Below are 72,089 nucleotides of genomic sequence, written 5' to 3'. Positions count from 1 at the left end.
ATATATAATTTAAAAGACTGAAATTATGAAAATATTACATATTTATTATGTAAAGTAAATAGTTAATTTTCATTCAATTAAATTATTGTAAGAATTGAAAAATATGGACTTTTATTTATATACTTTTATACCGAATATACCGATAATTTTCCTATTTTAACACTTCTGGAGCATCATTATTAATCGAAGACTATGATTAAATTCGTATATATTTATAGACACAAATATAAAGGAATAGATAGAACACTTAAAATCGGCGATTATTTACATGAAAATATATTAAAAAATAAGTGTAATTACTATTTGATATAGATTTATATAAATTACGTTTAATATAAATACTGTGTATTTTTTTCAATATTTTAAATTTAATATGGGAATATTTATCTCCAAATCAACATCAACTGAAATGAAAATTATAATTCGATTGCCTTTCAACGATATTTCATTTTGATTTTATGTGTTTTATTTATTTGTTGTTGGAATTACAAATCTCGATAGGTTATAAATGTATTAAAAAGCAAACCGAATTGAACATAAATGTAATATGAATAAAAGAAAAACAATGTCCTGCAAAACCAAGCTATGATATAAATCGAACCAGAATATACTCGTATAAGATTCTTTATAATTTCAAGAAATATTCAGTTTAAATTTTCTCCAGTGTATTTATAACGGAGATAAATGAAAGTATTATATTTTTAAGAAACCTCTGATCTATTTAAAAATATAAACTTCAATTTAAATTGGTAAATAGTAAAAGCTTTGATACATTCTATAAACTATTACACTAATATTTATTTATGTAATAGTTTATAGTTATGTAATACATGTATAGTATAAATAAATATTATTTATATACTATATTAAGTTAATTTTAATTGAAAATAAAATTATTTGATAAAATTTTAATGCAAGTGTAATAGATTATACAAATACTAATTAAATATTAAATATAAAAAATATACGCATAAAATAAATATATTTAAAGAAAGATGTTATTTTTGTGACATTTGAAATCAATCATATTCAAACATAATATTCATTTAATTGCGTATGTTATTATTGCGTATGTGCGTAATTAAATGGTACATATTTTAGTGTTATAATGAGTACAATCAGTTCAATATATCTGAAATTTAGAAAATTTTACTTAATAAAGCTGCAAAAATTTATAAAGATGAAAGTTTTATATGTAAAGAATGAGTGACACTGTATGTAATTCTTATCGTACCGACAGTCACTTTGTACGCGTACATACAAATTTTTTAAAAATTTCACTAAATCCATTACTTTTTCAGATTTTACACAAATTAAAATGCGAAAATTCTATATAAATAGATTCATTTTTACAAAACCATAATTTACATTATGAATATAAAACAATAATAATTAGGTCTCGTGTTTAATTGTCATATAAATTCTGAAAACTTTATTTACTACCTTTCTTAATATTTACATTTGTCATTTTATTTAATTAATCTGAATATTCTCATTACATAATTCTCATTCATTAAACATTTCTTTACTTTCAGGTCAGACAATTGAATGACAATTCCCTGAGCAGTATAAATTAAAACAAATGATAATGATAGAAAATGCATAAATTAATGATAATAGATGACAAATTGTAATGTTTAATTAATGACAAAAATCTATAGGCCAATATGTACAATGCTAATTGTTCAGTTAATAAAAATAATAGTAAGTTTTAAAAAGCATATTCTTGAACACGAAATATATTAATTTTTCTTCAGTTTTTTAAATATAAAGTTATATTGTGTTTATTATAACCAGAGCCGTAACTAGGGTATGGCCAACGTGGCCCCCGCCATAGGCGCCGATTTAATAAAGGCGCCAACGAGAAGGTTTCGGAATAATAGGTATTCGAAATTAATAACACATAAAAAGTCTATATTTATATTTATATAGTATTATTCAATTTATTATTCAATTCAATTATTTATTTTAAGGTGCAAACGCACATACCCTGGCCCCGCTTTATAGCATTACCAGGAAGCATTTATAGCATAAGTTGTAGCATTATAGCATTTATATAGTATTTATGATCTGTGATTTCTACGAACATATATTTCAAAAATAAACCACCATTTTTATTTTTATTTAATAACAAAAATTAAAAAGGCGCCATTTTTATTCTTGGCCATAGACGTCCAAAATCCTAGTTACGGCACTGATTATAACTTATAACGCATTTATTATTCAGATACACTAATCTTAATTTTGATTTCTGTTTCAATCGATGAAATTACGTTTCGTACTGAAAACATAATTAATAAATTTATTTTTACTTCAACTTAACTTTACTAGAATAAGGTCACATTAGTTTATGTGGTATCTAAGAGTACGAATTAATTTTCTCGATACTGGCAATACTGATTAATTGTTTGGTTGGTGCTATATAAAGCTTGTATAGGAAGATTGAGTTTTCAAATGATTTTAATACATAACTGAAATTTTTAACTTCCTTGCGAAATGTTTTACACTTTGAAGTAATAAATTCTCCGATATAAAATGGAAGTAATGATTTTTATTTGTAGGTAAAAAGTTAGGTTTTGACGGAATTTGCTGAATATGACTGGATTGTGCTGCTTGATAGTTGTTTTTTTTAATTAAGATAGATGCATTCAAGAATACGAACGAATTGGATTTTCAAGAGTACGCACGTACTCAGAAATCCTGATACTCTTATATATCATCGTAAAAAATGTAAAGTCTTTGTTTATTTTATTTCTCAAACTATGAAAATGGGCGATTTCAAGATAAAAAGTGACAGAAAACTATTTTTCACAAAATAAAATTTTGCAGAAGTTTAAATAAGGATTGCTAATTTGCTGAATTGCCTGAAGGAGAAAGCGGCAATCCAGATAGTTTATCCCAAAACACAACAAACTTCTTTATAAATTATAAAATTATATTATACGGTCGAATTGTTCGGAAATTTGTTCTCTATTAAAAATGTTCTTGAGAATATTTCAACCTTAAACACTCCAGATAACTCTACAAATTAGAATTTCAAGCTATTTGATTACAGTTTGTTTCCATACTAGTTCATCTCAAGAATTTTCTTTTAATATAAAATATTTACCTAACTTGAAATCAATGTGAGGCCCGCGAGCCCGGCCCGAATAATGTTCACTAAAATGGTAGAAATTACGCTGGAGAGAAAATAAGCCAGAATAGAACTGGGTCATGCACGTGGGTATTTGTATAATACAAAAGAAGTCGCGTTGTTCTATTCAATAAAACGGTTTATTGAGAGAGAGACTCTACACGGTCCTCAGTTTATTTCCAAGTTCTTGTTTGATCAGTTAAGCGTCAAAGCTGAGAGTCAGAAAGAGATGGAAAGAGTAGAGAAGAGCGGTCGTTCTCATCGAAAAGAGGCACAAGCACACACAATTCAGTAAAGGGAAGAGAAATCGGCTACCATGAGGAGTATTTGCAGCATCACGAGATTAATCTAAGGCAAACGGGTCGGATAGAAACTGATCAAGAATGCGCCCCGTTTTCTCGTGACACGGGTTTTTATAAGATCTTCTTCTCGAGTGTACTGTACTGTACATTCCGATTGATCTCGGTTCCTCATTCTCAATTCCTAATTGATCTAGTAATTGTTTCCAGAGGGAATTCGAGATCGAGTCAGGTCGCGGATAAAGTCGACGCCTACTTCCGATCCCAACAAAGAATGTTTACTGATTTTGGGACTTATATTGTTTAAATCAAGAATTGTGTAATTCTTTTTGACAGTTATTATTCCAAAGTCCCAGTCGTTCGAAATTCCAGTGGAAAACAAATTATTAAAAAGAATTATTTTTATAATTAAAAATCTTTGTTTGAGGGAGAGCTTTCGATGAGGCTTCGGACCATGTCCGGGACCTCAAATTAATACCCATAATTTCAATAATTGTTTATAACGTATCCTTCTTATTCTAAACCAGTACTTGTCCACACCAAAAAATCGTGTTAATAAAATACTCTATTAATCAAATTATTTCATCAGGACAATGACTTGCTACCTGATTGTTCCAAATTTTTGGATCACATTGCTATAATCACATTGCCATCAAGTACGTGTTTTCTTTAATGTAAAAGAAGTAAAAATAATTTATCCGAAAGCTATTTTTCTTATTATCGCATAACAACGTCATAAAAGCCAACGGACAAGCACGGTTACACATAGAAATTCATTTAAGTTATAAAGAGTGCGTGTTCTTAGATTCCATACTGTGTACGCTTATCTATCCTATTTCTAAGAGTACGCATTTTGCATGGATTTTTCTTTTTTATGTCCCAGTCTTTTCGAAACATTTCTCTCTGACTTTACAATACATTATTTCGTTAAGAACATTTTAGAGTCAATTGGTAGTATCAAATACAAATTTATGTTCGTTGTAGAGTACTAATAAGGCAAAATCGAAAAAGTGCGTACTCTTATGTGATCTTGCCTTACACAACAACTGTTTCGATACTTGTTCACGTGTTAATAAATATTTCTGCTGCAATTTAAAAAAATTATAGACCTATAAATTCCCACTGTCGTCCGTCTGTCTGTTCTTAATCTCGAGAACAATGCTAAGCTTTTCATATCTGTCAAAACCAGATATGGAAAGCTTAGGGGCAGGCGATCCAATTAACTATATAAGAGCTTCCAATGCAAACCGAAAGTCGAGTTATTTCAATTCAAAAATTTTCCTCTGAAAGGTGTTAGATAGATGACCGGCACGACTCTATTGTTAAGGGAAAAGTATGATGTACAGGGGCAAGACACTACTAATTTGAGGTGGAGAGCATATATTTTAAATGAAATAAATTAAAAGCATGATTAAAAATTGCAGCCAGGCATTGTAACGATGTCAAAATAAATAATTGCTCGGCATTCTTAAATGTTCCAGCTAGATAAAAACAGGGCAAATAAAAAGCGAATTACGACACTGACGGCAAATACTGTACAATATCCATCTAGGAGAGGGCCCAGATAGTTATTATATACAAGAGATGAGGTCGATCATACAAGTTCAGAGATTATAACGAGCGCCATATTGACGAAATGTGACCTGGAATCAAAAAATGACCTGCACTCAAAAATAATTAAAAATTCGCACCGATGACTATAATAGAGTCTATCGAAAATGTGCATACGCTTGTGCATGAGTCATAATTGTCTAGCTGGCCTCCTGCATATCTTTTACAGACCCTGTGGTCACCAGTATCAATTTTTAATTACTTTTGGATCACACGTTGTGCATATTGACCAACCTCCATCTCTCGTAGCTATCTGGACCTCTCCTGGATGAATACTGTACCTGTCATTAATCAACTACAAATGTAAAAAGTGTAACGAGTTGAAAACCAAGCAAGACCCAGATCCTAAGCATTGTCTTATTACAAGAGGGCAAAGGATGGTTCCCGCCGAATGAAACAGCCTAATATGCCGAGAAACATGCGAAAGCTGTAGGAGAAGTGAATTTTAAATATATTATAAAATGAATAGTGCCATGCTGTAAAAAAGTATTATGTGATGACTACTATGCTGAAACGAGAACGAATTATAAAATAGGAAATACGAACGAAAACAAGAAAGTGTTGGGAGGCAAGGAATTAAAAATCATTTATTATAATTATGGCAGAGCAGACGATTTTAATAGATTGTCCATTTTGCGGATATAGTAAGGATAAAGCAACAAAAAAAAACCGACAAAATCTGTTACAACGGTAGGAGAAACGATGAAGACTGACGACCATTTAGTATATAGAGCTATGAGCAAATATAACGATTCTAGAGAAAGTACATTCTTTAATTTAGACAAAAATCTCACTTTTACTTGCTAAGGTCAGGCCTTATTCTATGGTTTTTACCTGCTGTATAAATATCCGTTTTGTTTTGGCCAAGCCTAGCGTTAAAAAGCTTTCTAAAAGACATAAATGAAAAATAAGAACAATAATACAAATTTTATATCTATATAATTATTTGTTAATTTCGATCACCGTTTAATCTTAATCGTTAGACATTCGCGCTGTTCACTGTGCACCTGCATGTGATATAATTTACTGATTGTGGATTATAGTTTAAACGATAATATTGATGCTGTGGTTGCATAGGAAATATCTAATTGTATATATTCGATACAAATAGTAAATCCTATCAACATTCCTTTCATAGCTCTTTTTTTTCGTAGACCGAATAAAATATTGTAGACAGTAAAGTCCGTGTAAACCGGAATCGCAAGTACCAAATATTTTTTCAAGTTTGGCAAGCTTCTCTTTTGAACAGATTTTTATTTTTAAATAAAAAATTGCTCCGTTTCGAAGAATTTTTTCCGTTTAGGATGGTTTCCTTTTTTATTCGGGTTTTGTTTGGACAGGTTTTACAGTACACTGTGTAATTTAGGTAAATATGTAACTTTAACATAACCAGAAAAAAATAAATAGTTATAAAATATAAAATCGGACAATTAATTACTGCCCAAATATGGGATTCCCAATGCATAATTCAAAATTTCTATTCTGCATTTTATGTCCATTTGCACATTAGGATATGCGCTGGCTAAGGTCATAAGTTTTCATCAATAGTAGATACGGGAACAAATAATATTGATTAGAAAGTTAATAGCATCTGATTATATGGCACGTGCAACCAGAAAAATTAATTAGTGCATTCGGACAGCAAATATTCGTAGCTCTATAAACCATACCTATAAGCTTCAAAAGACAATTAGACCAAGCAAAAATTATTATATTCCAATGTTAAGTTCATCTTGAAAGATAAGCTTAGCTGCTATACAGATGCGCTACTATCAGCAGCCGATTGAAAGAATATATATAATATCTGCAGCATCTTGAAAGAAGCTAAGCTGATGGAAAACGAATGACAAAAACAAATTGCAAATATCATAGCTTTAGGAATTAACAGAAAATAATTCAAATTCTCCAGTTACAAACGATGGCAATATAGGAAGCTAGGCATACGCAAAGAAAACAGAAAATTCACATATGAAGCTAAAATCACGGATAAAACTCGAGGAGAGTTTGAACTTAGCTACACAAAGAAAAACGGATTTATCATAGATGGATTGTTATATAATATCGATCAGTAGTACAGTAACACACTGAAACAAATAGTGTTGCCATGGATTTAAAGAGAGCAGGTATTGAAATTAGCGCATCATTTCCCGTCAGGAGGACATTTAGGTAGCCATAAAATGACTACTCGAATTAGGGAAGCATTCTTTAGTTTAAATATGGCCACGGATACTAAAAGGTATTGCCAAACATGTCATAGATGTCAGTTACGATCTCCCTTTCGCCAAGTTAATAGTATTTTAATTAAACTTCTCACTACGTCCGATAGCTCTATTCAAATAGTAAATCTAAATATGGTCGGTCTAATCGAACCACCATCAGCTAGAGGACATAAATATACTCTCTCTCCCTCTTTTATAGATTTGTGCACTGTGGCCAGAGACAAAATATGCGAGTTCATTGTCAGCTAGGACGACATGTGATGCTTTATCATAGAGCACGGTAGCACTCCATAGTAGTGTATATGTATATATATATATATGAGAGAGAGAGAGAGAAAGTATATTTATCTATATATACATATAAAGCTCAGCAACAAGTGTAATGTTAAAGCGCCAAATTTTACCCTTAATAACTTAATATCTCCACGACCAATGAACCGATTTGGATGAAGTTTAAAATATTTTGTGTTCACGGTGAGTACTATATACTTCTTAAATTTTGAATAAATTTGTTGAATCGTTTTGAACTTATACGAGCAGCATTTTTTCGCCTAGATTTACAACTAGAGAGAATAGTGGCACCGAACTATCGAACAATCTAGGAGGAGCTTGAATGTGTTTAATAATATAGAGAGTTGGCCGCATCCTGTTTGCCGTTTAGAAGGTTTTATTTAAAAATATTGAGTATTTGTAAAATAATAGCCCATTTTTTAAATTTTAACATATTGTGGCTCAATCAGTTATCACGCAGCATGACTTACTGCAATATGTCACATGACTCAGGTAAATACAGAATTTTCATGAAAACTATCTATTATGAAATTATTGATGACCGAAAAATACTTGAAATCCCAAAGAAAAAAATTGATGGACTATAGGTTGAAAAGTAAAGCTCAGCGAAAATATCTAAATAAAGTAAACTTTTGAAAGTTGTGGCATAAGAATACTGGAACCAGATTTGACAATAAAACCCAGGAGAATGGGATCCCAGGAGAATGGGTACATCTCGTATATATCGCTTTAATGTAACGGTAAGTGTGTTCAATACGACTAGTATTCGAAAGGGATAACGATTTTAAAGAAATTATGATAGCACTGACGACAGCAGAAAAAACTGAATCTCAGTCAGGATGTAGTAAGATTGAATACCCACAGTTTTCTGTTACAGAATGAAAAAAATTAAAAATTGTCTTAAAAGATTATCAGAGGTTCAGTCCAACACCGAAAAGATCCAAAAATGGGTATCATAGTGTTGTCTTGAAGGAAGGATGGTTACCTAAATGCCTTACGCTATACAGGATACCCCTAGCTTTAAGATAAACGAAATATTTGCAGATTTTACAGATTTCTATTTACAGATGTCTCCGAACAGGAAGTCGGCGATGTCTAGCGAATCTAAGTTACGTAGATCAGAGATTCGGTGGGCTACAATAGAGGAGGCGTATGCAGAATATGGGCACTAAAAATTTCATTATCAGATATATTGAAATTCCTTTAAAATAATTATTTATCACAACCCCCTTAAATATCTGACATTAAGCACTTCTCATAGTGCCAAATTGGTTCGTTGGGCGTTAGAATTACATAATCATAATGCTCAGGTTATTCACAGAAAACGAGAAACTTATAACACGGATATTCGGATCGGAAGTTAGGAACTTTCCAGAATCTCTGGATCAGGCATATCAGGGGCTCTTCAAACATATTGATATACAGTATTTTACTTTTATGAAGTTTAGTTAATTTCTTAATTATGGTTTTAAAAGGATAACGATTGGAACAATGCTTGTAAGTACATAAGTTGAGGTTTTTGTAAACGCACAGTTCGAACCATGTTAAAGGAAGATGTAAAGTATAGTCGCGGGAGTAGGGAGGAACACGAGAGAGGTGTTTGACTCGGGTATGGTCTAGTCATAAACTACTTCAAATGTAAAAAAAATAAACAAGTAGGACGATGACCACCCATACCCGAGTTAGGCAGATGTAAAAGTAAGCTTCTCTCAGTTACCAAAATCTTTACAATTGAATACAAGTTCCATTATTAAATTGGAAAGATGATCCGAGAAGAGGGAGCTTGTGAAGGAAGAAAAGAAGCGGACCATACAAGGATCTGAAGTATCCCGTAAGCCGTCTGCGGATATAAGGAGAGATTGTCTTTCCCTTCTCCCAGAAATACTTCTTTGGGAAAAAGTGCTCAGGTACTGTACGTGTGAGGTGCTGAGAAGAAGAGTGTAGACAGAGCCGATCCACATTCCGGAGGTTTCTCCAGGAGATATCTGATCCCCGAGAGTTGTCCCGGGTCGTTCCAAATTATCCAGGTTCATTAGTATCTTACACATTAAATATCTTGTAAATAAATAACGTATAAATTGCTGTACTGTTGTACATATTTTGCAAATAAATTATATATATATGAAGCCAACTTGAGTATAGAGGTGTACTTCAAACGAACATTACTAACCGTTCATAAACAACCCATCGGTTTAAAGAGTAGTAGAGGAGACTTCCGCTCCCTGTATATTTTCATTATGTTCCGCTTCATATCCCAACGTAAATACAAAGCATTATATATTTTATGTTCCATTACAATATTTATATGCAGTACATTGCTCTCAAAATATATTTTATTTATTATATAATATATTGAATATATTATTTACCTAGATCTTAAAAACTATTTCATTCAAAACTTTAAGAAAAAGCGGCTTTGTATGATAGTTTTGAAAAAATTTATCTTGTTAAGCAATGTTATAAAAGCATTGTTATTGATGGCTTTGTCTATTTAGAGAGTAATAGTGAAATTTTTATAATAATATCCAATTCTTTGCAGTACAGTTAATGTATATTAAAATTTTAATTTTGACATTATATACGAATATTATTTATTTTTTACAATTTCAGTTTAATTTACAGTACCTAAAATAGATAAACGAAAATAACCTGAAATACAAGATATCACATAAGCCATTTGTTAAATATATTATAAACGCCTCATATGAAATATAAATATAATTATTGTCTATTTATACTGATGTTGTTTATTTTAACACAGTAAATTGGCATTTACTGTGTTAAAAATAATTTGTCGGGAAGATTTCTGCCGTTTAAGTAAATAAACAAACTTTCTGAAAAATGAACTTTAAATAAAAAACAGATAAATAAATGAATTTTTCAAACCTATTTGTAATAACTATGAATTTTACATATAAAAGTTAATGTCATAAATGTAATTATTATGCTTATATATAACTTTAATGAATTATAAACATTTATTTAAGCAACGTGGTTCTAATTCTTGTGTGATTTTTAATAATTAACTTATTGTATCAAGTTAATTTTGTCATTCGTGTAAATTAAGTTATAAGTTATTTAATAACTAGTGTTATTCTCTCACTTATACTAATTATTTATATGTATAATTTGCTAATGATAATATAGTAAAGTTTCGAAGTAGGCCAAGATGCATAATCTGCTATTAAACCTGCATCATAAATCGAATTATTTCCCTCTTCTGAGAAATAATATAGATGCATTTCTTATTTTCTAAATTAGAATTTTTTAAAAGTTACCTTTTACGCTTAATATTACAAAATATAGTAAATTCTGACTGATTTCGATTTTTTTTTCAGTATATACAATCATAAGCATTATGAGTTTCTTCTGTATACTGTATATGTTTTTCCTCCGTATTATTTAATTTTAAGATTACACTTTGGGACATTTGAATAGGAATATTTTAAAAATCTAATAAATTATTAAACATTCTTACTACTGAATAAAAAATATACCATTTCCTAATTTTCCAAATCGTTTCTATTTTAATTTAAGGTGGCTGTTTAACATTAATAAAACTGATATTCTTGAAAGCTTCACATTTAATTAATAAAATATAAAAGTTTCCAATTTTTAAAAACAGTAAAAATAACTAAATGTAAATAATTAATTTCAAAGCTTTAATAATTTTCAAAAAATTGTAAAAAGTCTTTAAGAATAAAATAAAGAAAACGCTTTTTAAAATATATGTATTTGTATATATAAACTAATAAACCAAAGCAAGATAGTTTTTATTTAATACAGTTTTTAAGTCCCTGACTTGTATGCACGTGCATGTTCTTCTTCTTAAATTATATGTTAAAACCTCGAAATATACACGATTCGAATCAAAATTAACCAAATTAAGGTTACTCGATCAAATTGTTAAAAGCGCATATAAAATACGCGTTTTGACTATTTTCCGGAGTGAAAAAGTGTATAAACTTTATAGCTTGTTTGCATGATTGCTAGTGTGAAATAATTTTTTCAAATGATCTACAATTAGTTTCTTCTATCTGTGTACTGAGTCATTCCTTGAACGTATATATTTAAGTAAGAAATACCACTCTGCCATCCAATTACAGATGAGCGCACGAAATTCAAGTGTTTAAATTTAAATTTACTTCTTTTCTGGGGCTGCATTTTGAAAAAAAAATTGTAGACCTATAAATTCATTTCACACCCGGGCAATACCTCTGAGTAGTCCCGGATCTTCATTTCCTTGGTACTAAAAGTGTAAAAGACCTATAAATTCCCACTGTCGTCCATCTGTTGTCTGTCTGTCCTTCATTAATCTCAATAACAGTGTTGAATAGATGAAAGATGAGAACAGATATGGAAAGCTTGGGGCAGGAGACCGGTTAACTATATATAAATTTCCGGTTTAGACCCAGAAGTTCATTTATAGTTATACTGGCATGGTTTCAATTCAAAAATTTTTCCCAAAACAGTTATATAAATGACCGACATGACTACGTTGTTATCGGGAAAAGTATAATGTACAGGGACAAGACACCACTAATTGAGATTGAGAGCATATACAGTAAAACCTGTCTACGGCGACCACCCACGGTTCCTACAAAAAGTGGTCTTTTAGACAGGTGATCGTCCAATACAAGTAGTGCTGTAATACCGTATTTCCGTACGTATTTTGCACACTACTAAACAAAACTCGAGGTGAGCATTTATAAGCGATTTTTTTAACGATAGAGCTATATTGGTATTATATTTTTTCTTATCGGATAACTCGATTTACAGGAGTCATCGTGATTTTATGACAGATTTAATACCAATATTTTAAAGATTAATACAGTACTTGCATTTTCTCGATTATAATGCACATTTTCTTTTTTCCGAGATAATTAATTCAAGTTGTTTCTCTTCGTTTGCTCCTCAGTTACGTGTATTACGTCATCGATATACAAGCGCGTGGTATCTCTGCATCACTTCGGTTTTGGTTTTGGTTAGTTTAATCTTATTTTAACTTCAAAAATGCTGTATTTTTTAATATTTAATATTTTCTTATTAATTAATAATAAAACTATTTTATTATTTTTTGTCATAATAGGATTTCATTACATTCCGCGATTGTCATTGGACAATGGCGGAAAGGTTGCCTGTAAAACTGAATTTTGCGTTAATGCGTTTATTGTTTTTTTGAGTATTTTGCATGCGAGAATTACTTGGATATTATTTTTCTAAAAATATCGTGGAAACGTGGTCTTGTATATATAAACTAATAAAGCAAAACAAGATAGTTTTTATTTAATACAGTTTTTAAGTCCCAGATTTGTATGCACGTGCATATTCTTCTCCTTAAATTATAAGCAAAACTTTTACAGTTCTTTTCTGTATAGTATCTTAAACTCCCAGGTTAGTTCAACTACAAAGAAAACTCATTTCCGTTATGCCCTGATCCGGCTGAAGGTGGGTCGTAGTGTTGGGCGGAAGAAATTTCAATTCAACATTCGAAAGTGAAATCTTGGGGGAAGGCAGGCGGCATTGTCCAGAAAAAGTAAAATTTTCCCGTTTTGGTTCTTCATTTTTTCATTTAATTTTTCTATCCATTCTTGAAAAATGTCTGCTGTCATCCAAGCTCTGGAATTGGCATTCCAGGTCACGCCCAAAGTTGCGATGTCGATACCTTTAAAGCATCTAGGTCGAAGTGCCTTAGAAATGACCAACGCTGGTTCTTTCTCTCCTAATGCATTATAGCAAAACATGTCAGTCCGGCGTTCTTTCGTCATCGTGCCTCCTGAACACTTCTTTTCCTTTTCGATTAAAGTTTTATCCAGAATGGCACGAAAAAAGTCCTGTTTCGTCTGTGTTATAGACATGGCGAAAATCATATCCATCTATCATCGAAAGAACATGCTGTTTCCAATCTTCTACATTAAATTGATTGACGTCATCACTTTCACCACACAAGGTACGATAAACAATGTTATGACGCTTCCGGAAACTTTCCAGCCATTCATCGCTGGCGCAAAACGGCGAAATCCCTAATTTTTCTGCAAATGCGCGTACTTTTGCCTGAATGATTGGTTTTAAAAGGCAAGTGCTAAACGGATTCCACTAAAAGGAATCTGATTAGCACTTGCCGTTTGAAACCACTCCCATACCAATTTGTTTATCTGTTCGTTCGGTTGCTTTCTTTTTCGTTTGCTATCCTTGTTTCCATTGCTTTCCCATTCCTCCAGTATTGACTTCTGTAGAATAATTTTGAAAATTTGCGTTTTCCCACAGTTAAATTTCTCCGCTAATCTCCGTTGTGATAAGCCATTTTCACTTTCTCTAATAACTTTAATACGACCTTCAAACGACAGCACTTCGCATCGCTTTCGTTTTTCCGACATTTTCGAACAAACGGAAATGAGTTTTCTTTGTTGCTGAACTAATCCATTAACACCTGAAACTAATTTCAAGAATAGGAGAAGTGCCCGAGATGGGTTCCAACAATAGTTTAGAATAGATATATTCGCGGAAGTGGTCGTTTATTACAGTTATTGTATGTTGTTTCGGGCCAAAAATCGCTGCCCGCGGTCGCGTTACACAGGAGGTTGTTTAATACAGGTCACTTATACGAAGACTTTATGTATAAATTATTCCGTGCCAGAAAGTTTTGCCCGTTTTGACAGGTGTTCGTCGAATGCAGGTGGTCGCCTAAGCAGTTTTCACTATATTTTAAATAAAAAATATGGTTAAAAATTGCAGCCTAGTATTATGACAATGCCACAATAATTATTGTTCGTGTTTTCAAAGCCCACAAACGAGTGCTTTTTGCGAAATTTAATGTTTAATTAAACATAAAAATGTATTGGCCTTTTTGTGCTCTAAGAGCGGTAAAGGGCCTAAAACCACAAAAAATAAAAAATAAAAAATAAACATAAAAATGATAACTTTTTGTTAGTAAAGCAATAAAATACTAGAAACTAATGCTGAATTGCTAAAAAAGTATTTACAGCAGTGTGAACATTCATTTAAAACAGATGGAACAATTAATTGTAATGTATGCTACAAATTGTTTCCTGCTAAAAAATGGTTCAAGTTTCTCAGCATGTTGAAATGTTCTTACATCAGCGCAACATGAAACGTCAAAATGAGTCAAAGCAGCGATTGATCACAGAAGGTCTAGTTGCACCGAAACTAACTTTAATAGAGTTCATGATATCAGTTGAAACGAAATATTACCAATCAACTTCGGCATTAAATCTATAATTAGTTAATAACTAAATAGGAGCTTTTACTCATTTTTCATCATTTGTACAGGGCTATAGAGAAAAACATATGACTACTTTAATCAATCATGATTAAATTTATTTCTATATTTACAATTGTTTACAAGATGTTTGAGGATGAATGGTTAACCTAGTTTCCTAGTCCTATAGTTACGTCATTGGTTTAAATAGCAAAGAAGTTTATAAAAGTTTATTGAACATGTAATTTTATTCGTAATTGACTTTATTGCGCACGTCCTACGAGAAACGTTATTCTAATAAGTGTTTTATGACATCATAATTTTCAAATTCCTTGTGTCACCTATTATCATATGTTTATCCTCTTCCATCTAAATGTGTGGCGTAATAGAAGTTAGTTTTGCTTGCAGATAAAAATAAACTACATATTCATTTTAACCTATAAATTTTAGTGTATATTACCGGCGCTTTTAATATGCGTAATGCATATTTCGTATATTGTAAAGTGCATATGTATGCGCATGTAATGTGATTTTAAACGCATATAAATCCCTACGTTAACAATTAAATTTTCAAAATATTTTATTTTATTTTATTGTTTTCAATTATTTATATAATAAAATTTTAAAAATAAAAGCGTTCTCTTCAAATTTATATTTTAAAAAATTAATGAATAATTCTTATAAATTCACAACGTAATATCTTATGAGTAAGTAATTGTACATAATAAAATAAAGTTTATTATATTGTTACTAATGAAAAAAGTTGGTTAAAAAATATAAATTAATTTAATTTACCGTATCGTCTTATAGGAGTACTAATTAAATTTAATGAAATATATATTAAACCTATTAATACATAAAAAACACTGTTTTTAGACTGATTCTGTTTTAAAAAAAATACAAAAAATCTAATTCTTAAATATATATACAGTATTGCCTATATATATATATGTATGTACTGTATATTTATATATATTATAATATATAATAATAGAGAAACATTTTTATACATCACTAAGATAAGAAGAAAAATCAGTGAATTGATGCTTTCAGTAAATTTTAATAAACTTCTCATTGGTCAATTTTACGGATACTAAATTAATTTTGATAGGCTACCATCTCTTTATATACTAGGTGTTTGTTAAAAATAAAGTGAACAAGTAGTCCCGTAACTTGGGAATGACTAGAAGTATGAAGATAAAACTAATTATGGTCAAATGAGAATGATTTGGGCACATACTTGCTATAACAAATGGTATAGCATATAGGTGCAATTGTCGTTAGCACGTGTGTTGCTAACGATAATTGCGCCTATTTACATGTTTATCTTCATGTCTGCCTTTCCTGACTTGCATGTTACTTTACTCGACAACGGCACAAGTTATCAAAAATTATCCCTGAATAATCGTTTTTCAGATCTTCACATACTTTTCGATTATACTATTTTTTTTACCCCGTGTTCCGTTGGACTTTGGCAAGAAATTCTCTGTAGGATCCCATAATCCGGTGATCTTCGACAAATGCAATTACCAACTTTTCAACATGTACGGCAAACTTTCCTTGCACCTTGTTTAGCCTTGTACTGTACATATTTAAAAGTTAGTGATTTTATCTAGTTGATTATCAGATAAAGTATCAATACAGTAGATTGTAGAAGTTGGTGTGGGAGGAACAGACTTCAGTAAGCTTTAGTCATTCCTAAACTATGGTTCTGGAATGGTTCATTTTATTTGTAACATTGTATATGTGATGCAATCTATAATAAGGTACGGAAAATAAAGCAATTTTTATTTTTGTGTGCGTCTTATTGTACATACTAAAAGGATTTTTTTTAGAAAAAAAAAGACAAGACAGACATCCCGATTGGTTAAAAATTGAGCGAGATACCAGCGTTTTAAAAATTTAATTTATAACATTATAATTTTGAGAAAAACGGCGTTGAAGTTTAACTTAAAATTTGCATGAAAAATAATTGTAAAATTTCGGTTACTTTATTTGTACCAACACCTAACAAATAGGATAAGTATAGAAACGTTGTTTTTAAATTTAATTCTAAAATAATATTGTGAACAATCTGATAAAATAATAAATATAAAAATCTAGTATTTAAACAATTTTATCAACACGAAAAAATGAACAATTTATAATAATAATAATATGTAAAAATAATGCAAAATTTTAATGGTAATTTAATTCCATAAATGTTCTCCAAAATAAAGAATGAGTGTAAAAATGTTTTTAACAGTAAATAACCTTACAACTTTCAAAAAAGTTAATAAATAGACTCACAATTCTCAACAATAAATAAATGCTATCAAAATGTATGCAGATTACAACAAACTTTTAAATAAAAATATGGTTTAAGTACTCGAAATTGTCGATTAAATCTTCAAAGTCAAAGAGAAATAATGGCGACACTTCCGGTTCGCTGGAATGCCGAATTAGACTTGTATGATTAACAGGATAGATCATGTACCATAGCCAATTAGAATCAAAATTTTATCCATGTGTGACTTTTTCGATGCTTATTCCTTTATTTAATATATATAGATATATTATGGCTCACGGTGTCACACTGTGCTAGCACACACGTGACTCTGTTTGCTAACATATTTTGATAACACAAACGAATACCGTTACATGAGTATAACTAGATAACGTGTTGTAAATAAAGTACTCTTGCACAGTACTTTATTTACAAACCTTACTCTCGAGAACAGTGCTAAGCTTTCCATGTGTGTCGAGACCAGATATGAAAAGAATAGGGGCAGGAGGCCATATTAACTGATTAACTATATACGAACTTCCGATGCAAACCGGAAATCACGTTATTTCAATTCAAAATTTTTTCCTGAAAGGAGTTAGATGACCGGCACGACTCAGGAAAAGTGTGATGAACAGAAGCAAGACACTACTAATTTGAGGTGGAGAGCATATATTTTAAATTAATTAAAAATATTATTAAACATCGCAGCCAGACATTGTGACGATGTCAGAATAAATAATTGTTCGTTGTTTAAGTATTTTGTTTAATTAAAATTTTTACATTACATATTAGTGAAGATCCTTCTTACTCGTCACGTGATCTTTACAAATGTTCCGTCCCGAGTTGTTCTTTACGCCTCGAGATTGTCCGTTAGTTGGTCCGTGGAAAGTCACACCTCCACACTCGATAATTAGTTATATATAGTTTATTTACAAATATTTACAAAGATGTACACTATGCAATAACATTACGTACGCTAATGTACCGAAACTGTGATGCCGCACGTCGGCTTGTCTGGCCGGGGAACACGAGTCACTTTCCGGAGATGGCTTAACCGCGTGGCCGTCCGTCTCTACACCGACCTTTTTCCAGAGGACTTTCCAAGAGGAGAACACTCTCTCTATACGCCTCAAAGGCCTACCTAGTGTTAGAGACCACCACGTATCCGGTCCCTCGCCCTTTCTCCTCGTTTTTCTGCCACCCTTCCAATTTAAGGGATTCTGCTACTACCTCCTGCGACCAATCAGTTCCTTCCCTTTCTTAGAGCCTTCAAAGACGTCCGCTCTATCTCCCGCCGACGTAGCTTACATTTGCGTCCGTGCTTTATTTACATTTATTTTCCCAAGCTGGCCGGCACGTGGCCAACACATTGACCCTTAAGTGGTGACGCTACACCTTTGATCGTTCCGGCCGTTTATGGCCCCGGCTCCAGGTGGGAGCAATTATCTCAGTCGGGCGGTTTCTTAGACTCAGGCCGCCAAAGGCGACCTTTACAATATTTTTTTCTTGAATATCCGTCCCGCACATTACCAGTCAACGCCATTTATTTAAAATAATTCTTTGTTTTATTAACACATACTAATTCGTAAATCGACTCTCTCTACATAAAATAATTTATCTAAAACTTAAAATCGTCACGACACTTTTTCTGTCAAAAAAAGAAAAGAAAGGGTGGCACCAGGAATCGATAAATCGTCACTAAATTTTTGAATAAGAGAGGGACGGGAAAAACTTTCCTACAGAAATTCTTCTAAAAATATAACTATAACAAAAATAAATACAGTTAACATTGCAACATAAAGGGGATTTAATACAGACTATATATCATATAGGCTATATATTAGCGGAATGATTGCGCCGCGTAGAACTACTCATACATAGAATAGCAAGGCGATAACCGACAGAGGACATTTATAGCCTAAAATAACCTCCGTCTGGTTATATAGCCTATATATGCTTTAGATAAATTTAAAAAATTTTTAATTTATCCAATTAAACTCAAATTAAATTCGCTAATTTAATTTTTTTTTTGTGATTAGATTTTAAATCAGATGCCGGGTCAAAATATTTGATACCAACAAGGAACATCAGAGAGAAATCTACGTTTAATTATTTTTAAATATTTAAAATAAAATAATTCTATATAGTAGACAAACTATATCATAAATTATGTAGTTTGGATTTTTAAATAAAATGTTTAATAATTATGTAAAATACAATTAAACGTTACATATTTAACATTTGTATAAAATAATTATTAATTTAATATGATTATAAACAGACTTTCCAGACTTTTCATTAAATTTTAATTATGAAAAGAGCCAATAATGAAATAAATGAACGTTTCTGTTCTTAGAGACAGAGGGTTGTATAAAAGTTTAAAATTTTGAATTTAATTAAAAAATATATATAGCGAAATATATATAATTTAATCTTGAATGTTTCCTTAAAGTTCCTATTGATTACCTTTTTATTTTTTCAAACGTATAGTTACATTTCGTTACATTAATTTATTCAGTACTTTTTATCATCCTTAGTTATGAAAACACAAAATTATCTTGAAAGTTGTTTTAATAAAAAGTTTAGAGAAAACTTTCGATTTTTTATTAAAAATAGCAAAAGCAAATGATCCATTAATTTTAATGCGATCTTCAAAGTTTTTTTAATGGATTTAAATTAAAAAAGTTAATTTTAGATTATTTTAAAAATCTTTCTATTATTTTCATTTTGTTAAGCATATTCTTTCCCTCTTTCCTCATAGATTATAATTATATGTCTCAATGATATTATACGTAATTTAATTTTTTAAGATTGCATTGTTTTTATGAATAAAAAAAAATTTTTGAGGAAAATTAAAATCCTAATATTTTTATTATAATTAATATTTTATTTAAGTTTTGATGAATACTTAAAATGGAAAATTTCTAGAATTTAAAAATTCATTCAAACTAAATTCAATATTAATTAAAATTTATAAATTGGATTAAAATGAAAGTAAATTTGCTTAATTTTTAATTATTTGTTCTATTGTAAAACAAATATTCGTAAAATTTAAAAACACATTATTAATTGAAAATGCAAAAAATATCAAATTTAAATCAAGCAAATAATTTTAAAGAGTTACAAGGATTTTAAAGAAAATGCTAACTTATAAATACATTATTATTTAAAAATACGATAATTGCATTATATAGACCTATATGTCATTCAGTTCAGAATTATATTTTTTCTAATATTTTAATATTAATTAATTATTTTCAAATAAATAAAAAATATAATGAATAGGCCCACAAATATAAATATATATATATATATTTTCATTATAATATATATTATAATTATTTAGTTCATAATTATCCCTACATACGTAAATTAATATAATATATAGCAAAATAAAAACAATTTAATCTTGAATATTCTTTAAAAAGTTCCTTTTAATCGATTTTCCATTTTTTCAAAAACATATTGATCTTTAATGACTGTTTAACGAAAATTAAATTTCTATAGAAATTTTCTGCATGATTTTCTTAAAAGTTTATTTAATTTTTATATAATTTAGAGATGTAAATTTAATTAAAATAGCTTGATTAAAATTACGTTAATATTCATTTTAATATATATATTTACGTCATTTAGATTATTTGCGATGAACAGTTTTCATTTTCATTATTAAATGAAAACCAAACTTGTTTGTCGCAATTATTGTATTTTAGCATTGTGAATTAAATAAGTATTAATACAGTACAAATAAAAAGTCAGGAGGTCTGAAAGTCGATTTCGGACAACTTGCTCTTTTGTATGTAAACTCAAAAATACTTAAATCTCTTTTAGTATCGGAACACGAAATTCGAATTTTCGTAAATTTATAGTTGGCAAAACAAAAATTTCGTGTATGATGGCATTTTCTGCCAATTTCGATTTCAATAACAGCAAAATCATTTGTGAGAATTAATTTCTATTGCCTGTTATTTGTTTAATTTATCATTTTAGCGTTTTTTATACATTTGAGATGTGAAAACGTAAAACTTTTCAACTTTAATATAAAAAAAATCGAGCACTAGAGCTCAACTTTCTTACGTATTTTTAAAACTCATAACTTCCGAATGTCGGCGACTACACGTATGTATATTTAGTTTTTTGGAGTAGTTTTCAAGTAAGTTAATTATAATATTTTAATAATTTCTTTGCAACTTATAATCGAGTTGGGTTGATGATGATGATGATAATAATAATAATAATAATAAGCGTAGAGCCCAAACGGTTAGGAATTGTGAATAATCCTTTGTGAATATTCTGTTCATCAAAACATAATAACAGAAAGATAATTGTTCGTTAAGAACAAATTTCCACATTTCTTAACAACAGAAAAAAGAGTAAATACAACTTTTCACGTAAATAATATGTAAATATATATAGGTACTGTACCTGTGTAAACCGGAATAGCACGGCATCGAATATTTTTTTTTTTTTTTTTTTTTGTTTCGGAGGTTTTCGTACGTTTTACATTACTGTATATTAATATATATTTATATTTAATACCATTTACTGATATAGATCTTAAATTTAGTTGCCCAATGTGGTTAAAGCATCAGCCTAATATTCTGGGAGACCCGAGTGCAGGAATTTTTCGGCGTGTGAGCCTGGTTGAATTCACGATAGGAAAAGATCTCTTAGTTGTCCACAAAGCGGAAGGAGTAAAAAAAATAAAATAATAATACATTCCATAAAACTTTCATAGAAATATATTCACTAAGATTGAAGCATATCCAACTTTCAATCCAAGGAGGCTCTTTAAATTTTTAAGTTTGTGCGACTCGGATACATCGGACCCTGACAGTTAACATTCAATTATGGACTTCGCCAAATCAATGATGAGTATGAAGAAAGACTCTTTTAAATGTCTGCTGGGAAGAAAAAGTATTAAAAAGTAATTTTATTAATTAGGTTTAATTGTTGAAATATGATTCTCTTACAAAATAAAATTCTTGACAGGAAATAATTATTTACTAAAATACAGTATTTCTCTCATGATAAAATTATCATGATCTAACATTTCAATGATTCACCATTAATTTAAGAGTATTTTGAAAACGGAAAACAACGGAGTACTTAAATCCAAAACAAATGAAATTTGAAAGTCATTTAATAAACTAGCAACTTGAGCCCAGCTTAAATTACTAGGATTGCAGTTAAATTGAACGAATGTAAGAAATAATCATTTCCAAGGTAATTAAAAATATAAATAAATCAATTACTTTTATATAATTAATTTGTTTATATTTTATATATCTTCTAAAAAATTTAATATAATAAGTAATCATTAGAAGCAATTAATAATCACGAATAGGCCTATATATTATATTGGTCAGTCAATCAAAGATATTCTAACATATTTATTAAGTTGTTTTAATCGTGTTTATGGTGTAACATTAAAATGACTATTATAATTTATTAATCATATCATGACAACAATATTTGCATCAAAATATATTTTTATTAATCAATCATCTTAAAATTTGAAAAAAATATGTTACACATTTATCTGCAAATCTTGAATGAGAGTATTTCATGCCTACATATTATAAAATTAAAAATTTGTGATTTAATTTCATAATCTAAAATAATAAATAAATATAAACTTATTTCATGTTTTTACTCTTTCGTTTCTGAATATTTATATCAACGTTAGAAAAATGTTTTTAAAATTATGTAGAAATTGTCTTTTTAACAGATTTCATTAAAATGTCTGAAAAAAAAATTATAAACATTAAACTAAAAATCATAAAAGTCTACTTATAATGAATATAAAAGTATTTTCTTTAAATTCTTTTAAAATTATAATATTCATTTCTCATGAATATTTCATATTTTAAAAATGATAAAAGAAACATAAATTATAAAATATCACGAAAAATTGTTATATTCGTCGTTACATTTAGTAAATTTTTCATGATTTCTTTTAATTTCTGTAAAATTACATAATAAACTTTCCGTATTTATTTTAATTTTTACTAATTATATTTTATTTCAAAAGTTTAAGGTATTGTATCATTAAATTTTGCATGCAGCTGAAGTTTAATTACAAAATAAAATGATTCGTGATTATGTATAAAAATATTTCTGAAATATTTATTATTAATTTATCATTTTTAAATATTGTATTTTATTTAAAATTTAGAATGTATAATAAATGTGAAAATATTTTTTTATGTGTGTATTTATTTGAATATTTATTTTTATCTACTTAAGCTTGAAATTTAATGTAATATTTTATATATAAAATAAATATTTTTTGTTATTATTTCATTATTCTTTCCATTCAAAATAAATAAACAATCTTCAAAGATCTTCAAAGATACATAACTTTTTTGCTGAAGGTTTTTAAATAAACTTTATATTATTTATTTTAATTTTTGACTTCTTTTACCTTTTCAATAATTCATGTAACCAACCTAAAGTTTTATTAAGAAAAAATTTTATTTATATAAATCTTTCAAAGCTTATCCATTTAAAATTTATGTATTCATGTTTTATAAATTAATAAATAAATTTATAATTATTTTATAGAAAATTTTAAAATTACTTTTGAATTAACCTTGGATTGTTCTTTAATTTAGATTTTTGGGAAATGTGAAGATTATAGAGGAAAATCATATGAATAAAAACAATGTATTTGGTTATAAAATTAAATATTCATTAATTCAATTGAATAGAAATATCATAAATTTCACATACCTTTAAATATATATAATTTATATATACAGTTTTCATTGATTACATTTAATTAAAAAATGCATGCTCATTGCTATTATTTTGCAATTACTTGTTCAATTATTTCGTTTTCAATAACTAATTTAAAGCATTTTGATTAAATTCTGATATCTGCTTTAATGTTAAAGTAAACATTCAATAATAAATAATTATAAAATTATTATATTGACAGTATTTTATTTATTGACTGATTATATTATTTCAATATTATGTTGAAGAAAGAGAGTATATGTATTGATTGCGTAAGATATTTCATGTGATGACATATTGATTCCATATTTCTTCCTAGAAATAAATAAAGAAGCGTTGAGCGATGAAGATATATTTTGCTGTCGTGAGGGACCTGAATTCGAATCCTCTCCGGATCTTAGAGATTTTTTTTCATACATATTTTGAGTAAGGCTTTCGTCTCCCTTTCTTCGCCTTTGGATAAATGCCCGCATTATTTAATATATAATTTTTTATTATTTTTTTGGATAGTTCTTCCTATGATTTTGATTATCTTAATTATGTTGACATTTTGTTTAATTTATTATTTATTGTTGGTTTTGTAAACTTTGTACTATTTATGTATATATATATATATATATATTCTGTAAGTAGAGTATTATTGTGGTTTCTTTTTTACTGTTGTATATTGATTTTTGTAATTTGTATAAGTTTGTATTCCCCGCATCATGGTTGAAATCAGTATGCATAAATAAATAAAATTAAAAAAAATAAATGCCCATATTTCACATACCAACATTTCGTAAAGTGCAGAGTAGAAATATATGATTATCACCATTTCTGTAACTACGAGTATTTAGTCTTATTATTATGATACAGGAAATAGAAGAGTCAAGATTCTCATTCTCCCCCTGTTAAAAAGTTCAAAACTATTTTTTTCTGCTCAGATCATGCTGACAAGTTTGAGATGTAAAAAAATGGTTTACACGGAGTAAGAATATCTGGAAAAGTGAGAAATATTGATTCGGTGAAATATTGTCAAATTCTAACACTGAAGAGTAAGATCAGAAAGTACGATACTAGCGAGGTTGAGGCCGAAGTTTTCAACGTGAAAACGTGTACGTCGGACGTTCGGCGCCGCTTTCCCGTAAGTCTAGAACGTTGAAAACTTCGGCCTCAACCTCGCTACTATCTTTTTCTTGCATCATGATAATTCAAGACCGCAGTGCAGTAAAGAAACGCCGAAGACAATTAAGAACCAGCGGATAGTTACTGATCATCTTGCATACTCTCCTTGTAACTTGATTTTGTTTGGCACCATCGGTCTTCTGATTGTTCCTAAAGTTAAAAACGATGGTGAAAGGTCAACGCTTTTCATTGGATCCGAAGTTTGAGATGATCTACCCATAGATGATACTTGTAGAGCATCTCACCAGGTAGCATTTTGAACTTGATCCATTCATGATTAAGGTAGAATTTCGAATTTTTGGTTGGTCAGAACATACTACCACTATAATTTATATTTGATGACACAGAAGTGCCGCCAGGTTCCGTAGAGCACTGCCTGTCTGGTCAAAACATCCAAGTTGAAAAAAGAAATGAAATGAGAATAAAAAACATAATTGAGGTAAAAAAGTAAAGACTGATACGGAGTCAAGGAAAATATATCGCCACTGAAATTAGGAGTCGTGAAAGTGATCTTCGGATCGGGACAAGGAGAATCATAATGTAAATTACGACTTAAAAAACTCTTAGTAAGCTTCATCCTACAGATAACAACGAACGGTTCTTGAGCACGTTTGAAGGACAATTAACTGTTCATCATAATCTCTCCGGACTAGCTGATCGGGCGGTCGAGGTGGTTAAGGTATTAGCCTACTGTTCTAAGGGACCCGGCATCGAATCCCTGGTAGGTAGAAAATCCTAGGAATCGTTCGGGATGGTCTGAGTCCGATATGACGGGGGGCAGATCCAACTTACGATGGGGCTTGAAAAACAGGAGGACCTCCGAAAGGAGAGAAGCTGGAATTTTTCTCCGGGTACTGAAAAAATTTAGGGTTCCTTATGAATAATTAATAGTTCCTATCCGTATATATTAATATTACTTTTACTAACATAGAATAAAAATTTTAAAACTACTTTTTATTAGAAGCATTAAAAGACTTACATAAAAAATAATAATAGTTTTCTTTCGAATCTTTTCTTTAATCCTTTTTACAGTCCAACTCAAAAGTAACAGTCAACAAACGGGCTTGAAGATATATCTAAATCTTCGAAAAAACATCAACCATAGAATATAAAAAAAGTATTATTATTATTTTTTTTCATTTAAGTCTTTTAATGCTTTAAATAAAGATAAACCTGGGTTATGCTGTTTATGCAAATAGCTACATTGTTTAATTTTATTAATAAAAAAACACTTTACGTATTTTATTTATTCAAAACGAATGCAAAAGGGACTTATACAAGATCCCTACGGTCCTGTCAACAGCATTGAAAAAATTAAAAGCCTCTCTAGATTATACAAATATTTTCTATTTGTCCTCTTTTATTTTTTCACTATTATGCTGAAAAATGAATATCCACAAATAAAATAAATGATTTTTTTTATTTTTTTTTTTAAACTAATCGTATTATTTACCTTTTCAATAAAATTTGAGACTTTATTACTTAAAAAATCCAGCAACGACTTGCTTAACTTCCCCAGCAACATTTAAAACTGCATGTGCTGCCATTTGTTATGATTTAAAACTCTTTATATTATAAAATAACAAAAATTATAATATTGTGGGTATAGATGAGTTTTATAAATAAATAAAAATTGTAAATTCCCTAATAACGAGTAAAATCATCATTAAATCTGACCCTACTGGAAATAAACACGATTCCCTTTATCTCTCCACCCCTCGACCTTTAATAGCATCAATTCCCTAATATACAAACCTCCCTGCCAAATTTCAGAAATTTTCGACAGAAAGCATAGGAGTTAGTAAGCTTCAAAGAGAGTGAACAAAATCGTGCCTTCCACACACTAACCCATACATACAGGGGAAAAAACCCTGATTTTTTATTGTATTTCTTGACGTTTCAGGATCCCGAGTCCAAAAATGTAAAATTCTTGGGGAGGTAATTTTTTGACCGATCGCCCTACTTTCCCTTTGTTATCAGTGTTATATAACAAAGTCGGAAAAGCAAAATCGAAAATAAAACTGAGATTATGGATTATTATTGTATTAATACTATTTGTAATAATTCTAAATGTCAATTTTATTATTATTAAAAAATTTCAGTTAAACTAATTCGAGTTTTAAAATAATTCTCCTGAAATTTAATGTTAATTTACTATATAAAATCATCATATAGGTTACTTTTATCGGATTTTTATGAAATTCTAACCGATACGTTTTAAAAATAATGTAATTAAACATTTTGTAAGATCAGATATATTACTTATTATATATCTGTTGAATGTTATTATTATGGGTATGATTAATGCATATTCTATGTAATAACTCCTTGTAATAATAGGCTATGGCCTAATATGACTAATAAATATTTATTTATTATTATTTTTTATTATTATATCTGTTGTATACTTAATAAGTATGTAAAATTATGTGCAAATTATAAGATACATAATTCCAATTTTGCTTCATCTATTCGAAAATTCTCAATTTTAATATTAGAAAGTGAACCACAATATAATTTTTGTTAATAAAATGAAACGCCTTATACTCATCATTTAATCTATAAAATACGCATATTATTTACCTCTGTTCTAGAATCAAAACTTAGCAATAATATTAAAGAATTAATCTGAAAAAATTATTCAAACCAAAATCCTATAACTATAACAAACGTTCATATATAAAAAAATGTGTGAGAATTATTCGATAAATAGCATAATATACAAATTATATAAAAAACATAGATATATTCCTAAGTTCTTGTTTTAGTCTACATAAATTCGAATAAAAAACACTGCAGATATTAAGCAACCGTAAGAATATTAAGCGGTTTTATAAACAGAAAAATAACTTAAAATTACGATAAAACTTTAAATTTACAGTATCTTATTTTTAACTATATTTTAAAAATCATAAAAGTCAATATAACTTACTAAAATACAACAAAAATTAATTAAATTTTCTTTTGTGACTCGAAGACACCTTTATTTACAACTTGTTTTATGTAATGGGTTTTCAGAATTCTAAACTTTAAATTATAGCGTTCCTTTAAAATTCACAATTCACGTTGCTCGAAGGCTAATGAGATACTACAACAAGATTATTTTCCTCCTCGTGGCAAAAGAGATAGAAGTTAATCTATAAACTTCGAATTATCTTCAAGTTGTATCATCAACCTATTCATTTGCGACATCAGCAAAAGAGATAAACGAAACAAAGTCTCAAACAATAGTTTTATCTTTAATATTTAGGAAGTAAACTATAGTAGAATTTCTGTAAGAATACATTTGTAATAACACAATTCATTTTATAGCCTTTACATAATAATAATAAAATGTGATATAAACTAACAACTTGTAAAGTTTTTTAATGGAAAATTTTTAGTACATATATTTGTTAAAAATAAAAAGCTGAAAACTTTGTTGTTTTTTTTAAATTTCCTTCGTTTTTTTTAAATTTGTGAACATCGTTGGCATTTTAAAATATTAACAAATATACCATTAGAATAGCAGAAGCATATTTTAAAATATTTTATTCTAATTATATATTTGTGAGTATTCTATTTTAAAATATTAATATCTAAATTGAATTTTCAGAAATTCAATCCAAATTTAGTGAAAATAATTAATAAAGATTTGTCGTGAGAATTTAACTTGTGAGCATTCGAATTTGATCATTTTGAGGTGTTTAATAATAGATACGCGGTAATTATTTTTACAAAATAAAATATTTTTATCATCTCATTAGATATTCTTCTAGATATTTTTATAAAATAAAACTGAATGGCTGAAGAAACGATGTATATAAAATTAAGATAAGAATATTTCGAGTTTAATCGGATGGGATTGTATATTTAATCCGATTTAATTAAGTGAATCAAAATAAGTTTCAGAACTTGTCTAGACAATTTTCTTCTATTTTTTCAAATGTTTTATCGATTTGGCTTTTATTTAGAAAAAACGTTTTTAAAATTATATTCAAAATATACATAAATAAAATCATTTTTTAACGTAAAAACTCTTACAAAGAAAAATTTACTTAGGAATTATTATTATTTTGAATTAGATTTAGATGCTTTTAAATTTCAAGTGCTATTGTGATTTATAGTAAACAGTAGGCCTATTATAATTTATTATATTAAACTTTATTGTATTAATAATTAATATAGTATCATATCTTATGGCAAGCTTAAAATGTAGTCGATTAATTGATGTTTTTTTTTTAAGTAGTTTAATATATTTCTGAATTATTCGATATTGTGATTTTACAAATAAAACATGTTTCTGTCGTTATAAATATATTTCATATATATAAAATGGCAATATTCAATATACTTTAAGATATAAATTTTAGCTTATGAAAAATTTAGTTTTCTGTTATATATATTTTTTTATTATAGCCTATAAAATAGAAATGAAAATTTAAATTTTAAATATAATTTTCTTTAAGTTGATTGTAAGTTGTTGAAAAAATAAGATAAAAATTTAATTAGGAAAAAATTATATACACTCAAACTCTGAACAACGGCCACTGACAACAACATGAAAAATGGTCGTTGTTGAAAGTAGCCATTACCTGGAGTTTGTTTTGTTTGCGATTTTTTTCAACGTTCCCAAAATATGGCCGCCGTTTAGAGGTGGCCGTTATTTGAGATTCGACTCTAAATTTCACTAAATTTATATAAAAATCTACAAAGATCAATATGTATTTTCCCTCTTTAAATTTGTTATAAAATCAACTGAAAGTTAGACTATAATATATTACTAATGATTTTGAATAAATATGCAATCAAGCTAACTGTATTAAACGTAAAACAAAATTTTATTACTTTATTATTATTTCTTTTATATACTCTATTACCTATTCAATAAGTTTATTTGTTTCATGTTTACTTATTTTATTCTATTTCATAATACTTTTTGTAAATTTAAATAAAGTAAAAAATTAATTAAATTTTTATAGTCTATTCAAAATAATGAGTTTTGATAATTTTCAAATTTAGCATTATAACGACTCTTCAAAATTTCTTCTCTTCGTTGCTCGAAGGTTAATGAGATTACTAAAATGTTCTCCATTGAGAATAATATCCATTATGCTCACAATAATTAGAATAAGATTACTTAGAAAAGTCGTTATTCAACAATATGTATTAGTTAATCTTCAGGCTATCTTCGTTTACGACAAGTTTTAAGTTCGTAAGTCTATTTCAGAGATTGATTTAAATTATTAGATGAATACAGGTCTATAAAACAGTTTAGCATCCTCTCTAATTTCTTGATTTTAACATTTTATTAATGCTAAATTTATGTATTAATCTAACAGATTTAAATACTTTTCAATCGTGAAAATCTAAAATATGTTTTCTATATCATTGAATGGATGTCTGAGTGATATTTTCTTATATTTTCAGAATTTCTTGCTCACCGTTATTGGTAGTCGTCATCTGCAGAACTCTCTTTTACGACAAGCAAAGCGTTTTCAATACTCGAATCGGTTCTATGGCCTGAGGAATTTTGAAATTTGTTCTTTCAAACGGACACGTGCCATCCTGGTCTAAGGTATTGCCTTGGATTGCCAAGAGCATCTATTTTTACTACTATTGAATGTCAATATGATATTTAAATTATAAATTTACATGAAAACCATTTATTTCTATTAAAAAATTTTAAAATTTTTAAAGAAAATCACTATTTTCAACTAAAATAAATTGGTAATTATTCCAAATCTTCGTGTCTTTGACAACGGAACAAATGATAACAAGATGCATGGCAAAACTAGCCTAATACTAAATAATATATAATATCATTTTTGTCATGTTAGTTAATTTAATAAATATATATTTTGTGCAGTTTTTTTATATTTTGTTAATAATTGTTATGAGATATTTTAATAATGATGATAAAAATAATAATTAGTCTTTGAAGAGTGTTTTGTTTGAAACGTTCGCAATAGTTGTAACTTTTACTTTCAAATTTAAGCAATTTCTACAGGATACTGTTTGTAACGGATTAGGCCTACCAGTGAATTTTAAAATATTGACTAAAATTGATAAATAAAATGATATTAGGGTGACATTTTTAATGTTAATTTTAATCAATCAAACTAAATTTTACAAGACGGTTGACAATCTCTATTTTTATTTAAATTTTTACATCTTATAAACTACAAATTTCAGTTCTAATGTGAAAAACATACTTTTATTAAATTAATCTGATTTTTGAGCATCAAATTTGACGAAAAATTCAATATTAAACGGAACACGACATTTGACAAAAGGCCGTGGAAAGTATTTGAAGCTTCTGTTTTTTGTTATAATTAATAATCCTATTTAAATATTATTCTTTCATTAAGTTCGATCAGTATAAGTGACGAATGTGATCAAATAGCGAGCAGGATAAGGCATCAGCCTACAGTTCTACTGATCTGGGATCGAATTCGGGCGGGTCGAAAAACCCAGGATTATTCGGGGTAGTCTGTACCAGATACATCGAGTCCCGTTCTTCTCCATTGTAGGCTTGACCGAACTCCTGATGGATCTGAAATAAGGTTCTCCTAATCAGGATCGTGCAGTAGATTTTCTCAGTATGATGCAAGTCTTCAAAATGCCGCCTCTTAAATGTTTTTTGTGCCGCCTGATGCGGCCGCCTCTCTGCATCATAGAATGGCACGGCCCTGCTATTAATGTCCTCAGGGAGGAAAAAATCTTACAAAAGTTACCTGACCATTGTAACCTAATTCTAGTCAGGTATATGTTTAAACCCTTCCAGAGTGACCAGGTTTAAACTTACAGAAGAAAGAGGTAATTAACTGAATTGTTTAGACACTAAAACTACACGCTAATCACTTAAGCTCTTATTTTCGACAAAACAAGAACATTGTCCAAAGTGACTTACATTTAATCTGAAAGAAAATAAATTGTGAAATATGAGCATTATAACATAGTAAAATATCTCATTTCAATCAAAAACTTCTATTTCAAGTTGATATATTTGTATAAACCATACCGACAGCCATTAAAGCAAGGCCTAAAATCCAGTTCTGGCAATATATTATCGATGTTACAGATAGTGATGAAGTTAAATTACCTAAACATGTAATTAACCTTTCCCAAACCAGAGCGGCCTTGAAAGCCTAACTATATGTAATTTTTGTGTATAATGTTTTCCTATTTGCAAAGTAGGGAAACATTATACACAAGAATTTTGTGTATAATGCTTTCCTATTGAAAAATAAAAAAAGTGATGATGATATAAAGTAATAGAATTAAATATAAAATCATACGTTATATTTACATAAATACATATATTTATGTAACATATATACATAAAGCATAATTTTCTTTCCTATTAGATTATTTTATGTTACAAATTTGTGCATACGTGTGTATGTGGGTGTGTAGGTAGAGAAAATAAGTTATATATATTTTATTAATCATGTATACATTTATATATTTTACATACAATTATATTATATATATAAAATAATATATTTTTATATAACATTTTATTAATATTTAATATCATTTTATTATTTTTTTAAATAATAAAACATTTATAGTTCGAGCATCGTGATTCCGATCAATATTTATTTAAAAATATGAAAACGTTATAAAAGCATCGACGTTATTTAATCATTTTACAACCTTCTCCAACTACTATTATGGAATATTTTATTGTTTAGGACGATGTCAGTTATTTCAGAAAGTGCTTTTTACTGTCTCCTTCTATGACGTCCATTCGATAATACAAAAAATATCCAAGAAGCAATTTGTCGTGTTTCATTTTTAGAAGTGTCAGTTTACCGAATTATTTTCTAAAATTTTCTCTGTAGATGTCAAATTACACGTAAAAGAAATATATCCATAATTAATCATATACTTCTAATTAAAGTATTTATTATATCATTTTTAAAAGAATTGAAAAAGTATACAGAATAAAAATTTCAAGGGGCAAATACACAATTAAAAAAAGAAATTGTTTTAGAGTATTCCTTCTATTCTAAAGAACTTTCTAATAGTATATTCGTCCTGGATTTATTAAGAATTGATCTATTTTTCCATTGTGTTATCGCCAGAGTGAGGCGGAGAAGAGCCTGAAATAAATGTCGATTCCACCGTTGTGTTCTAAGATGCTCGAAAATGACAAATTATGAAAATGCCGTTTTAATTTGTTTTAGATTATTTCTTCTATTCTAGAGAACTTTTTAAAAATACATCATATATTGTATTTTATTTCTTTATTGTTTACAGCGAAAAATATGCTTTAAGTTTTATAAATTCTAATATGTTTTATTTTAGAGCATCATAAACACAATATTATTATTCCATACAAAAAACATTAGGTCTTATAAACTAATACCATTGACAGGAACATTATTGCTACCATTATCAATTTATCACTCTACCACTATTCTTTTACATTATGGATAAGTTTATATATTTTGAAATTTTCTCTTTATTTTAGTTATAGGTTATTGAATCCGAAAACATTTTAGACATGTTATTTTATAAGGAATTTTAATTTATAGTTTTTTATTTTATTTTATTGGGAATTGTGTTATTTATTATCTAGTTCATATTATCTTGAAATATTTATATGCTTTACATGTTTTCTAGATAATTGCATCTGTGCTCATATCTTCTGATTGACACTATCCAGCTATCTAATCGAAGAATATAAACATTATTCGAAGATAATATTTGCAAATATCAATATCATTTAATATGCAAAATATCTTATTTTCCAAGAACTTTTGGGATTTATTAGTTGTAAAATATTGCAAATTATTTAATAATTAAAAGTTTAATGAACGTCATTAACTTTTCATGGTAACTTTTAATTATTCGTGCATTATTTATACCTATTATTAATTTATATATTGATAAATATGTTATTAATTAATATTTACAATAAGTGACGAAAAATAAATTTTAATAATGTTTATACTTCACATTATATTACAAATATATATATTGGTTTGTCACTCTCTTTTGTTTTTTTAATTTATAGATTGCTTCATCTAAGTCTATTCAGCATCGTTTCCTTTATGTATTGATATAACTTATCGATTTTATATAGGATTTATTGTTAATTTAGATCTTATCAGCAGAGTGTATTACGATAAATTTTATCAATATGATCAAAGGATAAATATACCTTTGACAATTGCTATGGATAAAACGGTTGATTTATTTCTACTTACAAAAGTTTGAGCACCTCATCTATATTGATTTATTATCCAAAAGGCAATAACCATTTTCTTAACTTATCGTTATACATAGGTAAAACCAATATCAAATTCTTTCTGTTTTCATAGTATAAAACAATTTTGAGATAGCGGAAAAATTTATTACGAATTTTTTACATATATATATTTTTTTATTATTATTACTTCTCTAAGAAAGATGAATCATCTAATTATAATATAAATATTTTTGGATATTTTATACGCTTCTATCTCTATTAATTTCCTTACAAAATGAATAAATATTTTATTGTTTTTCATTTTAATATTTGTAATTTCTTGATTTATTCCTTTAAAACTATCAAATTTAGACTCTCGGAATAAATTCCTAATTTTTAATAAAGAATTTTATTTATTTATAGAAGCTACATTCCTGATTTTATTTCTCATATTTTATAAAGATCAAAATTAATATTTATTAAAAAAATTTTTGTATTCTATTTCATAAAATATATTTTATTTATTGGCGAGTCCGCGCAAATATATTTGTCTTTTGCAATATAATTTTACGCTGAAGTTGCCTTGTTTAGAATTGAATTATCGAGTTTCTTAATTTTTTTTCTTTAGTAATTACTGAAAGATCTGGGCGTAAAATGATTTTTTGATTTGTAGTTTTTTTCTGTTTTTCTAAGAAATCAAGTATAAAATAATTAGTGAACCAAAACTTATTAATTTTCTATCTGCCTCGAAATAACAAATCATCAAAAGACACGATCATTATTTCTAAGAAAGAAAAGTTGTAGAAGTTATATTGTTTTGATGAAATAAGAATAAACTGATTATCTCTAGCACCCTTCAGGCTATCATAAAATGAATCAAAGCTGATAGAGTTACAGTCTACAACAAACAAAAGAATTGTTTGTTACAGGACCATTTTTATCGTTAAAATATAATTATTGTTTAATATTTACTCGAGATTTTATAATTTAAAATTACATAAATATTGACTTTGGTAGTTAAATCAAAAATCAAAAATATTTATTTGAATAAAATTTTATAAAGTTATAAAATAATACCTCGATTTTTCAGTTAAAAATAATTAAATACTGAATGATTTTATGAAGAAATAATTACCATTAGGGACATTATACCATCAATTTTGATTCGTTACAGATTTCCTGCACAGCTACAACAGAGAAGGAATCGTTTATCAAAGTGTCCAAATTCTAAGCCCAACGGGCCACTTACCATTCACCTGGATACTCGCCAGTCAGCAGAGACAAAAATCGACAGCTCCTCTCTAAACAGCATCTGTTGACCCATAAATTCTTCAATGTATGACGTATTGTTGATATCGATTTAATTTTCGAAGATACTCTAAATAACTTGGCTATGTCACCTTTATTTATGCTATATTTATGCTTATTATTAGTCTGTAAATTTCTGTTTTATGTGCTCATTTACATAAATTAAATGATAACCGCGTTAAATAAATTTGTATATTTTCTTTATATGAAATTATATATAATAAATATTCGAATTAAATATGTAAAATCTACATAAATTATAAATTTGCGTGTATATAATAATATACGTAGGCCTATAACCTGTTTAAAAAAACAAATCGTATTGAAGTAACATTTCGATAATTTTAAAATGTTACTTTAATACAGCATTTTTTAATAATTGTAAATAATCATAAAAAAATATAATAAAACAATTAGGTGTGAGATCTTATCATTTATTATTGTCAACGAGCAAATGAATAAAATTCCGTAAAGCACTCCCTCCTTGCAATGACGTTTCATTAATCAGACGTAATTTTCATGTTATTTTCTGTTTTATAGATAAATTTACTTTAAAAAATTCAGTCAAATGGTTTAAATTTGATAATTTACATAAAATAATTTAAAATTTGAATTTAAAAAATTTTAATATCTGAGAAGAAAATGATTTAAAGCAGAAAACGTAATTCTTTCAGACATGCAACTTATGAATTTCTGACATTTTGAAAAATGAATCGGTCCTACAGCATTTTGTTCTTTATTAATGAAAAAATAATAATGCTGTAGAATAAAAATTAAAAATAAAACTATATTTAGCATTGGATAAAGTTATAAAGAATTAAAATGATTTGATGATATTACGAAGATATCAACTAAAATGAAGAAAATTAATAAACTTTATTAACAATTAATTATTTTTATAAATTAATTTATTCATTTTTTCTGTATTATTCGATCTAATTTCATTCACTTTATGATAGAATAAGAATAAAGAAATTTATTTATATTTCTTTATTTATTTTATAAGGAAATAAGTTCATTCTTTATGTAATAAAATTATTTAAGAGAATAAGGGCTATAAATATTCTAAAATGTAAAAGTATTAAATTACTTTATTTATGTTTATTACAAAATACACAATTTTATAAGATTAAAGTTCGTTATATATTGAAATTAAAACGGTTATAATACAATATTCTATTAAAATTATTTATCTGTTTACATTTTTAAAATTATATTTAGACGTAATTTAATATTGAACACTTTTTTTATAGATTTTGGAAACATTTTTAAAAATATATTCGTCTTAGATTTAAATTAATACACTTGGAATCAAATTCAAAATTAAAGTTAAATGTGGGCCAGTATTCATGAATTGCATTGTAACGAGAGTGCAGTAATAAAATGTCGTTATTTAATTAACGGGAAAATAAACATAAAATTGAGGTATAAAACACATTCCTCAAATATAACAACACGAGATTGCAGCATTTACAAATAAATGTTTTTATAATTTTAATGTTGCTACACATATATTAAATTTTACTTACTAAAAATACATTTAATAATAGCACGGATACATTAATAATGAAGGGGTCTGTAACTATATTAATTTCTCTTTTAAACATGAAGTTTCGTTTTATTTTCATATCTCTTATATCTCTGAAGACCAAACTTGACTTCAAAATAACCTTCTCTATCTGACTTGGATTTTTATCTTTTATTGATTATATTTCTTTGAATTCGGTGCTACTTTATCTTATTATATTGGAACTATTCTTTGAAAATAGAAAAGTTGTCAGAACTAATAAAGTAATTTTTGCAAGTTTTTCATGCTATTAACTATATTTTCGTTTATTTGAGAATAAGCAAACAATTATTCATTTACCAATAGATAAATTTCTTTTTATAATATAACATAATATAATCGTTTATATGAAAACATTTCTTAACTAATTTAGTTTAATTAGTTGAAAATATATAGATTTTAGATATTATTTTTGATTTCTTTTTCTATTTTTGGTGATTCACTCAATGCAGTTCAAACCAAATTAAAATTTAAACAGATTCATAATACTGGGTGATAATAATTAAATTATCCCTATTCAGAGACGTCTAGAGAAACTATACTGGGTGTAATTGGGCCAAACTCGGTAATAATACCACACAGGACGTGAGGAAACGACCTCAGAAAAAAATTTAGTTTCAAAACATACCACCAGAAATTGTAGCGTTGTGAGACGAGTAAAACCATGCTTTGAAGAAGATTTCTGTATGGGTTGGTACGTGTAAACAGGCATTTTCGCGTGATGGCTTAAGTTTCTGGTTTTGAGAAAGCAAATTCAAGGAGACTGGATACGGGAAAACCACTTTTTATTACATGAACTTTACGTTAACTTGAAACGGGTTATGGTAACATTAGCGGTGCAATAGAAAATCCTCAATGTGGTCTCTATTATTGTCTTGTTAGAACTTGAAACTCTAAACAAGTATGTTCAATTGCAGAACCTAATTGGTCTGTAATGTATTCATATGTAGTTTTATTCTATTTTAAAACAGTCAGGTTAGAAACATCGTCCTGGTACATAACATTTTTAAGATGTCCCCACAATCAAAAATCACGGGTTAATATTCGGGGAACAAGATATATGACAGCGCCACACTGACCCTTGTGGTGAGTTTTGAAACTAAATTTTTTAACGAGATTCCGCATATTCTAAATGGTGTTATCGAATTTGGTTCAATTACACCCAGTAGATGTATCTCTAGACGTGTCTGAATAGGGCTACTTTAATTATGATTACTCTGAACTTGTGTGTTTTCCTTCTGTTTTGATGACGGTAATTACAAAGCCGAATTATTATCTTTTTATACAAATATTATTAGTATAAAAAAAGTCCAAAGTAAATTAATATTTAAAATCAATATCTTTTCAACTAATAGACATTGAGATGATTTTTTGTAACTCTTTCAAGTCAAACAGGGCTAGCGACTATGAAGAATTTACTGCATTACGACTGAATTATTCACCTACAAATAAATAAGTAATCAAATACGCATTAAACCCATATTTCTTATGAATTTAACACGAGGAAAAATCGGAAAGTCTTTGCTAACTGCATTTTTCTCAAAGCTCAGTTCATTCCCTATTTTTCTGCGTAGCTTCCAAGATGTACCACGATGGGAGAAATGTTTGCGGTAAGTTTTTGAATACCAATCTTATAGAACGGGTTCGGTTACTTTTCTAGCTACAGTCGAAATGCTGTCTTCATTCCTATCGTCGTCACTTTCAAACAGTAATCTACTAAATACTTCCTAATGAGGTCGAAACTATGATATTCACAAGATACCGAATTCAGACTATGGCGGATGAAAAACGGCCTAATCTGGGTCTCCTGTGTGCTCGTCGTTCCTTTTACGAACTCGTACCACCAACTCACGCCTTGCTACGACAGACAATTGTCTCCATACAAAGCACTCATTTTCGATAAATTTTGCTTGTATTCTTGCAAGACGCTCTCAAAATTCGAATCACACTTCTATGAATCTCCAGCATGAAAAGTGACAGAACCCCCGCCATTTTCGAATTCCAATATTTCCATCGCATCTCACTAGATAGCATTGGATATTTCTGAGATAATACATAATGTATTGTCCTCGCGTATGTATATTTTTAAATTCTAGAACAAATTATTTTTCAAGGGGGAAAAAAACTCAATTGGAATTACTTTTCGATTTTCCTGCGTATAATTTCTTTTCTTTTTTATCCGTATTTATATTTTGTGTTATATTTTGCTTTATGAATTAAATTCAATTTATTTTGATTCACGTTTTGTTTGTCCAAAGTCCATCAGTGATCGAGTGGATAAAACTAAGGAACACTGGTAGTTAGTTGCGGGTTCGCACTGGATTAATGGACTGGCTACGTGGAGTTATCCAAGCTTTCATCGCGTATCTAACATTTAAATAGAAACCAGTTTTCTATAGAATGTCCTAGAAAAATACCGTTGGCAGATCGCCCACATGTTGCGTTGTCGTAGCCTAATAATAATACCTTTTGGCGTTTCTTATGGGTTCGTCTTCGAAAATGAATACCTCAAACATAATTTTTCAGAATAAACCATTTGACATTTATCAGCAAAAACTGAAACTATTTTTACTTTTAAAAACACTTCCTTCCAATTTATAAAAATAATGAAGTATGAAATGTGTTTTTTTTTTAAATCTTACTTATTAGAAATTCGTCGTTTAAATATAAAATATAATTATTAGAAACTGCCGGATGGCCGAGATGCTAAAAACTTCAGTTTATCATTTTGGAGAGGTCCGACTTTGAATCTATGATGAAATCGCACAGATTTTCAGAGATGATATGATCGAGTCGCGTTCTGTTTTTCACTATTTCGTTGCCTCGTAATGGCCAAATTTATGATGACAATGGGGAAAGTGTCTTCTTATTACTCGCAAGAAAGAAAAAGTTAAAAAGGAAAAAGTCATGGTATATAACACGAACGTCGATTTTTTATCGTAGATCTTTTAAATCGTAAATAAACGTTCATAGCATTTAATGGTCGTTTTTCTTTAAAATGTCAAAATCAGAATTCGAATTGTCTAATTTGTTCTCAAAGAATGTATTGTGAGTAATAAGTGTTTAAAATATCTGTAAAACTTCAAATAAAACTGGTAACTTTTTAATATTATTGTGAATTTTTTATTTTATTAAAATAATTATTAAATTCGTTTTAATGTAGGCAATTAATTTAATTTGATAAAGTTTAGCTAATAATGAATTTTATATTAATTTTTTTAATATTTTCTGTTTAAATATTATTGTGATTAATTTTTATTACGATTTAAATTTGTCATTTAATATAATGATTATTTTGAATGGTATAACTTATGACTATCTATCAAATTAAGATAATCTTCATTGAAATAATATTATTGAAAATTGATAGACTTATAAAACATATTTATTATCTTTCGTTTTGATAGATAATAATTTATGCAGGGAAAATTCGCCAAAAATTCTTATGTCAAATAAATAGTCAGTTGGAAATGAATGTTGTCAAAAACATTTGTAAATTATTAAATAACTATGAAAAATGAGCTTCTTATTTTGTCATGATTTCATTTTATTTTATCTGAAGTATTGTAATTTATTTAAAAATTTATTAGTGCTGATGGATCTATCATAACCTGACAACATATTTAAAGTTTTAAATAACAAAACAATTATATAAGTTTCGCATATTTACACTCCAGAAAATAATTAAATATTGGTATGGAACTTTTAGTTAAGTGTAAATTTTATCAAAGTTATTTTAAAATTCATGTAGAAGCTTTTTCTTATTAGCGATTGTTATAAATTACAAAAGTTCAATTCGTAAGTATGAATTAAGCTTCTTTAAGCCTTATAACGTCTTAAAATTATATTAAGCTATGTTTTCACTATGGAAATTTTTAAAATAATTCTTTAAATTAATAAAATTTTAAATTTATATTTTTAACTATTCAAATATATTTTGTATACCTAGCGAAGCGAATTAATTCTACTTAGTGCAAAATTAAAATATTATAAACCTCAATAAACGATTCATCCTAGCGTAAAACGTGGAAACGTTTCTCAATACAAAGTAGGATTAATTGTTTAAAGTATTTACTATTTTTTTAAACTGTATTTTGGTGAAAGCCATTAAGATTTTAAAGAGGTTTTTTTAAAACCTCTGGATTTTCTTATGAATACTGTGTGCCTCCTAATCATAATTCGTAAATCTATACTACGTTCTCTTGTCTTTGATGACAAAGTACTCTTCACCTCAGATAATACAGAATTTCGGTTAATCATTTGATGTTCAAACGAATTTGAAGAACGGAGATAATCACTAAACATAACTGCAATACACTTCTCTCTTCGATTTTTCTCTATAAGCATTGAAAAACTATTCACAATACAGGTTTGGATTGAATTGATGAGATAAAGCAACTCAATACATGGCGATCTGCCAAGGGAGTACCTCTGGGAGGATTTTTATGGAAAACTAGCCCCTATTTAGGTGTTAGACACGTGAAGAAAGCCTCAGAAAATTCCACTTGGCCAATCCGTTGGTCAAACGCAAACCGGGTATCAGTGGACAGTGGCTTTATCCTGTCGGCCACTAATGGACATTTTCAGAATACAGAGTGAAAAAAATGATTCGAACATAAAATCAGAAAATAACAACTTACAGTATATAAAGATGTAACATCTTTCTCGAGAAAAGGTTGCCTTTATGGCATTTAATAATGACGATGATAATTTTAACAATTCAAAAAGATATATCAAGTTTTAGCTATATTAGTATATATTTTATGCTTGAAAATTAAGAATAAGAATTCGAAAAGGGTTTTGTAAATTTCCATTTTTGATCTTTTATAAATCAATAATAATTGTATTATATCTAATTGTTCGTAGAATATATGTTTCTAATACAGATATTTAGTTGTTCAAGATGAAAACAACGTTAAAAAACTAAGATATTTTACAGGCTAATGAAGATAAATTATATTGAAATTTTTACAGCTCTAATAATAATTTCATTATTTATATCTTTACCTACTACTTGCTTTAATTAATAGATGAAATAAATATAAAATGACAACTGGAAAGTTTGTAACAATAAAGTATAATGAAAATTCTTTTTTTTTAAATTTAATTAATAATGATGAGTTTTTAAAAGTTCATCATTATTCAAATGCAGAAGATTTTAAAATTTTATTTAATGTTAAATTCGTGGATAAGAATTATATCGGAAATTATTATGATTTTATAAAATAAAACGCTGATATTTTTAAAGTATATTTTAAAAACCTTATTGATAATGAAAATATATAAAGATTAACAATGATTGTGGTCGGTACTAGAGGTGACATTCACAGACAAGTAAAGACAGTCGTCACGGTTGAAACGCGACTAAAAGGAAATCACGCTTGAGCATCCCCTTAGAGAATCAACGGAGAATTAAAATGGAAGTTAATGTAACGTGGTATAAACAGAAACTAGTAATGTTGTCTGCTAATGATTGAGGTACTTAATGGCAAAATCACAGAAAGGATCGGGTAATGTAGGATGACCTGAGTAATACAGAAGTGTCTGGAATGCGAATATTGATTGAAAATGTTAAGATAAAATCATTTTTTTTGCTATCTATAAATACTTAAAGAAAATCACGAACAATTACTTAAATTTATATAATTTTCTAACAAAATGAGCTATTAAATTAAATTGTAATAGAGAGAATTTTGAACAATAAACATTATTATATTATTAATTAATTTAATTAATTCCTGGTGTAGTAATTAAGTTTGATTTCAAGGTATCAATATTGAATAACTGAATATAAAAATTATAAATAATTAAAAAAAAAAACTTGTTAATAAATTTTGTAGCTGTTTATTATTTTTAATCGATTTTTGTGGAAATTGATTTAAAATTGAATTATTAACTATTAAATGTTAAATATTAGATAATAAGCAGTATCTTTATATAAACCTCGAATCTGATTTAAAAAGTTAAATTATTTTTGAGAAATATTTCCAACAGTAAATTATATTTATGTCGATTATGATCAGCTGTAGCAAAATCAGTCGCAATCGTCAACCTTCCATTAAACGGAATCTCGAGTATCATCTTTAATATCTTGGTTCCTATATCTAATCCCTGTAAATGCGAAACTGGATGCCTTTAATGTATTTTTTATAGTCAGTTATTGAATCAAACATAGTTTTAACTTTTAGATAGCTTACTCTTTCCTATTAATCTGATTATCTTTCTAATTATGCATTTTATAATGGAAAAGCACTCGAATGACTTTCGAAACTAACACTCTCTTTTATAAATCTACTTTCTTCTGTATGAGACATTAATATATTTATTTTATTCATATTTACTTTGCACACGGATATACTTTATATAATTTACTTTTTTAAATAAAATATATCTGAATTCGATTTATTTCCCTACTGAATTTGTACATTATTTGCATTTATGGGATTAAATTCATGTAATTCAAAATTAAATTAGTTTATTTTTTACCACTGAATGATTCGTTACCATTCAAAAACATCCATCTCTACTCATCCGTGTGAAAATCTTTGATACGAGAGAAGATAAAAACAATGACATCTTTGATTTCGCTTCACTGGGCATCTGATATGATTTTTCTATTGAAACAAGATAACGTTGCTGCTTTCTCGAGAGGAAATTAGATATAAAAATAAATAAAAAAAAATGCAACTTTTTACTTTTATATAAATAAAATTATAAATAAAACAATAATATTTGATGCCAATGAAATAATTACTTGATATCACAGAATAATATAAATATATTTAACTTTTCGCAATTATAAATTGTAAAAATTGATAATAGCCTATAACTTAAGAAAAATTTAAAAACTGCAAGAATTTTTTTTTAATTTATTGAATTTAGTACCCTTTTAATTATATATATATATCGTTACATATTATACAAATTCTTGTTTATTCTTTATTTATAAAAATATAATCCATTTCTCATAAATTTAAATGTTAAATTTAATCAAAATAATTTATTAGTTTTGAATAATGGATAAAATATTTTTTTCTTTTATAAAAATATTCCAAAGATATTTCTACCGAGATATTATTAAAATACATTAAAATCTGAAGTTAATTAATGATTACTTTTACAATTAAAAATTAAATATGTATATATATATATAATACAGAAACTATTTGTAAAATTTCAATGTCATCATATATGATAAGAAATTATTGATATTTACGTATAAGAAACATAAATTAAGTCAAGAATAAAGACATTTATATAATTTTATTTTTATTTCAAATATTAAAATAATAATTTCAATAAAATATATTCAAAACGGTAGAATTATTCATAATTCTAGAATTTTTAATCCTAATTAGAATTCCATCATAATGAATAGCATTGAAATGTATTAAAAATCAATAAGATTTTCGTATATTGAAAAATTGAAGCAACCATCAAGATAAATTTACATAAAATGCCCTTGGTAATTTGAACATTCTTCTAGAGTATGTTTAAAACATAAAATTTCTGATTATTTTTATTTTAAAAAGTAAAATTAGGAAAATAAAATCAATAAAAATAAAATTAATTTTAACGAGTTGTTTAGAAAAGTCAAATAGTTCGAAAGTTTTAGAATTTAATATAATCCTTAATAATATTTTTAAATTTTGAATAGTGCTAAATTCTTAAATAAGAAAAGAAATTTAATAGAGTTAAGCTTTAGGCAAAGAACAGGCATTTTAATTAAATTATTATATAATTTTCAATTAGTTTCTGCAATAAAATAATGTATAAATTCTATATACTTTTAACTTCAAATATTTTAAAAACATGCCATGACTAATTAAACTTTACATAGCACTCATGTAACTAATTACATTACTTTGTGTTTGATCACTGTGAATCATTGCCAACCTAATATTCCTACAAACACAATCATTACAGTAATTTACTATAATGATTCTTTTCGATAACAAGACAACTGATGTATACCATTTACGTTAAAACTAATTTCTTTGTTAAAATAAATTACAGACTAACAAATTACATTGTCTGATATTCTAGCAAGTATATCCTTCAAAGAAAACATCGTTCTTATGCTTTCTTCTATGAAACATAAAAAAATAATTATGAATGTTTGTATATACAATTTTATTCCAAATAAGTAATGAGATAATTATCAAAAATTTGTTTTTTAATTGGGCTGCAATTTGAAAAAAATTGTAGACCAATAAATTCCCACTGTCGTCTGTTTGTCCGTTCTTCCGTCCTTAATTTCGAGAACGGAGTTAGCTAGATGAAGATGAGACTAGACTTGATATAGAAAGCGTAGGAACAAAATACCCCGATTAACTATATACAAACTTCTGATGCAAACCGAAAGTCATCTTACTTTCATTCAAAATTTTCCCCTGAAGGCAGTTATACTAGTACGACTCTATTGTAAAAGGACAAGTATAATATACAGGGGCAAGCCACTACTAATTTGAAGTGGAGAGCATATATTTTAAATGAAATAAATTAAAACTACGATTAAAAATTGCAACCCGGCATTGTGACGATGTCATAATAAATAATTGCTCGTTACAATTTACAATTTTTATTGGATTTGAAATAAAGGAAATATGACATTAAAATAAAATATGGGTTCTCGAATAATAAAAATCAATGTTATTTATTATATGTTATATATTATAAATACTTATTATATAAGTAGAACAATATATTTTTATATGATGTAGTTCATACAAAAACCATAATATGGATTTTGAATGAACTATATCAGATGTATGAACTCTAAAACTGCTGCAAATAATGCTGTAAATGGTACGAACCAGATTATTCGGCTAATATTATTTACAATTTTTTTTAAATATTGAGTTATATCTTAATATTTTAAAATATTAATTAATTTCTATTTAATTTAAACTTAAAATATTTCATTCATAAATTTAAAACGCGAAAAAAATATAAAATTTAAAAAAAATAATTGTGTTCTGAAGAACATCTTTTAAAAATAGAATTGTGCAATATCAAACTTGTCTGTTTATAAAACATTGTGAAGTATTTACATTGGTAAATTATATAACGTTGCTAATGGATAAGAACTATATTCTCGTCCTAAGAATAAAGTAAATAGATTGTATTATCTTATTTACAAATGTTATAACATATAATAGTTGACATTTATAAAATTTAATACAACATGTAATAATAAATAGTATAATAAAAATTAATAATAATAATTTTCTTATTATGTAATTAAACAATTTATTGATAATATAATATAACATACTAACATTGCCTTTAATATTCTTATTTCTAAACTAATAGAAAATATTGCATTCTTAAATCAGTTTAAGTTTTTTACCTCTTTTTTTAGTACTTTCTTTCATTTTAATGTCACGATCTTTTAGGAAAACTCTTTGTATATCAATCAATGTGATATGCTTGTAAACATAATTGATTTTCAATAAAAAATAATAAGTTTAGCTGTAGAATCAAATTTCGGGGGGAAAAAGCTTATTTTCTGTATGATAATTTTAAGGTCTACTATAATACTTTATTTATTTTCCTGTAGAGATGTCCGTTCAACTAATATCTTTTTGTTTCTAATATTATTTACATGATTCTAGAATATCTCTACGAAAAGAGATGTTTTATAGACCAAGTTAGTGTCTTAAATCCGACATAACGTCTGTTTCTGTAATGACTTCAGGCAGAATCCTATTTTATTTTATATCTTTTCTATATATGAATTGTTCAGAGGATATAGAAATGCGTGACTGAAGAATGGAAGAGATTATCATTATTTTTTTTTTACTACTTTATTGTTTCAAATTTCTGTACAAACCGAATTTATTCTGAAAAATTGACAATTAAATTATTACTGTTCAGATACTAAACTTAAAAATATTTAATAATAATAATAATTTATTTAATTACAATCTTCAAAAATATTAGCATTGTTAAATTTATATTATCTTTATATTTTATAGATACTTTTCATTCTAAATTAATTATAAAAGTTATGAGCATGCAAATACATTTTTAAAGTTTACAATATATTTGTACAAACTAAATTAAAATTGACAATTAAATTGCTTGTATAAGCAGCTTTTTTAATAGGCTATAGTCTGTGCATTTTATTTCATTAAAGTTTATGTAAACGAATCAAAAGTATAAGGCCTACACATATAAGTGTTATACTTAAGTTATATTAAAAAATGTAAAGCTTATTATTATTAAATCAATTGCATACTACATACACTGTAATTGCTTTATTAAATTCTATTCTAATCTATTATTTATAAAATTTAAATTATCTTATTAAAAGCCTATAATTGAAAAAAAACTATCCTTATCAAAATTATCAATCAAATATTACAAGAAATTTATTTTATAATTCAAAAACTCTGGTTGTTATAATATTATACATGTATTTGTTGATAAGTGTTTAAACTAGTAGCCTACTATAAGAATTTTTGTAATTTTTTTCTGTTTAAATTATATATATATCAACTAAAACAGCATTATCAATAAGTATCTTTTACTAAAACTATATTTATTTTAGCTGTACAAGTGGATAAATAGTTCAAATGGTTTCTGAATTACAAGATTATGGTCTTAGACTTTTATTGGATACTCTTTTCTTCGTTTACTCCTTTTCGATATAAACTAAATTATTAATTTATAACTTTAATTTAAGAAAAATAAACTTATATTTTTATTAACAGAATATTAAGATAATTTAATTCAAATATTTAACAGTTATAAGTTAGATACATTTGAGAGAACAACATCAACACAATTGTTTTTTTTTCCTACGTCTTTTCTATCCGATATGAAAGTGATCAATCATCTTTTTCCCAATAGCAAAACATTTCATTGACGGTAATTCATAGTTCTATTTTGAGAAAGATAATCAGAAAATAGATTACAAAATTTCGTCACTGCTAATTAATATTTCTGATTTAAATTTAATTTCTAAAATACCTATAATGACAGTAAATATTAATTTAGTGATAACAAGAATTCATTTTTTTTTTAAATTACTTTAAATTTATTTTAATACAAATAATTTATTACTTTTAGTTACCGATAATAATTATGTTAAGGATTTGTAAACTTTACAACTACATTAGCCGAATATTTTACATTTATTGTGATAAACTTTTAAATAATCTCTTACATCAATATTGAAACTGTTACAATATTGACAGCTTAGATAATTATTCTCTTACATATATAATCCATTATATGTCTTGATTGATTATGATTATTTGTAATCTTTATGAAAAATAATCGAGAAATTCCAAAATATCGCATCACACTGAACAATGTTTAATTTAATTTAATTAATTCCCATCAAACTTTTGACTCGTCAATGCTGATAATGCATTTTCCTTAAAAAGTCATTTGTTTTAAGATCTCTTGAGACTGTTTCTACAACAAAGAGAGCAAACAATAGAGATAATTCCACAAGATTCGATTTCTTTTGAGTAATTGTATGATCATTCCATTAATCAATGAATCTTGTCATCTTGTCAATAGCTAATTTATATTTAATATTTACTTTTATATTGTTTTATAGAAGAATAATTTAGTTTCCATTAGTTTGTATCGCTTCACTCTATTCATGATGTAAAAACCTATAAATTCACATAAAACTATTACTAACGTTTAAAATACATTATATGACCTATATATACTTATACTTTATTAATTACAAAATTGTCCTAATTAAACAAGCTGTTAGTTAACAAAAATAAGAAGTTTTATCTAAAGCTACTAAAATTATAATGATAATGTTGATCGGATAATATTTAATCATTAATACCGTATATTAAATTACATATTAAAAGTTAGGAACCATAATATAAACGTCCAAATAAATTTAAATTATCAGAATTATCACATTTAATTCTACTAATTACATTTAATAAACGATATGATATTAAATAATCACAAACTTTGTTTAAAACTAGACTTTATACTTATAAATAAATCAAAATTAATAAAGTATAATAACTTATTTTATATATATTATTATTTATTTATTTATTAGGCTTTAATTATATATTTAATTCCATAGATAAATTAATGTTAAATTTGAAATATTTTTATAGTAAATAATTAAATGAAAATTTTCTTTTAATACAGTAGTTGATGACAAAATTAAATATATATATTGTACATGTACGGTACATATATAAGAATTATAGTGATTTTTATATATTATTAACGAGATGTTCGTATACATTTCATCTTAAACAATTATATTTTCGGTTTAAAATCATTTTAACTTTAAATCTTATTCTTTATTTAATGCCATGTAAATATAATCAGAGCCGTCGAGAAAAAGAAAAAAACCTTGATTAAATTTTTGTGTCCGAACTGTATAGAGCTCGAATCAAAATCTGAATATATTTTAATTACAAAATGTAGAAAATTGTGTAATTTTAAGTTCACGAAGAGACGGGGAAGATGCATTAAACCGAGAGATTTACATCAGAAGAAAGCATAGAGAGGCCTCATATATCTCTGTACATTTTCCCTATAACTAAGTCCCCTGATCGGTTCTACGACACTGTGTATAACTAATATTAATAATCATTTTAAATTTGTTTTGGTATAAATCATTAAGTAAGTACTTTAAATAAATTTATACAAAGTAAGTGTAATACGTATATATACATATTGGTGTATATATGCATATATACTTATCTTTAAAAACCTGATATACACGCAATGTATGTATAGTTTTATATATCTGCTTGGCAATAAAATAATTATTTAATCTGTCTAAACTGTTTACAGTTAAATAATAAGTCAGCGTCAGCATTCAATATCATGACTCGATCTGCCTAAATACTGTTATCATAGTAATAAGATGCAAACCATTGGTTTACTTTATAAATTTAAATCAACAAGAAACTGTTTAATATATATATTGTATGTAGATGGGTTTATTTCACCTAAGTTCAATAACCTATAATGTAATTTTTGTCGAAATTTCATTAGTTTGATTATCGTGTATTTTTTAGTAATTACAGCTGTTTACCTCCGAAATAACTTTTTAACACCCACGATTTCTAATAAATAAATATTTTAAAAAAATTCATTTATATACATTATATTTTACATATCAGTTTAAAAATTTTGATTAGTACAATGTTAGATCTAGGATTTCTCATTTCCCGGTCTTTTGCTTGTTCCGGGATTCCGGGATAAAAGTGAACTGTTTACCGAAAAATCCCGGGACAGAATTAATTATTTTTAAGATACACAAAATATCATAAAATCAAATGATATAATTATTTTTCGTTTTTTAAAGTAATTTAATACGTTCTGCAACACCCAAAATCATATTAATAATGCTGTGTAAGATATATATTAAAAATTACCTTTGAATTACGTAGAAATTTTCACAAATAGAAAAAATTTATTAAAGTTCGCTGGAAACTGCATACAATAACAACAAAAATGCTTTGAATTGAGTTAAAAATTAAAAAAAAAAAACAAACTTCTAACTTAAAAGGTAACTTTCGTTTTTTAAATAAAACATAATACAGAATAATATTGTAAATTTTTATAATAAGATTTAAAAAGCAAAGATGGTCAATACTCCGATCACTCAATCTGATTCTTCTTTTAGTAATGTAATGTCCCGCTACCGAGAATGCTCTTTCCGATCCAATTGATATGAGTGGAGTCGTGTTTAATGCATTTAAGAGAAAACAGATGTTATGTGTTTTTTTACCTGTAGCCTGGAAGATTTCTAGTTCGTTTTCGAGATTGCAGTACTTACTTCTTTTGCTCTCTAGTAAGAATACTAGAGAGCAAAAGAATGATTTGTCTACCTCAGCTGCTTTAATAGAAACATCAAGCGTATAGCCTGATAATTCGGCAATTCGTTTGACTTTAATAATCAGGTTTATGAAGAAAAACTTCGTACTTGCAGACTTCGTACTCGTTTGTATATTTGCCCAATTTGCACAACCTGGCGTTACGCAGTTATTGAAGCTACTGGGCATGGTTAAAAATTAAGACACATAAGCACAATTATTCCAGATATTACAGGTTCTGACAAGTAAAGAATTTTTAGAGTCCGGCCACAAATAAGCTACGTATTGATTATTGACCATTTGTGACATGCCATAACGAGCAAAAATTTAAAAAAACTAATAAGTAGGTTTAAAATTAATAAATACAAATGTATTCTGACAGTTTATGAGTTAATTATACTTTCTATTTGCAAAATTTCTTCGACTTTAACACAAAATAAGAAAAAAGTAAACTTTTAGCAAATTTGCGGGATTTCTCGAGATGCGAAAAATTTCCCGGGATATTTCTCGGGTTAAAAAAACAATCAGGATTCCGGGATCCCGTTTGAGAAACCCTAGTTGGATCTTAAGCCTTAGACTTTCGTTATATAATCCAGTCGATACTCTACGAGGGATTTTTGCAGACATTAGATATCCTTTCCAAATCCAATGGGTGTGGCGAAAGTACGATAACATCGTCAGCAAAAAGTATAAATCTAATTGAGCGGTTCTTTGGATCACTTTGGTAAAAGTCTGATTGCGTAAGTCGTTTTCTTAATGCGTTCATCAGAATAATAAATAGATTTATGCTCGAGTTACAACTTTGACGAGCTTTTTTATTGGTAATAAACTTCACGTCGATGAAATAGAACGAAAATAATTTACCAAAGTTTTAGTCATATATTTTATAGTTTTTATTTAAAGTAAATTTCATTTAATTAATAAAAGATTTAATGAAAATTTAAATTTTATGTTATATTTTTATAAAATATCTAATTTACAAAATTTGTTTTTCTTTAAAGTTCTGTAAATATTGCTTTCAACTTCCTAGTTTTGTACTCTTAAGTTATTTTTAATGATTAATTATGGTATTTAGTCAAATTTATTATTATTTGCCAATTTATTCATATTTTTCTCTCCAAACCTCTCATCGGTTTATTTCATCTTCAAAATGTTATGAACTATATTTTCCAATTTCCATTATTTCTGTCTCAAATTTAATATCGAAATATCCTGATTCATCGCTTACTGTTTTATCCGTTTGGAAAAAATACGCCTACCAATGGCCGAGTGAATAAAATCGCTGAACACTGGGAATTTGTAGCGGGTTTTCTTCTCTCCATCGGGCTGGCTACATGAAGTTTTCGGAGTTTACGTCACGCGACTAAATAATAGTGGGTTAACTAGCGGCCGGTTTCCTATAAAAAGTCCTTCCGAGTGGCATCCCCTTGGCAGATCGCCCACGTGTTGCGCTGTCTTACACCATCAGACCAAACCAAACTGTTTGAATAAACATAAGATATTTGGCAGCTTGTTTCTCGTACTTGCATAACGTATAAATTGGAAGTCGTCAGATTTTCACGTAAATTTTTAATATTTTAATGCTATCTTTTTTATTTTTCTCCATCATCAGAGTAGAAAGCTCGTCAAAGTAAATGGTAAAATTACATTTCTTATAATGTAACAAGTATAATTTTAACATTCCGTTTTTAGAGCTTTTCTTTTTCTTTAATAAATAAATTCTTCAACTTCGTCTAGTTATTTTGTTAATTCTTGAATATTTGTTATATATAATTATATAAGATTTGAAGCATTGTAATTCTATTCTGATATTTTTAATTGTGTGCCTCTTATGGGCTTTATTTTGTCGTACTATTTTGCTCAAATACTTGAATGATTATGCGTTTTTACTATGATTAATGCACTCCATTTTATGTCTTGATAAATTTTTATATTACAAAGGATAAAAATAAATTGCAAAAGTGAATTAGTTTATGAAAAAGTGAAGTTAACTTTGTCCTAAAAACGAATAAAAACTTTTTTATGTTCCATTAAACATTGTTCGATCTACGAACAAACATATATCGTTTGTATGTCCTTCAATCTATATAACAAAGAGAAGCATCCTTTGTCCAATTCTATATGATGGACAGAGGTATTATTTGCCCACATCCACTATCACCAAGCTCTTCTCACAAGAGAGTTGACATAGTTCTCTTAATTACAATCACCTTATCTTGAAAATACTGCAAATGTTTATATGAAGCTGAACAAATAAAGAAGAAGAAATGCAATTTTCTTCTAATGTAATTCACTTTAAAATCCCAGAAGATCTAAATTAAAATATAAAACTTTTTCTATCCAAATAAATAATAAATAGCCTATAAGTTACATTCTATCTATACATACATCTAATCTATACATTATAAATAATCTTTTACGATAGTATTTAAAGTAAATTTCTGATTTATTAATGATATTTTAAATGAAAGCAGTATATACTTTAAAAACAATTTTTATAAATAAATATAAGTAATATTAATAAACATATTTATCATTTATAATATTCAGGAAATGTTTATTTGAAATTTTAACTGATCATTTTTAATAGAATTCAGCATCAATATTTGAAAATACAATTATATTTAAAACTACAAACTTTTATTGATATATGCAATATAACTGTTAACAATATAATGTAATAAAAGATAAATAAGCCAAAGTAATAAGTAAATAAATCATAAGTAATCAAAAACTCAAACATAGTCTATAAAGAATGCAGAATGTTTCTGTAGTTAAACAAAATATATAAAATAAACTAAAAACCTAAACAGCTAACAAATGTAAATGTATAAGAAATAGAATACAGTATATATAGCAAACATACACCTATACACACCTACATATTCACCTACACAACAAAATATATATTTATACACATTTAGAATAACGTATTATGTATATTCAAAAACAAATATATATATATATATATATAGCATTAAAAGACTTAATTTCTGTATTTTTTCACTTTTATCTCAATTTAAAATAAATTTTTTTTGCCTGAGACATTGATAAACCTATAGATATTTTCCTTAATAACCTCATCTATATAATCTAAAAGTGGAATTAGAATATTCGAGACGGATGAAATTAATGAAAATCATTCTGGAAACTACAATAAGTATGGTTTTAATGGTATTATTCGATTATTCGACCGAACATTAAATGTTAATACTAGAGACGTTTAATTGTTAATTAAAGTTACGAATACGCTATAATAAAGAGATGACTGATTGATCAATTGTTCAAATCAATGCAGAAATTAACTCCCAGCACGTTTACTAAATGAGAAATGTGTGTTATTCATCATTGGATATGCAGCTTTATTATTCGCATCTTACTGTATTGAAAGGCTACTTAACAAATGACAAAATGAACATTTGTTCACTTACTTGATTTATTGTCGTGTATCAATTATTGTAGTGTTTAAAATAACAAAATAACATTTCGAAACTATCTAAAAACATGTCTAAGAATCTTTGTAAAAATATATATATATATATATATATATATATTTTTTTTTTTTTCATTTTTATAATATTTGAAATATTTCCTTTTGTCATATCTCGTTTCGCATTCATCTATCATTTTTACGTAACTTTTGATTGGATTTTTTGTCGAAAATTTTTAACTTTCGAATTATTTCTGGTTTTGTTTGTTTTTTTTCCTTCGAACGTATGTACTGTACATTTATTTATTTTTTTTATTTTTACCTTACTGGCTGAATATATGTTGATTTTTGTTATTATAAATCAGTCTGTTCAAATGGCGGCCTCGAGCTCGTTTTATATAACACTCGAACATTCAAGAAAAAATGTTTTTCTTTAACATACTACTACAAAAATCGATCTATATATATAGCATATTTGCTTCTAAAACGAGAACATTTGATCTGAGTATTCACATTGAAAATAATTCCATGTGAATATTCTCTGATTTTCTTTCTATAGCAGTTTTTCCTGAGTTTTAATCATTTTAATACATTTAATTTTTTATAATTTGCTTTTAGTGCCAAATTAGATTTCTTATTTAGTTTGGATTCTTAATTAATAATAATAGAGTTTTGTGTGTAGTTGTCTACAAGAACTATTAGTGTTTATAGCAGCTTAGAGTTTACCGAAAAACAACAAAAATGATTGATTATCAGCGTGTTTATGACGCACAAGTAGATACTTAAACTACATCTTCTTGTATGTTTTTCAGGTCGAATCGCCTGTTATAAATAAATAAAAAGTTGTAAATATTTTCTATATATACATGTTTAAGTATTACATGTTTATAAAATAATAACGATTTTTGAAAATTTTGAAATTTAAAAGAAAATTCACAAATGAATATTTTCAATTTGTAGATTACTCTTTATTTTTTATCTTTTTTGTTTCATTTCTCCTGAGAGAGCAAGTTTTGCAAAAACCCTGTTTTTCTTTAGAATAATAAATAAAAACTAATAAAACTTTAATATTATTTTACACGGTTCTTTCAACTTATAGAATTATATAAACAATATTTCTTTATGTTTATTTAATATTCGAAAAATATTAAAGACAAACAGAAATTTGTAAGATTTGAAATTAATTTTATTAACAGACTACAGAACATAAATATTATTTTAGATGAAAAATTTTTATTAATTCTTCTCGAGCAAATATTTATTTTGGTTTTAAAATATTTTATTGATGACTTTTGGAATATTTTAAAAGAAAAATCAAACTCTTTCTACTTTAAAATGTAGAGAAAATTTTTAAAAATCGAAGAAGAAATAGCGGTGAATAATTAGGATAATCAAAATTAGATTATGGAACTTTAAAGATGAATCTATTTCCAAATTGCTTAATCTTTTTACTAAAAAAACAAGAAAGAAAAGAAAGAAAACCCACTCATCTCGGCATAACTTTGAATAAATTTCGAGAATACAATAAAAAATGTTTTAAGTTGTCTATAAAACTTTCTGTATAAATTTTTAATGCAGCAATATTGAAGATTTTGAAATATTTGAAATTTGAATATTTCAATAGTTTTTGAAATATTTAAATTTCAATATATGCCAAACGAATTATATAATGCCAAAAAAAATTTAACCTTAGAATGTCATAATTAATTTTATACAGTGATTTAAAATTTTATGTTAACAGAATATCTTTAATTTTTATTGCCTTTTTTACATGTAATAAATTATATTTAATAGATTATTTTATTTTTTATCTTCGTGTAATTAATTGTGAATTTATCAATTTTTATTTTCTTTTGCACACTCGTCAAAATCTCTGTTTTTTGTTTCATAAAATTTAGGACCTATATTATTGAATTTCGAATATAAGCGTATTTGTTAAAGGTATTAAAAATCGCTCGAAAAATCTAAAATAATATGTAATGGAAGCTTTACAAATAGTGTTATATAAGCGATTATATTTTATTAAGAGAAAATGTGGTATAAGAAACATAACAATCAAAATTTAGATCATTTAAACAATAATTCTTTGGGGTAATACCATTCTTAAATAAACGATTATTGGAGCGATAGAAAGATTAAAGAGGGTTCGTTTTCTAGCCATTACTATCTCCAGATCTTATTCGTTACTTACTACTTTATGAAATATGAGGTTTACAATTGTATACTTTCTCCTGAAACTTTGGAAAATTCTACAAACTGGTCAATACTGGCCGAGGAATGTTAGGCCTACTTTAATATCGTTTCGACATGTAGAGGGCAATACAGTAGACTCTCAGTTATCCGGGATGAACTGGAAAAATGTCATTCGGTATCCCGTAAACAGAACATAAATTTTCAAAGACGTGAAGAGAACAACGCATACAACTATAGTATTTCACATAGTTACTGGAAATAAACTGGACACTTAAGCAAAGTAATCATCCTCCTTCTCCTCATGACCAATATCCTATAAAGTTGACGAGTCATAAAGCGATTTGTGATGATAATGACTGATCTACAGGCGTTTTCTTCATCCCGGTTAATCCTCTTCTCGGTAAATGCGATCCCGGATAAGTGAGAATCTATTTTAATTGGAGAACATATTAAACATTGTAATTTATGATAGCTTCTTTATAAGCTTTTTACATTTACGAATATAACTAAAACAATGTACATTTTATTTTAAATAAAAATGTATAAAAATAATTTATTTTTAAGCAAAATAGAGCTTTTTTAAATGTTTTATTTATAACACATCTATAAGAACTTATAATATTTAAAAATATATTTTAATTAGTATTTTTCATTTAATATGAAAATTTTATTTATTTATTTATTTATTTTTCGTTTCTAAATTAGTTTTATATTATTTTAAGAAGATAATTAAACCAATGTTGTTGACAATTTTTATATAATTTTTCCATGTTTGACAAATATATTATCCAACAATAACAGATACAAGTGAGTGGTTCAATTAATACCCGAGAGACAGCTAAACATACAGTTCATCAATATTTTAGGAGCATCAGCATCATCATCACCATTACTGCAATGAACAAAAAATGGGCATGACACTGCTTATACAGAAGGGCGTACTTTACGCTTCTCATATTACAAACAACGCATCTTTGTAAATTAGTTACATTATTAATCGTTATTATTTCCCAAATTTAATTTATCTAAGTCGAACGAAAGAGAATAAAATTCAATTTTTAATGCATTCTACCAATACTAAAAAATATGAAATAAAAATGAATAAGATCATTTATTTGTTTTAAAATAATTAAATTCTGAATATATCTTTGCCAAATTTATTGGAAATAAATTTAGAAGAGAATAAGTTATTTTATTTATTAATTTTTCTTTTTATTAAATTCACCTTTTCAATTTATTCCCTTTCATTTGTCCAGTTAATACCTTTAAGCCAATAGAGGGACACTCCAAACAAATCTCATTACATGGTTAGAAGGTCAAATACAGATAAAAAGCGTTCTAAAAAAAAATTATTACTGCAAACATTAACATAACTGTATTAAAATTTATTATATACTATAAAAACAGGCTATGATTGTACTGTACATTATATTCAGCGCCGGATCCAATAGGTGCGAGGCCCGATTGAATTTTTTTTTTTTTTTTGCGGGGCCCCTCAAACTTTAAATAACTAAATTAATTAACAGTTAATTTACATATTGAAATATGCTGTTTTATTTTTTAATAATATTATACCTAGATATTTATTTTTGTAACATGTACTATTTTTAAATATATAAATTTTAACGTGATGCGGGGCCCCTTCAAGCGCGGGGCCCGATTGGTACCAATCGCTCCAATCGCCTCAAATCCGGCCGATTATATTTAACAGCTGGCGCCATCTGATTTTCCATTTCTTCATTAAATTATTTACATAACTTACTTTAAATCTTATTTTATGAAAATGAATTGTATATTATATATATAATGATTTCTATCGATAACATTACATTAATTGCAGTTACTTGTTTATAGATGAAGACAGTTAATTAAAAGTAAACTCGGATGTAGGTTAGTACAAAGAGGATTTGTCATTCCACAGGCTATTCTGTCCTGAAATAAAAAGAAACGAAAAAAAAATTCTTTCCTCCATTTATCAATCACAACATACCTCGGATTGTCCAAATGGCTGGATAACAGGAAACGAATCCCTTTTTCTTAAATAAAAGCTGAACGAAATAAACTTTCTTTCCTAACATTACTTTATTTTTTCTTAAACACTAATCTTAAGTTAAGAACCTTTCTATTAAGATTATCTTACTTAAGCAGTAAGCATTCTTTTCTGCTCATTATTTACCTTGCCACTAAGGTACTATTATGGAACTAATCTAATTCTCAATATTTAATGAACATTATTATAATAAAGAATTCACTTTATTAATGTACAACAGTTTTTTTAATCATAAAAATAAATTTATTTTACACATTATCACTAAATACGATTCTGAGAGGATTTTCTTTTCATTAAATCTAAATTTTAAAGATACATATAAAAATCATTGATACCTTCTACGTGAAGTGCGATGTTTTATATAATTCAAACAGTGCTAATGCCTGTTATGGGTCTTTGCATGTAAAGTTATTTATAATAATAATAATATATAACTAAAAAATTGAATAAGGAAGCAATTCACACCTTACATGTTAAGTAATGCTGCCATCTGTTGACAAAAAATATTACATAAAAATAATAAATCTATCGAAAAATAAACAATATTGTACTTAATATTAATTTGCGTGCTTATTGAGTATAATAATAATAATAATTTACATTGCATTAAAAAAACTATGCTTAATTGCGTGTTACAACATAAGCAGACAAGTATGATTCGATTTTTATGTACTTTTCTACATACTGCCATCTATTATCACATTATCCAGCTTTAATTTCACTTAATTTAATTTGTTTGAATTTTTTAATGTAATAATCACTCCATTGTAAACGTAATATTTAAAGTAATAATAATTATTATAATAACATTAATCGATTCGTTTCGTGCTGCAAATGTATAGAAAGCGTAGCGTAAATTGAAAAATTTTGATTGTATCCGATAAAATATAAATAAAAAAATAAACAAGAGAGAGTAGGAAAATAGTAAAAGCACAAGGTGTTAAGCTAATGCAAAACGCATTTGGCAGGGGTGGGATTCGAACCCACGCCTCAATGAGACTGGTGCCTAAAACCAGCGCCTTAGACCGCTCGGCCACCCTACCACATGTTTAGGTATTTTACTATGCAGCTGACAATTGATTTTGTTCAAACAAATTTTTTTAATTTATTTTTTTTTCTGCTTTATCACGAAAGATAACGAGGTAATCAGTACACAATGAGACCTTTACATAGTAGATACGACTAACATATAATTTACACTTCACAATACGAAAAACACCTGAAAAATCACGTTATTTTTAATTCATATTAGTAAATATACCTATCCAAATTAAGTGATTTACAAGCACAAAAGTCCATCATTTTTATAATAAATTAGTGTTTAATTTTTATATTTATATTTAATTATATTTTTAAATTAAATAATATTCCTATACAGTTCATATTGTATAAATTATATACTTATTTATTTATCTATCTAACTAAATATATATGTATATTATAATATATTTATTAACGAAAAGCATATGTCGTGTTTCTGAATTTAGTTTATAAATTTGTCAACAGATGGAGGAAGAGTATTAATAAAAGCAAATATCTGGTATTTGTACACGTGTACGATGTTGAATTTTTGTACGTAACTAAGTTATGATACACGCGCAGGTAGAAAATTGCGTAAAATTACACAAAATATAGCGAATATTTATTTTAATTGAAAAAAAAAACTAATTAATTACAGAAATTAATTATTTTTGATTAGTAAGAATTTTCTTTAATTAATTTATATGAGATTTTAAGGAAAAATTTGTAACTTTAAAACATATTATTAACTAATAGAAGAGCAAGTTATGTTTGTTAAATTGTAGCGCTCAGAACGGAGTCACCGTTAAAACGGTAGCATTTATATAGAGCACCCAGAACCGTGGGAGGTGAGATGCCGAGGTTGAGTCACTGGCAGTGGACAGCCGGGAGACATGGAGACGAGAGCTGGAGACAGCAGGCTGTCTCCCAAACAATGGAACCTGTCACAGAGAAGATGGAGACCAGTTTAGTTATCCTACCAACATATTAACCAAGGTGAGTGGACATCGGTCTTTTCTACTCGACTTCTTACCACTGATTGTACCCAGTACACGACAATACAAACCTCAGCACGGATCTATAAAGGCTGATTTTTCTCTGACGTAGCCGAGGGATACACAGTGCAAACACAGCACACCACCCATCCACGATACATTACCATCGGAAAATCTCGTTTATGTATGCAAAAATTATAATTTCTTTGGTCTATTTCGCCTATTACGATATGTTCTCGCTTATATGTTATGTAATATGTGATGTATACGTGTGTGGGTAGTCGATAGTTATTTTATCACTATAAGCTTAAATTATTCGTGGATTTGGGATGCTGGCATACGAATCTATAAGCGTGTCTGGCTGAACAAAGAGAACAATGTTCATCTGGAGAACACGTCATCGATAGTGGGGAATCATCTCAGGACAATGTCCTGGAATTTATTCATCCTAAAAAATTATTACGCTTATTATTTATTCCTTATACATTTCATAACTGGATTATTACGTACTTATTTATAAAGGGTAAATTTATATTTTATTTAATTCTATAAGCGTCATTTTTTAATAATTTAATTTTAACGATATTAAATATTATTTTATAATTTAAAATAATTTATAGAAGATAATTAATTATATTTTTTATCGTATTATATTGCAGTTTTAATATTGATATCTTAATAAGATTTATACATAGAATCGTGAATTACTTTAGGTTTCTCCATTAAAAGAATTCTGTACAAATTAAATATTTTCGCTTTATAATGTATAAAACTAAAATCTATAGGTAATAATTTTATTTTGTCTTTTCTGGTTATGTAATTGAATTTAATTTATGAAAATTAATGATAAATATTAAGTGTTAGTTTGAAATTTGAATATCTTTAAAAACGAGCCCATTTAATCATTGATATAAATTAAAATTAGAGTATAGAAAATAACGAAAAGTTGATCTTGAATCCTCAAATGTTATAATTTAATTGTTAAGTTTAATGAAAACTCATATCCTCTTTCAGGTGATGGCTTTGTCACTATGGCGACGGTCACTTCTATTCGATATCGGGGAGGTGGAAGAGAGTAACACAACAGACGAAACCAACTCTTCTCTGTTCGCCAACTTTACCATTAATTTCGCTCCAGACAACAATGTGCCGTTTAACAGTACCATCGATATTAAGACATCACCTTGTCTCACCTGGCAACAACCACAACACGTCCTTTTCCAATTAGCTAATATTTTCTTTTGTATTTCCTATCTGGCACCCAATGGAACTTATGGTATCCTATTTATGCATGGACTTTTGATTATAGGTAAGATATAAAAACCCTTTATTGAAACTATAACAAAAGTACCTGCGTTTTCAAACACCTGTCTGTAGTTTGAAAGTGAGTCAGCTATAACAGGTGTGTCGGGTAATGCACATCCAGGTGTTTGTAGTGGGTCAATGACTCCTAACTGATATCATATAATGTATGGATAGTATCTATGGAAACAGGTACGTATTTTATTAGTGTTCTATTGATTTTATATCTATGCTTACTATTGGTGTGAATGCATTATTTGTACGGTATCATTATCTTAACGTGGAAGTAAATTGAAATTTAAAAATTATACAGGTAATTAAGTTAGTCCCTATGTACCGTACCTGGTTAAATTATAATCATATAAAACGAATTTGTATAAAATTACTTATATATATAGGCTATATATAATATAGCTATAAGCGCAAAGCTATGTTAATAAAATATGAATATTATAAGCTTATCTTTCACCTAAATATATAAGATATATGCTTTTAATTTTCAGGTTTTTTGGTATTTTCAACGTGGGCCTGGAACATTATTTGTGCACCCGACGTCTTTATATGGAACTTTTGTTTTATGTTACTAAATATGGGACAGGCTTTGTATCTCCTTTACACTTTACGACAGATTAAACTACCGCCCGAGTTAGAGGATGTTTATCTAACTATGTTTCAACCTCTTCAAGTAAGAATATTTCACTACTTATTTAATATGATATTATAAAACAGTTCATTTTTATTGGAATTTAGCACTTTTTTCTCATGAATAACTATTAAAAAATTATAAATCATAAAAAATTAAAACTAAAATGTAAATTCTGTCACCTATAGTAACTACTAAGCGATACAAATACCAATCTCGAGTACTAAGAACGACGTCGATAAAAATATGATTTTTAACTAAAATTATCATATATATAATCGAAAAAGCGAATAAAATATTCGCAATAAATGCAGAAATTATATATTTTAAATATTTTTAGAATTTTTTAATGATATTAACGTTTGAATATCCCATTTATATTCAGAACACGATCGTGACAATAAATCATTACTTGACATAATTTCTGACTTAACTTTTCTTTAGTTTATTGAAAATAATTTATAATTTATAAGTTAGATTTATAATATTTTTCTTTATAATAACATTACATAGTTTTATGCAATAATTATTACTAAAACCATAAAAGTTTCTAGAACATAATCAAAATGACATTAAACTGGATATTAAGCATTGGATTAAAGTAGGAATTTAATTACTTCACGTACACGAATTAAACTTACTTATATATATAATATTTATTTTAATATTTTAATTTAATTTTTAGGTATCCCGTTTGCTGTTTAAGAAATTAGTCAGTTTAGAATACGGACAAGTTTTATCACTTCATGCAGGAGAAGCTTACGCTATGCAAAATCTTACCAGAACGGATCGACTTGGATTATTGTTATCAGGAAAGTAAGCTAATAAAATTATAAAATTTTAAAGATTTTTTTAAACAATACTTTTCAAAGTTTTTTCTAATGTAAATTTTAATATATTTTTTATCTTTTTCGATATGTATATCGGTACGTAATGTTATTGTACAAATGAAAAAACATGATATTGGAAGAGAGCCAAATAAAACTAAATTCCTAACAACCGTAATTTACGACATTTTGGCATTTCCTATATATTAAATATTCGATAAACATATACGGTTATTTTCAATCTCGAATATGCCTTTATATGTGTATATATATAGGAAAATTTTACTGATCATACATACTATTTGGTCGAATGAAATTGCATTCATTTCAGTTGATGTATATTAACGATAGATTTTCTTGTTATTTAAGTAAAATAGAAAAATTTCGATATAAAAAAAACTTCCAAGGTCTCTTTTTTAAGAATGCTTTTTAACTTAATTTGTTTCCCATTGAGAAAATTGAACAAAAATGCGACGTCTGCAACTATAAAATTTCAAAAGTAAAACAGCGGTTTGTACATCACAAAACATAAAAAATAAAGATAAGAACAGTTGTAAAGTAATAGCGATAGGGTAAGTGTTGGAAAACATCCAGATCATTCTGTTGTCTTTATGGAAGATAATTCTTAAAAGAACAACATGCGCTATTACAGGAATGCCAAAATAACTTTATTTTTAAAAATATCCATCTTAACTAAACAACATTTAAGAGAATAAACAGAAATTATCGATACACCGAAACGAATAAATCAATAGGTTTATATTCTAAATGATGTGTAAACATATTTATCATCTTAACAAATTTTATTGGTTATTTCAGAGTTAATGTCATAACGGATCATCACTTTTTACATCATATTCATCCAAAAGAATTTTTAGATTCACCAGAATTTGAGTCCAGTAAATCAGGAGGAGATGATAAGTTCAAGGTTTTATATTTTAATATTTATATAAGAATTAGATGAGGTATATCAAGCTTTGTATTTTTTACGGTTACATTATTTTCAGTTATTTTTTGGCTTTGATCATTAATTTGTACGCTTAATTATTTTATTTTATTTTTTCAATTTTTCGGAGATAACATGATGATGAATTAGCATTATGTTTTATATAATAAGTTTAAATTTGAGATTTATGCAAATAATATTCTCCAATAGCGTGAAATTTTTATTGTATTTTTTCAGGTGTCCATTATCGCTGCTACTTCTTGCCGATATATATTTTGGCAGAGGCAAAATCTTGAGTATTTACTTATCAAAGAAACGTATTTGGCTAGTGTACTTTCGGTTCTTTTAGCGCGTGATATAACAACAAAATTATATGCAATGAATAACAAGGTAAGCTGATTATTAATCCTGATAGAAACTATTATGAAACCTTAGTATTATTTTTCAACGATAATTTTCATTCACTAGATAATAACAGAGAAAGGTTCTCATCTAGATATCCGTTTACCTAGTATTACCAGTTCCATCACATCACACGCAACTCAGGACGGTCAGGATTCTCAGACACCTTTTAGGAGTATGAGAAGCAAAAGTTCACATTGTAACAGCTTAAGCCATAATAGTTATGGGCACATACCTATGGTCTATCCTTATCAGGGAATCTATAGAGAAAATGAAGGGATGGATTCCGGTAAGCGTTTTAAAATTATGTATTAATAATGCACCTATATAGAATGTAAGAAAAGATAACATAATAAATGAGTTATATGTATATATTTTGTTATAATTATTAAGTCTTTGGAAGCAAAGAACATCTTGTGCCAGTGCCAGTTATAAATGAGATGCCTAAAAAGAAATGTCCATCTGATGAGGAGTTAGAGGAATGAAAATCCTGCAAATCCTCAAGATATTTAATAATTCAAAACCTTCCTTATGTCAAGATGTCTGCCAATTATAAATAAATAAATATATATATACACACATACATATATATACGTTCCATATGAAAACAACGAGATTTTTCAACGAATTTCAATATTATTTTTTAATATATATATAATATATTTACGTAATTTTATTTTATAAAATCGGATTATATTAAAAAAATACAAATTTTATTAATGTTAAATTAAAATTTAATATAATATTTTTTTCCATTAAGTAAATTTTAATAACTATATTTGTCCTTCTTTAAATATCACTTTCTTAGATGAAAAAAAATTTTAATAATATAAACTTCAACAATAAATAAAATACGTTTCATTGCTTCCATGTTAATATTCCTAAACATAAAATTTATAAAAGGAAATCCAATTTTCTAAATTCCATTATAAACTTAATTACTTTTGAGATAGGAAACTGAATTTTCAGATCAGCTTTTAATGCGCTTATTAATTAAAATTTATTTGAATAATTTATATTATTTATAAGCTTATAAAAATTCTGAAATGCCGACTTTCCATATAAAATTAAATTGAAAATTAAATCCGAAAAATAGATAAAATTATTATTAAAACTAAGCTGTCAACTATTTAAAAAAATAAAGTATATATTCTTTATATAAAACTGTATTGAACGTAGACTTTAGTTATATATGATGTCATTGTGAAGTGGAGTGATGTGTCTATGTTTATATTTAATGCAAAGAAACGGCTAACCAATGGCCGGGCAAGGTGCAAACTAGGAGCTTAGCTTCAACGAAATTTTGGCTCAATATCTAGTGGCGTATATGTTCATGTGTTTAGAATAGTATTTAGATAAAGAATAACTGAAGCATGAAAGTTATCACATTCCATAAACTCATTTACGCTTTGATAATGTGCTTCGTTCTTTTATTAGTTACATTTTAAGTTACGTTTATACTAATTTTAGTTTTTGGATGTTGATAAAAACCGTCTTGGATTAAAAATCATTTAAAAATCAATCTTAAATATACATAAAATGAGGCAGACAAATTCCAATGATAATTAAAGAAAAATCTATCAAATGTATGTTTAAATCTCGAATATATACTTGTATATCTTGATATGGCTTCCTATATTCCTCAACGTTAACACAATATATGTAATATTTATGTTCCGAGATACAGTAATTATTTTGTACTGTACGTATTAATTGTTTGATAATTGTATTATCTACAATATATTTCATATAAAAAATAAATATTTAAAAACAAAAATTATCTGTTTATTTGATTCATTAAAATATTTTCAATTTTACGAAAATATTTACCATTTATAATTTAATTTATTTAATAAATTATAACAGTTATATTTAATTAAATGATATAATTAACAGTAGTAAAGCTAATTTTGACGTTACACTTTATTAATTATAAACTCGTATCTCGTAAAGTTTTGTAAAATCATAAATTCATATTTAATGCAAATAAACATTGAGAATATAAATCATTTTATATTATATTAAATATTATAGATAATTAATAAAATTTGGTTTATTCTCAAATACGATTGGGTTAAAAATGATGAGTAAATATTGTTTAATATTAATATAAGTATTTATTTAATAAATCTCTCAATAACATTATTGAAAATTGAAACAATTTTCCTGTGATTTCTGTATCTAACAATAAGAACAAATTATTTTATTGTAAAGAAACCTAGAAGTAAATTTACAGTGATCGATATATTGGAATACAATACGTGAATTGCTATCCAAATATGTATTATTTACATTTAAATTTAACCGTAAGAAATTTAAATATTTATATTTCAAATGTATGTAATCAGAAGGTTTGGAATTAAATAAATGAATGAATAATTTGAACTATAATATACAAATATACAATGATATTACCTTATTATATGCTATAGAAAGCTTCTATGATTTATTTAATGATTTAATTTTATAAAAAGTATTTATTGCTGAAATATGATAAGTTTAGAATTCTGAAAGGAATTACGTATAGAAATATAATGCGGATGTGCATGAGACTGAAATTAATTGTTCATCTTTTTCAATAGAAAAACAAAAATATTTTCAATCTAAGTTACATTTGACAGTAGTTAGTTTGATGCATAATATCGGAACACGAACACCCATTACAGAATATCATTTTAGCATCTTTGATATATAAATAATACGCTTGATAAAACAAAACAATTGCACGGTTTTATATAAAAACCCATCAACGATTTGGCAGCTAGAAACTTATAGTCTAACCTATATTTATCGGCACGTGGAGTGTGAAAACAGCTCTGTTTCCTGGTCTCCAATATCGATTCCTTGGTTTAAATGTCACTGCAACCCGGGGGCTGTGAAAGGCTAAAGGAAGAACACATTGCTACCCCTCAGACAAAACTAATGGTTAGGCAACTGGGGAAACTCCCTCTCTCTCGTATCATTCAATGACTAGATGAAGGGTGAGCAACACAGATCCCTTCAATGAGTCCCTCGCGATAAATGAGTAACAGAGGTTACGTAAAATGTAGATGACGCATAGTTTTATTATTTCTAACAAAGATAATGACGTCACTTGCTTTTATTACTTCTCCTGTTGAAAAACTTAGGTTTGGATGTAAAAACGAATTAATGAACACAAAAATTGTTGACTTAAAATTAATTCTCTCAATATATTAATATAATAATTAACGTTTAACATTGAAAATTTTTCGCTGTTAAAATGATTAATTATAACAATAAATAACTCCTCATTATGATAATTTAAATTTAATTTGATTGATTTATTCAAATTTATATAAATTAATATTAATGTGTTTTATAAATTCATAATCTATAATAGAATTTTCTGTTATATACACAAATCAGTGTATACTTAAAATTTTGAAATATTTACTTTTGAGTATTATTATTTATTAATGAATTTGATTATAAAAAATAAAATAAAATTATTTTAAAAGTTTAAATTATATTTTCACAATTTTATAAATCTTTTTAAGAGAAAACTTTACAGATATCAGTAAATCAAGTTTAGTTCTTCAAAGGAAAAAGTTTCTATAATCATGTCATCCTCCTGTAAATGTTGTTTCACTGCAATATATAACACTACTAAGGAGAAGCTGCATGTTATATCTTTACGATATCAAGTACTATCTCAACTCTCCAATTTAATAATTAAGGAAGTAATTTTAAAAATTTGCCAAAATTTTCTTTTTAAATTAATTTTCTTATACTTATAAACCTTTTATCAGTAGTTATTATTTAATTAAGGAGAAAGAATGCATTTTAAAATTCGATAGAAAATTTAGATTTAATTACCGAATAAAGAATCATGCAAATTAACGAAAACAAAATTGATTATAATTAATGTTACACATCAGTTAATTTATTGAAAAGAGATATTTTCTAGCACAAATTGTTATCCCAAATCTATAAACATGTCTTTTAATTTGAACTTTAAGTAAGTAGTAAATGATGTTAACACTTATAATAACGATAATCAATTAAAAATTTAGACATAATTATAATTCAGAACAAAAAAATTTATATGTATATTAAATATTTATACAACAGTTAAGTTATATCAAGTGTATATAAAACAAAATTCTTATCTATTTTTAAAATAGTAAAAATTCAGTTTTACGTTCTACCAAATGGATAGCAACAACTTTATTTAATTTCCTAGAAATGTTTCTTGTTTTTATTCCTGAATCTGGGAAAAACACTTTATTATTTTTTTTCAAATTCTTTACTAAATTATCTAAATCTTTATTTTTCACTTATTTACAGCGAACACACACACACGCACACAAACAAAAAAAAAAAAAAAAATGGTTACAGTCGAGTTCAAAGAATGCATTCTGCTAAATGTTAAACTTAAAATAGCTCAGCCTTATTGAGATAATAGAAACAGACTTTATTGATTTCTACCACATCTCAATTTTCATAAAATTAGAGAAAGTTTTCCTTCTTTAATTTAAAATTGAACATTTGCAATATTAATAAACATTTATAGAAATGTATAAATTTTTTCTGATAAACAAAATAATTAATTTAGTGATCTTTTTATATAATAGACTAATGATAATTTATTTTCTATGTGATGTGAAATATAATGTTTTTAACTGAAATAAAATCATTTTGTCCAAATTTTTTTCTGTTGAATACAATCGTAGCACGTTAAAGGTGTTGCATATAACATCAGTTTTATGTTCCCTTTGGAACTGAAACCCATATTCTCTAATTTCACCACTTGTATAGCTATTATCAAGGGATTTGAATAATAAAACAACCTTAATATATACGCATCTAGAAAATTGAATTTCTGGTTATGATGCATAGTACTGTATAAGCTTTGTATTTGATGGATGTTTTGGTATTTACCATGATCAAGACCACTTCTATTATTACAATACAAAAATAGAACAATAGAAAAAAAAATTAAATTCTTTTCAATAAAATTAACGACTTCTGCATTAGAATTTCTTGTTTCAATATTAAAATGACGTTCGAAACATAACAGTAGCAGTTAAATGGAAACAAACTTCATATACTAAGAAGTAACTAAAGATAAGACCTTCAGTCAAGTAATTTCAATTTAAATTATTTCAACCTGCTAAAAATAGTATTTTTATGTCAAATCTGATACAGGTTTTCAACAGTTAAAATACATTGATTAAACTCAGCATTTTAACTAAATCTTATATAGATTCATTTTTAAATAATTAAAGTTTAATTTTTTTTCAATTTTTAAAGTTTCAATATTTGAAATATCGTTTACATTTTCTCAATTAAATTAAACAAATTTTTGCTAAAAAATTTATAGAAATACGTGATTCTTAATATAAATAATTTACATTAATTATCTTTATTACAAAAAATTCAGGTTATTTTCTACTCGTCTTTAATCAATTTTACAGATTTATAATGAAGACAAATATCCTCTATGAAAATTACGTTAAGCATCACCTTAGCTTAAAACTCATATTTCTTAGATTAGACATTGTTCTTTAAATATCTCTCGGCTTATGAGTCATCATCTACAAAAAGATCTATGCTATAAGTTTCTTATCGTAACATTGAAGATAAGAAAACATTACAAAGAATGCAATTTTCTAATAAAACTATCTAAATGATTTGACAATCGATAGAAATTGTTCAAATTTTATTATTTTTAACTATTGAAAATTAATAGTAATATCTTTATTTTGAATAAATCCTACAGAAAATATTAACTGTATGAAAACAATATACGTGTAATCATTAATTAAATATTAATAATATTGATAAGATACAAAATTTTGTTAGTATGTTAAAATAAATTATATATATATATAACTCATAATAGCCTATTTATAAGAGCATTAGTAAAAACACTATTTGAATAGAAGGGAAAATTACACGCCATAATTTTCAGCAATGTTAAAATATATTAAAATTTACAATATTTTGTCAATAATAATATAATAATATATATAATATTAGCTATATTATTATTGTTATTACTATCTCTGCGCTGCTTCGATTATCAATATTGTTTCTACTTTACTCAATAAAATTTTATTGTTTTCAAAATCTCAGCTTTTATAGTTTGTGCTGATTAACTTGTCTTTTGATTTTCGCCTAGTCACAAGAAAACCCTCAAGAGTTTTTAGTAATAAATATAAAATATTGATTTAACAATGAAATATAAGGATCTTTCTGTTGTGGTAGTGGTGCAAGTGAAATTTCCTGCCAAGTTTACAGAACCAGGGGAGAAGTTTTTCTCGCTGGACTCTGATATATGTGACATACCAAGGATATTCTGTATGTAAGGTCTAAATAAGATGAAGCGTGATAGCAAGAAAAACTTTATTGATCTAGCCTTTCATATTGAAGTCCTTGAAAACAAGTATAGTAATATCAGTGTCATCTGATGTTTCACATTAACCTATTACATAGAAATATATTACCCATATTCTGCATTTCCTAACCATTATAAATCATAATTCATGTAACATAATGTGTTACATTACCAATTTTGAATAAATAAATGATAATGTTTAATAATCATTTGAATTACATTAAATTCTACATGACAAATATTAGAGAAAAGTTTTATAATTTATATAAAATTTATAAATTTTTATTATAAATATTTTATATAATTTTGAAATTTAAATAGTAGAATTAAATTGTCTTAAAACAGATTTTGAATAATTGAATTAATTTAGTAGAAAAGTTTTAAACAATTCTTTTATAAAATTTATAGTGTATAAATTACATGAAAGATATATAAGAATTTTAATGGGCTGCATTGTTGTAAAATGGGATGTCTTTTATGTGATAACTGTGAGAAGGTGTAATGTGCTACAAAGAATACTAACTGAAAAGCCCTTTGTACCGTAGATTAAGTTCTTTTTCTAGAACAAAAGTCACTTTCTGCAAGAATCTCTCATATATCATCGGTCAAAGTTACACGGATGCATTTAAAGATATTTTCTTTTATATTCAATTCTTTGTCATCTTTAAAAATTTCATAATTCAATTTACTCTTTAATATTTATCATTTTACACCAACAAAATATAAATTACTTAGTCTTTAATCATTAGTAATATTTATCACTTCACAAATATTTTAATATAAGTATACATTAAAATAAATGCTTACTCCATAACTTTATTTATAAAGAAATAATAATAGTTTTTCTGGCCATCGACGAATGTTACATGTAATAAATTATTTTAACAATTTAAAAAATACTATTTAAACAAACCGCAAATGAAAGAGAGAACCGCAATAGGCAACCTACAATGACCAATTAGTATAATAGAGCTACATTACCATTCCACGGCTTATACTTTGGGCGACGTTCTGTAAACGTCAAGCATCACTTCAGCGTTAAGTTGTAGCTATACATTTTTAATGAAAAATTTATCGTTAAGTTTAGGA

At 26.8% G+C, this 72,089-nt stretch overlaps 2 protein-coding genes and 1 non-coding gene across 3 annotated transcripts; 1 reads left to right on the top strand and 2 right to left on the bottom strand.

The window, feature by feature from the left end:
• Positions 1–13,361: 13,361 nt before the first annotated feature.
• Positions 13,362–13,930, bottom strand: LOC136974854 (jerky protein homolog-like). Its single transcript, XM_067269834.1, has 2 exons — positions 13,676–13,930; positions 13,362–13,607 (listed from the first exon to the last, which is right to left on the bottom strand). The coding sequence occupies exons 1-2, from the start codon at positions 13,928–13,930 to the stop codon at positions 13,362–13,364; spliced, it is 501 nt and encodes a 166-aa protein (XP_067125935.1).
• A 45,536-nt stretch (positions 13,931–59,466) lies between these two features.
• TRNAL-UAG (transfer RNA leucine (anticodon UAG)) lies at positions 59,467–59,547 on the bottom strand. Its single transcript has one exon. It is a non-coding gene; the product is annotated as a tRNA-Leu (tRNA).
• An 817-nt stretch (positions 59,548–60,364) lies between these two features.
• On the top strand, positions 60,365–65,778 carry LOC136974819 (popeye domain-containing protein 3-like). Its single transcript, XM_067269767.1, has 8 exons — positions 60,365–60,520; positions 61,534–61,828; positions 62,325–62,506; positions 63,150–63,280; positions 64,111–64,219; positions 64,475–64,627; positions 64,706–64,928; positions 65,033–65,778. The coding sequence occupies exons 2-8, from the start codon at positions 61,537–61,539 to the stop codon at positions 65,122–65,124; spliced, it is 1,182 nt and encodes a 393-aa protein (XP_067125868.1). The 5' UTR covers positions 60,365–60,520; positions 61,534–61,536; the 3' UTR covers positions 65,125–65,778.
• The last annotated feature ends 6,311 nt before the right edge of the window (positions 65,779–72,089 follow it).

The sequence above is a fragment of the Centruroides vittatus genome, unplaced genomic scaffold (genome assembly GCF_030686945.1).
Source record: "Centruroides vittatus isolate TY-2023 unplaced genomic scaffold, ASM3068694v2 contig_357, whole genome shotgun sequence".
In the NCBI taxonomy this organism is placed as follows: domain Eukaryota; kingdom Metazoa; phylum Arthropoda; class Arachnida; order Scorpiones; family Buthidae; genus Centruroides; species Centruroides vittatus.
The sequence above is the reverse complement of the archived record's forward strand: the minus strand, read 5'-3'. Positions and strand labels throughout refer to the sequence as shown.

What these genes read in the sequence shown, in the direction of transcription:
- LOC136974819 (XM_067269767.1), top strand. Translation starts at nt 61,537, where the DNA reads ATGGCTTTGTCACTATGGCGACGGTCACTTCTATTCGATATCGGGGAG. An exon ending in CTATGTTTCAACCTCTTCAA is followed by an intron (nt 62,507 to 63,149) that starts GTAAGAATATTT and finishes TTTAATTTTTAG; the next exon opens with GTATCCCGTTTGCTGTTTAA. An exon ending in GAGGAGATGATAAGTTCAAG is followed by an intron (nt 64,220 to 64,474) that starts GTTTTATATTTT and finishes GTATTTTTTCAG; the next exon opens with GTGTCCATTATCGCTGCTAC.
- LOC136974854 (XM_067269834.1), bottom strand. Translation starts at nt 13,930, where the DNA reads ATGTCGGAAAAACGAAAGCGATGCGAAGTGCTGTCGTTTGAAGGTCGT. An exon ending in TATGGGAGTGGTTTCAAACG is followed by an intron (nt 13,608 to 13,675) that starts GCAAGTGCTAAT and finishes CCAATCATTCAG; the next exon opens with GCAAAAGTACGCGCATTTGC.